The 72,089-nt window shown below is 40.3% G+C and overlaps 3 protein-coding genes across 5 annotated transcripts in view; all 3 read left to right on the top strand.

The window, feature by feature from the left end:
- The window catches only part of slc9a1.S (solute carrier family 9 member 1 S homeolog), a gene marked incomplete at its 3' end in the record, with an annotated part of 25,468 nt that extends 17,328 nt beyond the window's left edge, over positions 1–8,140 (top strand). Inside the window, 8 exon segments of the mRNA NM_001088084.1 lie at positions 3,530–3,619; positions 4,482–4,552; positions 5,307–5,480; positions 6,142–6,256; positions 6,996–7,097; positions 7,326–7,398; positions 7,703–7,968; positions 7,971–8,140. Of these exon segments, the coding sequence (NP_001081553.1) occupies positions 3,530–3,619; positions 4,482–4,552; positions 5,307–5,480; positions 6,142–6,256; positions 6,996–7,097; positions 7,326–7,398; positions 7,703–7,968; positions 7,971–7,997 (918 nt within the window).
- Positions 8,141–32,954: 24,814 nt separating this feature from the next.
- On the top strand, positions 32,955–45,190 carry LOC108709111 (protein kinase C delta type). 3 transcript variants are annotated; one of them, XM_041583920.1, is made up of 11 exons: positions 32,955–33,561; positions 35,058–35,176; positions 37,079–37,246; positions 37,427–37,518; positions 39,758–39,820; positions 40,794–40,932; positions 41,079–41,270; positions 41,747–41,875; positions 42,513–42,836; positions 43,067–43,814; positions 44,032–45,190. In XM_041583920.1, the coding sequence occupies exons 1-9, from the start codon at positions 33,153–33,155 to the stop codon at positions 42,624–42,626; spliced, it is 1,425 nt and encodes a 474-aa protein (XP_041439854.1). In that variant the 5' UTR covers positions 32,955–33,152; the 3' UTR covers positions 42,627–42,836; positions 43,067–43,814; positions 44,032–45,190. The 3 variants fall into 3 exon arrangements, with proteins under 3 accessions (XP_041439854.1, XP_041439855.1, XP_041439853.1); XM_041583921.1 differs by having other exon boundaries at positions 35,064–35,176; positions 43,067–45,190; XM_041583919.1 differs by having other exon boundaries at positions 43,067–45,190.
- A 15,026-nt stretch (positions 45,191–60,216) lies between these two features.
- Positions 60,217–68,179, top strand: tent5b.S (terminal nucleotidyltransferase 5B S homeolog). Its single transcript, NM_001094156.1, is given in 2 exon segments — positions 60,217–60,841; positions 66,835–68,179. Coding segments are annotated over 2 exon segments (1,188 nt in total). The 5' UTR covers positions 60,217–60,679; the 3' UTR covers positions 67,861–68,179.
- Positions 68,180–72,089: the final 3,910 nt, after the last annotated feature.

The following is a 72,089-nucleotide window of genomic DNA, read 5'->3' as shown; positions in this document are numbered from 1 at the left end:
ATATCATTATGGAGACCCTTATGGGGAGTCACCTATGGATTAGCACCCTGTAATTCGATGTAAAAGGGTGTGCGCCTTCTCCTTCTATTTTTGTCACTGATGTGATGACAGAGAGCTGGCAGCCTGCTTGGTGCGGCTCTCGCTGCTCTCAGCCTTGCACAGTTGCACTGAACTGAAGACTTTCTTTCTATTACTGTAATGTGTGAAGCTTCCTGCTGGCACAGCCAGGTACAGATTTGGGGGCCATATGTTTGCTGTTGCTGCTGGGCGCTGGCACAGGTACATAAATACTTGGGGGCAATATGATGTGATCAGATTTATTTTTGGCTGCTGCTGACACAGGTAAAGATTGGGGGCAATATGATGGCTGCAGGAGGGCTGTATGATGGATGGCTGCTGAGCTTGCTGGTACAGGTACAGGGAGCAGTAATATAAATGAAACAATATTGTACACTTTCTTGCTCTCTTTATTTAGAAACCATCATGGTAAGGAGGGAAATGGTAATGCAGGACAGGGGGGCGCTGATTAAAGCTCTTGCCTAGGGTGCCAAACTACCTTGTGCCTGCCCTGGCAGGGATGCCACTCGTATGTGAAAAAAGCTAAGTCATATAAGACATACCCATAAACCCATATGCCTCCTCCTCCCCTGTGTCTAAAACAGTACCCCAGCATATGAACACCTTAGGGGCCACTAACAATAATTTTCAAATGCTAAACCCCCAGAACAAATACCAAAGTATGACACACACAGGGAGCATAGGGAAGGCAGAACAGAGCAGGAGACAGGTAAGGACCAGTCTAATATGTACTACATACAGTGACACAGTGCTGGTGCCCCATTGGCATTTTGAATAAAGTGTGAACAGGTGAACAATGTGGGCAGTTTCAGTCTGGGTCTCAGGTGTGAACAGTACAGGGGTGTGAACAATAGAGGTGTCACAAGTGTGAACAATGCAGGGGATCACAGGTGTGAACAATGCAGGGGATTAGTTTGAATTTGAGGTTTAGACAATGCAGGGGCCAGTTAAAGGAATAGTTCAGTGTGAAAATAAAAACTGGGTAAATAGATAGGCTGTGCAAAATAAAAAATGTTTCTAATATAGTTAGTTAGCCAAATATGTAATATATAAAGGCTGGAGTGAACAGATCTCTAATAAAACAGCCAGAATCCAACTTCCTGCTTTTCAGCTCTATAACTCTGAGTAAGTCAGCGACTTGAAGGGGGGCCACATGGTACATTTCTGTTCAGTGAGTTTGTAATTGACCCTCAGCATTCAGCTCAGATTCAAAAGCAACAGATATGACCCATGTGGCCCCCCCTCAAGTCTCTTATTGGTTACTGCCTGGTAGCCAGGGTAACCAGTCAGTGTAAACCAAGAGAGCTGAAAAGCAGGAAGTAGAGTCCTTACTGACATGTTATACATCAAATCACTCCAGCCTTTATACATTACATTTTTGGCTAACTAACTATATTAGAAACATGTTTTATTTTGCACAGCCTATCTATTTACCCAGTTTTTATTTTTACACTGAACAATTCCTTTAATGTCTGTAGTGATACCTTTTAAAGTTTACATATGGTAAACAGACCCAGCAGGTAGACTTTGATGTGGAGGGCCACATGAGGGGGGGTGCGGGCCACGGGCCGCCAGTTGGACAGCCCTGATGTAGGGGATCAGGCCTTGCTCGCAGTTTGTGTTCCAATTCATTCTTAAAGGAGAAGGATAGCTACGGAGGCATTTTATTGCCAATAGATTAGCTGCAATAGTGCAAGCTAGAATGCTATATTTATTCTGTAGAATGCTTTACCATACCTGAGTAAAAAGCTCTAGAAACTCTGTTTGTTTAGAATAGGAGCTGCAGTATTAATGTGGTGTGACATCACTTCCTGCCTGAGTCTCTCCCTGCTCTGGGCTCAGATTACAGTAGAGAAGGGAGGGGGTGGGGGAAGAGAAGCAAACTGAGCATGCTTTTGCCCAGGGCAATGAGGTTTAAGATGAAGGCAGGAAGTCTGATACAGAAGCCCATGTGTACACAATAGAAGGAAAGAAATGCAGTGTTTCTTTTGACAGGGGACTCAGAGCAACATTACTTTGGGGGTTTACTGGTATATTTAGATGGACCTTTCTGATAAGGCTTACTTAGTTTTAACCTTTCCTTCTCCTTTAAAGGTGTTAAGTATATGGACCAGTCGGCTTCATTCACTATCATCTCTGCAAGACCATTTATTGACTTTGCTTTGTGTTTTGTGCACCAAAACTGTTGCCACAAAGCCAAACTTGTCAAGAATGTCATTGTACTCTCTGGGGAACATAAGATCCTACACACAAGCATAAAATAACATCAGAACATTATTCTTCCTCCTCCAAACTTTACAGTTGCCATTATACACATTCAGAGAAGTAGTGGTCTGCTGATATTTGCCAAACCCAGATTGCTCTTTCAAACCGCCAGACAGAGATTCATCACTCCAGAGAACACCATTCCACTGCAACAGCAGCAACCTACAGCTGCTCATCCATAAAACCCCATGCTCCTGACAAATAGTCTTGTTTTGACACTGCTTCCAAAAACAAAACGGAATTGGCTGTGAGTTTGTCCAGATAAGGGGTCATTTTAGATTAAAACCGCCACATACTTTTGGCCAAAAATTTATAGCTTTGGTATATAGGTAGCCATTGTGAGGAGATTTGCAAAGGTATCACAGGTTCACAAACCAACACAGCACCCAAATGGTTGTAAGCATGTGTTTTTGTGGATTGCAAGGTTTTCATAGTTAAATATATTATATACATGACAAAAGGTGATCCCACACCTTTACATTTTTTAATACTAAAGGGGTTTGCTTTTACTAGGAGCAGAAGTATAACCGCATATGAATCAGCATGATTAACTAAGTAAAGCTGGCAGGGACAGCTAATACTGTTTTAAATAGCAAAATACTTTTGATCACCCTTGTAATTATAGCAAGATAATGGTTTAAGCATTTGAATGGGTTTATTGAAAATACTCTAATAAAAAAATGTATTTCTTAATCTCTGTGCTTCGTTTTACCTTGGTCTTTTAAATGTTACAGATTTTTTGCATAAAAATAATAATTTTGCATGTGAATGCTAAATTAATGATATACCGTCTAGCTGGAATAGTCAGTTTTTGGGCAATCTTGCACTTTAATGTTCATACACATTCAAGGTGGCAGAAATGTAATTTCTGAATACCATGCTCAACACATCCAGACAGACCAAACAGTGTGACATTTTTAATGGGGATTACCTAGTAACTTTTTACATCCTTAAATTATAAAGTTTAAATGGAACTCTAGATAGAGATCCTTACATTCTAACATCCCAGTGGTTTTGAACTTTTTTGCTTTAAGGGTTCCCCTTGGCTCATAACAAGGTTACAGATACAGAAACATTGCTGTATTGGCCATTCAGTTACAATTCCAGCAATATATTGAACAGAAAAAAAGCTCTTACCCACATAATCCAACTCTCTATGACACCCACCTGTCCTTAACTCATGTAGGGCATGACTATTCGACCATTGGTAGAGCTGCTGGCTGTGAAGAAGAAGCAAGAATCAAAGCGATCAATAAATGAAGAGATACACACGCAGGTAAACAATCCCATCACTTCTTTTTCTGTTTGTCAGGTTCAGTTATAGCATTGACTAGTAAATCAGAGAAAGATAGTGATAGAAGAAGCGGGTACTGATAACAGTGCCTCTTTTTCAAAGATTTCCTTTTCCTAAGGAAATGCAATATTGGCTTCAGTGAAAGGCATAACTTTATTCTCGTTTCCTGTGCTAATCATTTTCATTACTATCCAGCCTTTTATTTTTTAAAAGCATCAGTTCTGAAAAAACAAAGTAAAGGGAAAAGTCCTATCATGCAGCTCTCAGTTTGCACGTAAAGTACATTCATGAATACACTGTGTAGTGTGAGCAGGTGCACTCGCATACATTGACCTCGTTATGCCACCCTTTAACAGTGCTAACCAATAGCAAGCCATTTTTCGAGGTTGCTACGATTACATGCAACAGAAAGCAGGAACGTAATACACCCAATCACAGGCTCTTACTATCTATTTCTGCTGTGGGTTGTTTGGTGTTCATGTTACTTTTATTTCTGCCACCTTTCCTGACTTGCCTGCAGACTCTTAGCACATTCCAGGCAATGCGCATAACATTGATGGTTGTGATACTGATGACATTGACTAAATATGGCATGCGCAACTTATCTAAAAGAGAAGAAACTCATTGGAACAAACTGCTCTAAACATAGTGGGTATTTTTTGGGGGGGAAAAACCTTAGGGGTCTACTTGAACAAGGACTAATGAAATACTAACTCTTTTAATTGAAGCCTTTCCTTGTCCTTTAATGTTTCACTTGCATTCACATATACTGCATGTCTCATATAAGTATGCTACTAATATGTTTTTATTTTTGTCTTAAGTTTTCCATTTTTCTTCCCTCCAGTTTTTAGATCACCTTCTGACTGGTATAGAAGATATCTGTGGTCATTATGGTCACCACCATTGGAAAGACAAGTAGGTTGCAAAACTCTTTCATCTGATGTAAATGTGTGTGTATCTGATGTAATTGTGTGAAAATCGACCAGAACAATTTCTCATTTAAAGGTTAAGTGTTAAACAGTGGCGGAACTACCGGGGGAGCAGGGGGTGCGAGTGGGCCAGGGCCCGCACCCCCTCAGGGCCCCCCGGCAGCTTGCGCGCCACTGTAATCCGGCCTGAAAATCATGAACGGAAGGGGAAGCGGGGGGCCGGCTGCGCGTTACGCGCCAGGGCCCGCCCCCCTCTAGTTACGTTAACGGTGTTAAACCCCCTCTCTGACAGCCCACATAACATACTTAGATGGGCAGCATGATTCCTATGGGAAAAAAAATTGCTGCTCCATAGGTGTTGCTCAGTAATGTAATACATTTCACTACAAGTAAGAGTCTAATATAGACTAAATGTTTCTAATTCATATGGTTAGGATACCGCTGTCATGGGGGGGGGTGCTCTTGATTGTTGCAGCTTTTACTATGAGGGCTGTGACGATCATAACTGCCCATGTGCCATGATGTATTTTTTTTCTTCCATGAAAAACCAAACTTCCCAGGATAGTGTGTAGCTTAAATGTGTAGAGAAATAAAGGAAATAATTTGGGAAGAAATACCTACAAAATGTTTTTTGCTGAATTACACTGGAAAGCTGGGAGTTTGTAGCCAAGCAAAAGTTCAAGAGGAACAGGCACATTTTTCCTCACCAAACTTTTATCTTTTTTTTCTCTTCTGCCAAGATTGAACCGCTTTAATAAGACTTATGTGAAAAAGTGCCTTATTGCTGGAGAAAGATCTACAGAACCACAGCTTATTGCCTTCTACCACAAGATGGAGATGAAGCAGGCGATTGAGCTGGTGGAAAGTGGTGGCATCGGAAAGATCCCCTCCACAGTATCTACCGTGTCAATGCAGTAAGTCCACAGGCTAGGTTAATTTGCAAAATGTTAAAGGGATTTTTTTGTGTCACATATTGGGAAAAAATAATGGTGAAGTTTGCCGAGTTTCATTTGTGTCAAATATTGGAATAAGGGAAGTGGATTAGATTTTCCAGATATTGGAGTTACATTTCATTTGTAACACACATAATATACATTATATTGAGTGCTGCTGAATATATCCCTTTTCACGGCAGCTAAATCTGATAGAACAGTTTATTTCATCTGTTAATGTTGAATGTGTTACCCATTCGCCTTTCATCTTATTTGCTCAAGTGTACATTCTAATATCTTCCTTTCCTTGTGTGAATCTTTTTCCAACAAGATAAACAGATGGTTTTGTTTTTTTGTTGAGGTCGGATGTAAACACATGAACAAACTATACCACCTGACTTATCTGATCCAACTTTCATTCTACATACATTTTAGCCGGGGGATCAGATTTCATAGCATCCTACAAAATCTTGTGTTGTTGCATGGCATGATCAGATAAAATTTCACTGATCAAAAGCACTTGTGGAATTTAGCCCTTAGGAAGTGATAAGACGGCAAGACTTCCACACCGCTACCTCCCTACAGCCAGTCAATTGCTTATGTTTTATTTTGTTTTTAATTTGAAGTTCTTAATCTTTCATAGGAATATTCAGCCTAAACCCAAACTGGCTGAGAGATTCATCCCAACTCTGTCTAAGGGAAAAGAGGAGGAAATTCGCAAAATCCTACGAACTAATCTTCAGAAGACAAGACAGCGGGTACCGTTTTTACTTATTATATAAAAGTTGACGTAACTAATATTACAAAGGCTGACACATTTTCTTGCATGTCTCCACCCATAATGCCTTATGGAAGCGTTAAACTCTAATTTTTGTATATGGCATGAGGCAAGTAAATACATTCTGTTTTCAGAAGGCCTTATGCTGCACGTGAAGGGCTTTTTGGCTCCTTTTAGTCCGTCTCACCCTAACCAGTCAAAGTTCTTTGCTTTACTACTCCACAAGTCCTACCCACTCAGAAACCATGTTCCAATATCTTGCACTAAAGAGATCTAACAAGATGGAAACGGGCTGTCTGCATTCTTGGATATTTGGCTCTGCACTATTAGGCTGTATCTGTGCTATAAAACTAGCAGTTCTGAATGCATAGTTGGCCAAAGGGACATAAAGGAGTGATTTGCATGTCTATGCCTTTATGTGAGAGTTTCATTTTTGGTATTTAGGCAGTGCTATGTATATGGCATGAGGCAAGTAATTAGCTTCTGTTTTCAGCATGCCTTCTGCTGAAAGCTTTATACAGAAAATATTTTTCCTTTACTCAGTTATGTAAAATTATATAAATGCAGTTATGTAGAGAAAAGGGATGATCTGAGCTCTGAGCCTATAATCATCTGCATCCTCATAAAATAAATTACTACATTAATAATAATAGAACAGAACCTAGTATTTTATATTTCACTCTTCACTGCCTCTTTACCTATGCCTTTTTCCATTACAGCTTCGGTCATATAACCGTCACACTTTGGTGGCTGACCCATATGAAGATGCCTGGAACCAGATGTTACTGCGAAGACAAAAAGTTCATCAAATGGAGCAGAGGGTAAGACCAATACAACAGACTTATGGTTCTGTAGAGATCACACAATGGTAGATATAGTTGGCTTCTGTGCTGAACAAATGCAGCTTTTGACACAAGTGTATATACAGATTTTGAGATGGTGAGAAACTGAAAGAAATTAAGGCATTTGCCTAGAAAAAAAACTGTGTATGTTGAAAATACATTGGAGAGGTTTAATGCTGGGGCAATGTTTTTTTTTCATTCTAACAGGTGACCAATTACTTGACTGTTCCTGCACACAAGCTGGATTCCCCTACCATGTCAAGAGCCAGAGTTGGCTCAGGCAAGTACCTGGTGGCTTACTGGTTGTTAAGAAATACAATTAACCCATAACAAATCATCAGTAATGAGCTTTGACAGGCTAATGCAAGTAGAATGATGAAAGTTAATCTCTGGCTTCTATGGATTAATATGCTGGTGTATATTTTCCATTTGTTTGTGAATGATCCTTATGTGTGAAGAAAGTGAGCTTGTAGTGTGTTCCCAATGTAATATGTTGTAATTGTTTCACACTGTTGTCATTTGTTTCTCCTTTCTTTCTTCTCTGCTTATCGTTTCTTTTTTACTTTCCCAAATCTCTTCTCCAGATCCTCTTGCCTATGAACCCAAGCCAGATTCTGAGAATATTCCAACAATCACTATTGATCCAGCATCGCCAGAATCCGTGGATACAGTAAATGAAACACAGGAAGAGGAAGAAGGGATCACTATGACAGTACGTGAGCCCCCTTCACCTGGTGCTGATGATGTATTCATTCCCCAAGAAAGTCCCAACTCACAGCGTCTTCAACGATGCCTGAGTGACCCCGGACCTCACCCAGAGGAGATTCAGCCTTTTATCCCCCAAAAAAAAAACTTATAGACTTTGTAAAAGGTTTATGAAAGGGAGCATTCAATTTACATCTACAAGTTGCCGTCTTTTTGCACTGCTGGAAAAGCAAAGGGTTTTATATCATCTCTTCTTTTACTTTCCTGACTCCACCCTGCTTTCTTGTTCCTATTCATTCCTTTTACATGTCCCCATCTATTTCTTTCCCATTCCGTTCATTTACTTTTAAGTTTTATTTTTTTACATTTATAACCAAAGAATATATTATAAATATTATTGGGTTTTGTTTTAAAGCTGTTTACACCTGGTGGTGGGTTAGTCCCCTACAGTGATATACTTACAGACTTTAAGGCATGAATTGTATACTTTTGGCAATATACATCCCGTTGTATGTGGAGAATTAAAACTGGCAGCAATAACTAATAATCCTATAACACTTTAGGACACTGGCACATGGGTGATATTTTAATGAATTTGTTAGTAGCAAAAATTCTTAGGGCAACAATGCTAGAAACCACATTTCATTGCCCTTTATGAAAATTACCTGCAAGCTCGTGTTTTTAGACTAGTGAACAAATTTGTGATTTATCTAAAGGGCATTTGGAGATGGTTTCGATATTAAAATTGCAACAGGTAAAAATGCCTCAAATCCACTGGTGCCTTTGCCCTTAAAGGGGAACTATGGCGAAAATGAAAATTTAATATAAGCTTTCTCATACTGAAGTAAGAAACTCTCTAAATACAATCAATTAAAAAAATCTGCATTGTTTCTCAAATAATTAAGTTTATATTAAATATTCCTCTCTCCGTATCGGTTTCTCTTCATTCTGTCTTCATGCAGCAGTTGGGTGTCAGATGAATGATCCAATGTATCTTATAGGGAGGGCTCCATTTCCTAGCAGATGTATTAGAGCTCACTCAAATAACTGATTCCAGTACCCACAAAACCTACAAAATAACTGCATTTTGCACGGATTCTACATGTAGAGAGACATGATGTATGGTGATTTTAATAGAGTGAGCTCTAATACATCTTCTAGGCAAAAGGAGCCCCTTATAAGATATATTGGATCAATTATCTGGCACCGAACTCCTGAATGAAGACAGAATGAGGATTAACAGATGCTGAGAGAGGAATAGTGAAGATAAACTTGATTATTTCAGAAATGGTACAGAATATTTAATTGATTGAATTTAGAAAGTTTCTTGTTTCCATATAATGAAGCTTATATTACATTTTCATTTTCGCGATAGTTCCCCTTTAAGGGAATTGTTACGAAACACTTGCATAGCTCTGAAGCTCATACTGCAAGATGCACTTATTATAATTAAAACAGTTTTGTGCCACACAGAATAACAATAAGAGCAGCAACCAGTAAATAACCCACTAAAAATAGATGCCTCATGATAATCATATAATGGCATCTAGGCTGTTGCTTAAAGAATGACTTTTATAAGGATAAGAATAATTAAAGTGATAGATACAGACAGACATTCATCTACTTTGTATCATCATGCAGACAAAGACCAAGTGGTGCTGTAGTCCTCTTATCAGTAGGCAATCCCTGCACAGTATTCTTGCACCGTCCCTAGAGATGGAGCAAGCCCTGTATTGGGATAAAATAACCAGTCCTGTCTTAAGATGTAGTTTCTCCAAGCTTGCCTCTTGAGCCCCTAATAGCTGTAGGACCCTACCATAGATCCAGAACTATATTAAAGGAGATGTTCACTGAAAAGTACATCAAATATTCAGAAAATAGGTGTTTCCTAGGTAACTGTGCAAATGCTCCTTTATTTCAAATGGTTGTGTGGATTTTTTTTAATATTGACAAACAAAGACCTATAGTAAAATTTTCATGCAATATACTAAGGTATTTTTTTTGGCATGAGAGCTTTTCCTTTAATAGTTTAGGGCAGGCATAGGCAACATTGCTACAGCTACCAGCATCTGTCTATCGGCTGAACTGGCAGGGAGGATGCTGGGACTTAAGCTCACAAGCAGCTGGAGTGACGACCGTACCTTATTCCTGGGTTCTCCAGTGTCGGCATTAGTTAGCAAATTATTCTATATTAACATGGGTACAAGTATATTTATGTGAATGTATGGTGTATAAATATATAGACCAGTGTGTATGTGTATACACACTTGGTTTATGTATACCTGTATATATTTATAAATAGCACCAGCACAAAAGTATATATATTATTAGTCTGACTTCCTAGTTGGCAAAAGGATATAATCAGATAAAGTGTCTTTGATCATGTTAATACCCCTTGCTGGTGATGTGCTCTCCTGTAGATACACTTTAGCCATGTACCTCACCAGCAGGAAATACACCCATTTCCTTCCCATTTGTGGTTATTCACTTTCATATTTACTCTTATTCATTTGCTATGCATTCCTCTCCTCCTGGGGTTCTGTTGCACATTAGCAGCCCACTATATGGAGTGACAAAATGTATCTGAGCAGTCTGTAGGCACAGGCAGCCTTGATTGGGCTAACATATAATAAACATCTAATATTTCAACTTGCCTTTACTCTGTTTGGGGTGAAATGGGTCGTTAAAACTAGTATCTTCTGAACATTGAGCGTTCCAGGGAGGGGTTAATCGTGCATGTGCTGCCACTTCTGGGGAACAAATGCTTCTTAAATAGCATAGCTATTACACATGAAAATAATACAGTCGTGCAATAATTGTGCCAGAGTCTATGCACTCCTTGCAGACATGCGTAGGGAGTTGTGCGCATGCATCATGTGCCTTTGCTCTACACGTAAACGAATGTGTGTTGTGCAGCCAATAGAGAGGAGGTGCTTCGATAAATGCGTGTAGAGATGCCTTTGCCTGCGCAGTTCTCTTACACATGTTTGCTCGCTGTAGCCCAACATGTAGGACTGAAAAGTGGATTCTGATATCTCTGTGAATACCATAGATTTTTTTTTTTTTATTTGTGGACTTAGAAAATAAATGTACATTTTTAAAGCTGTTTGAGCCTCTTTATTTAATCATTCACATTGACTTCTGGTATTTTCATAATGGTAATTGTGTATCTTTTTGACCAATATGATTCCCTTCCATCCCACTGTTGTGGCAAGATGGTATGCATTATATTGGTTATATAAACAAAGTCAAGAACAAAGCTTTACCGTGATGGTACAGTTAAAGGATCTGGAAACCCAATATCCAGAAAGCTCCGTGGGATTTGAGGGCCATATCCTATAGACTTCATTATAATCATATAATTGTAATGTTTAAAATGTATTTCCTTCTTCTCTGTTATAATTAAACCGTTCCTAACTGATCCCAACTAAGATATAACTAATCTATAGTAGTCAAAAAAATACTATTGGGTTTATTTACTGTTTAAATGATCAGAATCAGACTTTTTTTTGAGCTACAAATCTGCCCTGCGCTCCTATAACACCAGCCTCTTCCAAGCCAAACACATACTTTACTTCACTCATTAACTCCCTTTCTAAAAAACCAGCACAACTTTTCTCCACCTGTAACACTCTCCTTTCCCCTTCTCCACCCCCTCCATGCACATCTGTCTCTGCTCAAGATATTGCTGAGCACTTCAAAAACAAAATTGACAGATTGATCAGAAGGGACATTACACTACTCAACCCCCCTAGACTTCCATCACCCTCCTTCCACACTCCCCAGTCTTTCCTGTGCTCCTTCACCCCTGTAACTGATGAGAAAGTCTCAAAGCTTTTGGCCTCTTCTCACCTTACCACCTGCCTGCTTGATCCAATTCCCTCAAAACTTCTCCCTTGGCCTTTGTGACACAGCCCTGTCCTGGTTCTCTTCTTACATCACCAATTGTTCCTTCAGTGTCTCCTACAACGGAGTAGCATCTTCTCCCCTACCTCTTTCTGCTGGGGTTCCTCAAGGCTCTGTCCTGGGACCCTTACTATTCTCCCTCTATACTTCCTCCCTCGGCAAATTAATCAACTCATATGGTTTCCACTACCATCTCTATGCTGATGATACTCAGATCTATCTCTTATCTCCTGATCTCAACCCAGAACTCCTAACTAGCGTCTCCTCCTGCCTGTCCTCCTGCGCTATCTTTACCTGGATGTCGCAACACTACCTTAAATTAAACCTCTCTCAAACTTAAATGGTTCTCTTTCCTCCAACTAACACCAGTAACATCCCGGAAGTATCCGTCATAGCTAAACAATTCCACTATCACCCCCTCTCCCCAGGCCCGGTGCCTTGGGGTTATCCTAGATTCTGCCCTGTCATTCACTCCTCATATCCAGTCACTTATTAAATCATGTCACGTCCACCTAAAGAACATATCCAAAATAAGATCCTTTATCACCCAAGATGCTGCCAAAATTCTTATTCACTCTCTTGTCATATCAAGTCTAGACTACTGTAACCGCTCCTCCTCTGTCAAGTCATTCTGTCAATCCCTGCACTGATTTCCGCTACCTTTCAGAATCAAAATTCAAATTAATGACCCTGACATTCAAATAACTTCATAACTCTGCCCCACCCTACATCTCTGAACTCCTCTCTATATACTCACCCAACAGCTAACTACGCTCCTCTACTGACCTGCTACTCGACTCTTCTCTCATTACCTCCTCACATGCTCGCATTCAAGACTTTGCAAGGGCTGTACCCCTCCTCTGGAACTCTCTCCCACAGTCTGTCCGACCTTCTCCCAACCTTTCTGCTTTCAAGAATTCTCTGAAAACGCACTTCTTTCGAGAAGCCTACCCTCACTCTGCTTAACTACCAAACACAACACCACATACAGTACCACATTTCTCACCCACTTAATTCGATCTTGCCCACTCCCACACCTTGTGTATTACTCCCTTCCCTTTAGAGTGTAAGCTCTTTCTGAAATCTCACCTTTTAAACCGGTATTGATTTTTTTTCTTTAACTTTTTATTTATTTCTTCCACAATCCAGTCAGAGTTTCACAGTTCAGAGAATATCTCGGGGATTCCTGGCAAGTAGAGGTAGTTGGATTGTGAAAGTACCATATAACAAAAGGTAAATACAATAGGAAAAAGGAAATAAAATAAAAAAGAAAAGAGAGTGATAGAGGAAAGCGGGGGGGGGGGGGAAAGGGTGTAGGACTCTCGCCAATTGACACCATACAGCATTCAGATACTGTATATGAAAAACACATCACTTCAAGTTGTACCGGGAACCTTACAATTATTAGTGAACATCATGAAAGACATTATCAGAGGACAGTCGCACCACATTTGCTGGCAAGTTTGATGGAACGTGTAAGTCCGTCTCAGTCCAGAGCATCCACGGACTCCAAATAGTAGCATAATTGTCCATGTTATGTTGGATCATTGCAGTAAGCTTTTCCATAGAGGACACCCACCATATTTTGCGTTTAATTTCCATGATCTTCATACCTTCTTTCCATTTTCGGGGCAATAGCACATCTGGTAGCCAAGCATATATGTGAGCAGAGCTTAAATTCTGTCTTAGAAAGAGACGTGGATGGAAAGGTAAGAAGGGCAAGCCAAGGATCCGGCGTGATCTGTTTGTTGAAGATATCACTCAAGAGAGCAAATATGTCTTTCCAAAGATCAGAAACTAGTGGGCATTCCCACTACATGTGTAATTCATCGCCTAGTGCTTCACAGCCTCTAAAGCAAGTAGGGTCAGAGTGGTATATTCGGTTTAGCTTTACTGGGGTAAGGTACCAATCATATAGTAGCTTATAGGCATTTTCCTTGATAATGGTGTTAATGGATGCTTTCCTAATATTGTCAAAGGCCCGTTCCCATTGCGCCTTCTCCTGTACCTTATTAAGTCTCGTTTCCCATCGTTCCATATATTTGTTTTTATCTGGAGTGGCAGAGGAGCGGACGTGAGCATAAATCAAGGAAATTTGTCCCTTAGTGTGAGGGTGGGCGCAGAGAAATTCAAAAAACGTTTTCGGGTTCGAAGTTTTACCTCTGTGTGTTTGGAGAAAGTGGCTGAGTTGCAGATAGCGATAATGTTCACGCAAAGGAATAGAGTGTTTGGATCTCAAGTCCTCCCAAGTAATAATTTTGCCAAATGGAGTAAGGCTATTGATATCAAGAAAGCCATTGTCTATCCACCACCTGAAAGAAAGCAAATCCTGCCCTGGAGGAAAAACTGGGTTATAGAATAGTGGAGTGAATGGAGACGGATTTGAGCAAAGCCCTACATTATATTTATGCTTCAATCTATCCCACAACATGAAGGTATGTTTCAAGATAGGGTTAGTAGACACAATCGGAGGTCTAACCTCTCGTGGGTACCACAGGAAACCCCTAGGGGACAAAGGTGACAATAACTGTGCCTCCAAGGATACCCATCTAACTGTATTCGTGGGCAGGTGAAGTTTGGTCATTTGAGCCATCTGAGCCGCACACCAATAACGATAGAGGTTAGGAAAATTTAAGCCACCTTGATGCAGAGATTGCATAAGAATCTGTTGAGACACCCTAGGGCATTTGTCATTCCAGAAAAAAGTTAACCGGTATTGATTTTGATGTATGTAACTCCATATGTTCTATGTATAGAATTCATCTGATTTAGTTGTATAATCACATTTACTTTACAGTGCTACGCAATATGTTAGTGCTATATAAATACATGTTAATAATAATAATAATAATATGTCGAATTTTGTTTTTCCATTTTTCAAGGATCACCACTTTAGATTTTCAAGAGAAACCTGCATACAATAAGCTAAAACAATTTGTTGTGCCCTATAAGTAGTTGTAGTGTAAAATGTTTCCTCTAGATGGCTCTCGAGTTCCATAACAAAAACGCTAGAAAATGTTGTGGTGCTGTGCTTTGTGGAGGTCTGATTGCTTACAAAACATAAATACAAAAACAAATATCGGAGACTTACTATTGCACCACATTTTCTGCATTTTTCATTGCATCAGACCACTTCCTCAGAAACAAATGTGCAATGGCGTGATGCCACAGAACATGTAAAGCATATGGTGTGATAGTAAGTTTGATATTTGATTCTGTCAATGCTTTTAATAAAAAGAATAAAAGTAATATTTGAAACTAACAAGCGGCATTTCCAGTGCTCCATGAATGAAATGGTTTTTATTATCTGCTTGGCCTGCAGTATAAAACATGCCTAAACAGCCATTGTCTCACTGTCAGATTGGCCACCTCCCACAGGTCTCCTATGATTTTTAGATAGGAAAAAATGAATTTTTCCCTGGCCACTCCATATTGGCATTAAAACTGGGGCCCTGCCCCCTTCTCCTGCCCAGATAGTGCCTCCCCAAAAGGCTTAACGGTACCCCAGGAGCTCACTTTCCCTGTCTTTATTTCTTTCTGTTCCTTGTTCTGACCAGTGGAGGTTCTTATCCTGGGAAAGTTTAGATCAGGGCTGTCCAACTGGCGGCCCATGACTACCCCTTATGTAGCCCCCAACATGAAAGTCTGCCTGCTGTGATTTCTTACCTTGTGTAAAGCTGGCCATAGATGTTGAGATTTTTAAAAGATCAGATCCTGATCGTGAGACCACGATCTTCTCAGAACGATCGTATGATCCTACGAATTTACCATCAACTAAAAAGACCAATTTGCCAGGAAAACAAAGGGGAGCTGCCTGCTTGGCCCTGCAAACATAGATAGATTGCACTGGGACCGACAAAGATTTTTTGACATGGCCGATCAATTTCCCGACAGTTGTCGGCCGAAAAATCGTAAGATGTAAGATCGTTCGAATACCACTAAACCACTAATTTCGAAGGATTGGTCGGGCTTCACTAAAATCGGTCGTTCGGCAAGAAGAATCGTCGCGTCTATGGGGAGTTTAAGATTTAAAAGGCATCTGTACTGAGATTTACTGGCCCCTGCATTGTTTTCGCCTCAAATTCAAACATTAAGCCACTACATCGTTCACACCTGTAATCCCCCCAGCATTGTTCACACCCAGACTGAAAGTATCCACATTGTTCACATGTTAATACCTGGAGGTTGCTCATGGACCTAGGGATCCAGGCAGTCATTTGGTATTTCAGAGGGGCCCAAACCTTTTGCCTGGTGCAGGGGAAAATACACATTTGCTAAAGGAGAGAAATTTAAGCCAATTCAAACCCCCAAGAAATCTTCTTGACTATCGTCCATATAAGCAGGAAAAGTTGGGGCCAGTTTACAAAACTTTGCTCACATTTAGGAGTCCACTGTGTCCAACCTTTGGGTAAAAGATGTATTAAAAAGAGGGCTATTGCCTAGAATTTATGGCTCTTCCTACAGAAGATTCTTTCATTGCTTCTTCCTATACCAGGGCAGGAGAAAACTATGTATGTTCAGTGGCTTCTGGATGAAGAGGCGGTTGTTCCGGTTCCAGCAGGCGAAGAAAGAGCTGGCATTTACTCTATCCTGTTTATGGTAAGGAAGTCCTCAGGGGATGGAGATCTGTTTTTGACTTCAAGAATGTCAACAAACACCTAAGGCATCAAAAGTTCAAGATGGAATCCATTTTCTCCATCATCCAGCCATTCTACAGGAGATTGGCTTCTCTATGTAGACCTCAGGGAAGCATATCTTCATATCTCAATACATTAGGCTCACCAGAGCTTCATCCGGTTTACCTTGGCAGGGAGGCACTTCAAGTTTCAATGTCTTCTGTTTGGTCTCACACTGACACCAAGGATTTTCTCCAAAGTCCTTGTGAACCTGGTGGCCATTCTCAGACTGGAGGGTATTGCCATTTGCCATTATTCCTTGTGCCTGCAAGGGAGGAAGCCTCAGAGTGATTGAGTTCCTGCAGTCTCATGGCTGGCTCTTAATCAGGAAAAGGACAACTCCTGCCATCCCAGTCCCTCATTTATTTGGGAGCCTGGTTCAATATGGCTGTGGGGACAGTCTCTCTTCCTCCACAAAAGGCTCAACCATTGAGCATTGTAAAGTGGGTGCCTTTGCAGGAATTTGTTGCTCATAGGCATGATAGCCTCAAAAATTCCAGTTAACAGACGGGCAAGATGGCACATGAGGCCTGCCCAGTGTTTCTTCCTGGATCATTGTTATCAGGGGAAAAGAGATTGGCACCAGCCTATTCATCTTTCAAACTCCTTCAAGGCCTTACTTCAGTGGTGGCTTTCCAAAACCAATCTGGAGAGAGGTTTCAGAGAATTGTGGTTACAGCTGCCTCCAAAACAGGCTGGGGGCTCATCTGGAATCAGAATGGGTACAGGGAAAATGCCGAACTCATTAGAAGGGGGTTCTGTCTAATGTGTTGTAGTTGAGGGCAGACAAGTGCCTTCAGGACTCCTCAATGAAGATAGACATCACTGAGTTCAGATGTGTTTGAACTGATAGTGGAGAGGTGGGGATTGCCAGCGGTTGACCTTATGGTGACTCCCCCCAATGCTGAGTTTCCAGTATTTTTTTGCAGGAGATTCAGCCAAGGCAGCAGATGCTTTGGTCCAGATGAGGATGGTCAATATAATGGTTATCAGGCCTGTCCAGTTCTTTCTCCCTAAGGTGGTGTCCAGCTTCTTCAAGAAGTCTGATAATTTGTTAGTCATCCCTGGAAAAAAGAGGAATGGTCAGTCCGCATGTAAAGTAGATGGATTAATTTGTGCATCTCCAAAACATACCAAGCACAAGACTCTGGAAGCCATGGAAAAGAAGAATTGTTTTCATATTTACCGTAATTCTCTTTTCCTGGCAACTCTTCATATTAGCATGTCCCCTCCCTGCCCGTTGGAACTTAGTACAAGACGGGGAAGGTGGGCTCCTGGGGTACCTTTAAGGCTTTTGGGGAGGGACTATCTGGGCGGGGCAGGGGGACAGGGGCCAAGTGTAATACTGATATAAGGAGTGACTAGGAAAAGAGAATTATGTTAAGTATGTAAACAATTCTCCCTTATTTCTTATATAAGGATATTAGAAGTCGCCACAGTGTTGTTCTGGGTCCACCATGGCTGCCACCCCAGGGGCCCCCTACCTCAGTCGCCAAACTCTTCCCCCCCTCTTCTCAAACCTTCTGCCAGCTTACAACCTGCACCTCCTGTGTGAGCATCCTACCTTTTACCTCTTCCTTACAGCCACAATTGGGGATGAGGAGCCCGAAGAGCAGGGAGCAGGGCCCACTGGGTTTTTTTCTGGTGTCCTATAAGCCTTGTCTGATACTAACTAGCCATATAGCTGGGTCAACAGCTTGGTTTTTCCCATAGCAGATACAGAAAGCTATCATAATTCTAGACAAGCCTAGGTACTCATCATTACTAAAGGCAAGTCTCTTGGAAAATAGGGTATAACGGGCCATTATAAAATGCTGTCATGCCTTTTTCTACCCTCAATGGAATTGGAAAACCATCTAAATCAAGTGACACTGCAGCATTTTAACAACAGTTTTTGTGTTCTGTGGGGAGCTGCTGGGGACTATTGCTTTTTAATTGCATTTTTATTTTAATAAGGGTTACCCTTTATTTACCATAGACAAAAAATATATAATACATACAAAACACTCATTAAAGGAGAACTAAGCCCTAAAAAAATAATATGGCTAAAAATGGCATATTTTATATACTGAACTTATTCCACCAGCCTAAAGTTTCAGCATCTCAATAGCTGCAGTGATCCAGGACTTAAAACTTATCACAGGGGGGTCACCATCTTGGAAAGTGTCTACGACACTCACATGCTCAGTGGGCTCTGAGCAGCTGTTGAGAAGCTAAGCTTAGGGGTTGCAAATTTACAAGCAGAAAATTATAGTTTTGCCTGTAATATAAGCTTATGCTACAAGGCTGATGATTACATTCTGCTACTGAGGCATATTTTGAGGCAAAGATCTTCCCTGCTAAAGGGCTGTGGTTGCCTTGGACTGGTACAAAAGCCCAAAACATAATGTACAACTTTTCTAGCCTACTTCTTTAGTTAAGCTTTAGTTCTTTAGCTAATGTCTCTAGAAGTTTAGATCTAGGGTTGCCACCTTTATGTCTGGCTGAGACTGGGCGGGGGGGGCGGACCCGTGACATCAGTGGGTGGGGCTATGGTGTTAGTGGGTGGACCTGTTACATCAGTGTTTGTGGCTATGACACAGCGATCAGCGATTGGCCGATCGCCGTGTAAATCAAGGGAATCCTGCCCGGTTTTCCTTATTTGGAAAACCAGGCAGGCAGCCCCTTAAATATAATATATAGGGATGCACAGAATCCACTTTTTTGTGAAAGATTTGGCCAAATACCGAACCGAATCCGAACCCTAATTTGCATATGCAAATCAGCGAGGGGTAGGGAAAAAATAGTGCCGCTCTGAAAATTGCCGAATACCGAACCGAATCCTGGATTAGGTGCATCCGTAATAATATAATACATGTGTAGGGATGTGAAAATTTAGACACCTTTACCCTTTATTGACAGGCACATCCTTAGTGATATGGACGCCTAAGTGGGTCCTTATGGGGGCTTTGTGCTTATGTATTCCCTGCAGTTCTCACAGTGGATGCTAGATGGCACTGTGGCATAGTATGAAAGGCTTGCAACCCATGAGGTCAGTGTCCATTGCTGCTGAACCTTTCCTCTGTTATGCAGCAGAGGTTAAGGGTGGTGGAACTCAGTCTGAGTCTAGTGAAGTGATAGTTATACCCTTTAATAGATAGATAGGGTATGTAGTTGAGCAGCTCAAAGCTCCGACGAGGATATTAGAGGGATTAAGACTCAGGAGAGTACGTAGTCTTCTGAGTTCTTCAGGTAATCCTGAAGATTGGGAAAATACCTTCTCACAAGCTGCCTAACTCTCTACCGCGTACTCTCTACTTTGCAGAGAGTCATTCTATGTTTGGTGCAGTGATTATATCATGTTATATTGGTTGATCTATGTGTTATTCTATGTTCCATAGTCCATTGTGAACTCTGTTTATGGTTTAAGCAAAATAAAACTACTGGCGCCCAATCTCTTGTGCATTGCACACTATTACAGTTGCACTACACCCTGCCTCCACCCCGCTGCGAGGGCTTACCCCTGAGAAAAGAGTCTTATGGGTGGTATTAACCCACACGGAAAGTAGCTAAAACAGACTTCTATAAAGTCAGTTATTATAGCGCTACACTTGGATAACTTTAAATTGTAAAAACAAATATCATGGGGTGGGGGGGGGAGATACTATCCATTAAAAAAAGCAAACACTGGTTTTTGCTTCCATTGTGCCTATCAAAAAAAGACTGGGGACTATTGGCATGCTGTTGTGTATATGTAATTTGTGCATAAGGCAAGGATATTTTTTTAACGTGATTATATTGGGTTTCATGTAATTGGCTTCTGGTGGCAGAATATGTGCACAGACCAGTTTTTAAAAAGTCATGCTTCTGGGAGGGTGTGACTGCCTGATAACGCAGAAGAGTCCACAGTGTAATAATCTGTGCTGATTAAAATTATATGTGGGTAAGAACACATAAGCACTGCGTATCTTGACAGCGCTATATAAATAAATGATGATGATGATATAATGCCTGCCTAGCTTTATGTATGCTGAATAACTCAAATGAGATTGTAAAGAATGTGTGCAGCTATCTATGACTTTGAATTATTCCCTGCTGCTTTCAACAATCCTTTATCATTATTAACATTGCTACAAATAAATTCTAGTGCTCTTTCTTGCTATGGAGACTTTCATATTGTATTCTGATCCCTCGGCCACCTTTAGCCCCAGCATTCATTGTAAGGAATGGTCAATTTGTTTTTGTACTGGACAGAAACTCATCCTATGTTAAAACTGCCATTGAAGGCTTCTGTATGGTTTAAATCAATACCATTATTGGTTTATTGGCAGTTGTTTTCTGTTTTAATCAAATCATTTACATTTTTAAAATTGCTTTCTTTTTTTCCCTCTGTAATAATAAAACAGTACCGTAGCTTGTTCATGATCTCACCTAAAATATAATTAACCCGTAGTGGAGGCAAAACAATACTATGGGTTATTTAATGTTTAAATGATTGACCTTCTATCTGGAAAACTCCAGGTTTCTAAAGAGCGAGTTCAAGGAAAATAATACATTTTGCTTTTGTTTGAATCAGGGTAAGAAATATCCACATTAAATGCTGTGGATTTGCTCTTCATTCACAACTGGGTTAAGAAAAGTTTTAATTCATAGTTCCAAGAAGATTTATCTAGGACAGCAATTAAGTGTTCACCCAAAAATGTATGTGACCTTCATACTGGGCTTCCTGGTTTATCTAAGAGAGCAAAGGGTATTCTCCCCAAATCTTACCCTAAGTACTCTCCAGGCTCATTCCATGTTAGGAGGGCTGCCCCACATTTTGGGAACCAGAATGTGTTGATTTAAAGGAAATTGAATGGTAGTAGTTTTATGCCCTTGGACTTGGAGAGTCTTCCTCATAGTAAACCATCATGATAATTTCCATAAAAAAGTAAAAATTATGGTGTACAGGTATGGGACCTGTTATCAAGAATGCCTGGGGTTTTCCGATAAGGAATCTTCATAACAAATCTTCTACAAAACCATGTAAACATTTAATAAACCCAATAGGCTGGTTTTGCTTCCAATAAGGATTAATTATAACTTAGTTTGGATCAAGTACAAGGTACTGGTTTATTATTACAGATAAAGGGGAAATTATTTTTCAAAATTTGGATACATTTTTAAATGGGAGATGCCTTTACGTAACTTGGATCTTTCTGGATAAAGGGTTTCCAGATATTGGATCCCATACCTATGCATATACGTTATGAGGTTTCCTCCATGTTCGTGACCTCTAGCTTGCCAATCTTTGTTATCACTTTTTTTGGCCTTCATCTCAGTTTGTGCATGTGCATTGTTATCCTCTCTTGTATTTTGGGCCCAGTACTTCCCTAGGCAATGTGCACTGAGGTCCAGTTCCTAGGGTGGCATCATTCCTGATGATAAAACAGTTGGAGGAAGACAGTGGAGGAGCACTGTATGCTAGTCATCACTGAAGCAAAAGACATTTGGAGGGAGAGGGCGCTGTTGTCCAAAAAAAATTTCCCTGGGATGAAGCTGGTGCCAAAGGCAGGTGTGTTGAGGACAATATGAAAAGGGATGGTTTACCTTTAAGTTAACTTTTAGTAGGTTATATAATGGCAGATTCTAAGCAACTTTTTAATTGGTCTTAATTATTTCTTTTTTATTTCTTTTCATCATTTTTTTATTATTTGCCTTCTTTCAGCTTTCAAATGGGGTTCGCTGACCCCATCTAAAAAAAACAAATGCTACTTTGTATCTTTCGCTTTAGGACACCTCCATGGTTGCTAAGGTAATGTGGACCCTAGAAACAAGATTGCTAAAATTACTCACCGAAAAGATGCTGAATACAAAAGTTAAATAACTCAAAAACTACAAATAGTTAAAAAAATTAAAATGAGTTGCAAATTGTTTCAGAATATCACGCTCTACGTCATACTAAAAGTCAATTTGAAAGTGAACAACTGCGACTTATGTTTGTCTTAACCAGTGGCGGAACTCTTCAGAGGGGCCCAACACACTCCGATCCCCATCCTCCAGCCCACTTCCCGCCTCCACCTGCCCACTCCCCAACCCGACCCCACAAATTCCTGCCCGACTTGTGTCCCCCTTCCTCGCTGTAGGTAAGAGAGCGGCTGGGGAGGAGGGTTTTTTTTAAGTAGCTGTAGAGGAAGCATACCCCCTTTTTCCCGGGCCCCCTGTGACTGCAGGGTCTGCTTCTTCTATAGTTATGCCACTGGTCTTAACATAGGATTTATTTCTACGGTTCTGAGCATATGTATTTTTACCTTTTAGGGGCGGCATGCATTCTAATCTACATTAGGAACTTCGAGTTAACCCCCATGCCTTTTTCTATTTCTTATTGCTATTTATTTATTTATCTTCTATTTTTATATATACTTGTTTTTTTGTTTATGAAATTGTGTTTATAGAATCATATTGATTTTTTTGATATCCTATTTAGTTTGTTGTATAATGATATGAAATAAAATTAAAAGAAAAAAAATTCAGGGAAGACAGGAATACATTTCAAGGAGCCCTGCTGCAAGTGCCACCCAACTATAATAATAGGCTGATTCACAGAGATGTTTTATGCATGAGTCTTCAGTAAGTGGTGACATTTCTTCGGTGTCCTAAATGTAAATTAAATTAATGACTGTTTAGACATACTGTCATCATTTATCATGACAATATATTACACAGTGCTTCACAGAGATGGCATATGATTAATATCCATCCTTGATGTAGCGGAGCTTACAGTCTAGCAGATACCGGAAGAACATTCAAATTTAGTTACCCTGCTGACTTCCGTGCCATCATGCAAAGAATATTAAAATAAGGTACAGACAGCTGAGTAGGTCTGTAGCAATGCAGTTAACAGATTTGTAACTAGACATCATGGTTACAGTAGAAGGTGATTTTTTTGTTTTTTACCCAAATCCCTTCCTTTTTGGATTATTAAAACCCAGCACAGCTCAGGATATCTTCAAAATGTCAACGGGACATCTGCCATTGAGAGCTACATGAACTCGGCAGGTCTGAGTTGGAATACTTGTATTCTAACCTTTAGCACCATTTTAATAAATCTCTAAAAATTTTAGGGTTTTTTTTCTATGAAAAAAAATGTGTTTTTTCTTCTTCTATTCGGTAATCTTCAGAATGAGACCTGAGAAGCAGCGCATGCACAATTGGAGCAAATTTCTGCCTTGCGACAACTGTGCATGCGCTGAAACTTACGAAAATTCCCAAAGTGCCGGTCTCATTCCGAAGACTACAGAATCGACTAAAGGTGGCACCCGTGAACTCTGCTGGACATAATCTGCATGGAGGGGTAAGTGAAGGGTTAAGGGCATTTGTCCGGGTAGGCAGCTAGGCTGGGGGGGAGGGGGGTCTATGTAGGGTAGGGTTTTTTTTTATTAAGGGTTTGTTTCTCCTTTAACTCAAGGGATGAAAACATTATTTTGAACCGTATAAGTCGCTGGCAAGGCATCACCTGGAGTATGCAGTGCAGTTTTGGACCCCAGTCCTTAAGGGTAGGACTACATAGACGATTTCTGCGCGATCAGAATCTGCTTTTCAAGCAACTGTAGGCAACAATTAACTAGGGAAAGAGAAATTGCATGGGGAAAAAACAAATGGGGGAAATTAAGAGGGTTAATTTTTTTTCAGATGTAGAAGCCAAGGTACACTTTTAGTTCCCACCTACATCTCATGCAAAAGTTGAACTTAAGTCCAATTTATATAATTATTGAGGCCTGTTATCATCAGTTCATTGCAAGTTGGAGTGATATCACCCCCCTCACTGCTCTCAGCAGACGATCAACAGAACAATGGGAAGGTAATGGGAAGGTAACCAGATAACAGCTCCAACACACAAGATAACAGTTCCCTGCTAAATGTGAGAATAGCACTAAGGCAGTGATCCCCAACCAGTAGCTCATGAGCATCATGTTGCTCTCCAACCCCTTGGATGTTGCTCCCAATGGCCTCAAAGCAGGTGCTTATTTTTAAATTCCATGCTTGGAGGCAAGTTTTGGTTGTATAAAAACCAGATGTACTGCCAAACAGAGCCTCAATGTAGGCTGACAATCCACAAAGGGGCTACCAAATGGCCAATCACAGCACTTATTTGGCACCCCAGGAACATTTTTCATGCTTGTGTTGCTCCCCAATTCCTTTTAATTCTGAATGTTGCTCACCGGTTTAAAAGGTTGGGGATCCCTGCACTAAGGAGTAAAATTCCAAGTCCCACGGTGACTCCTCAAGTTACATTGAACATTAAAAACAATAGCTTATCTGAAGGCAGTTCTGTTGTGAAGCGCTGACTCTTTCTAAAAGCAAAGGATCAGGCAAAATGACCTGAGAAGGCTGCCTACACAAGAGTTAATATTGTATAGTGGTGATGCCACTAGATAATCTCTGGTAATGAGTATGGCCATTGTGGGAAATAAGTAAAACTTTATGCTCTTTAATTTAATTAGTTTGAGAGGTTTCACTTATTAGTAAAACTACTGGACTTGAATATTCCAACCAGGTTTTTTTGTGTCTCCGTGTGTGTTTATTTGTAGGGTTCTTTTTTAAAGGGGTGCTCAACTTTTACATTTTCTCCCAATTTTCAAAAGAATTGGACTTTAAATTCTAAGAAGATTCTATGATAAAGTTTCATGTTGTACTTTGCTGCCATTACTTGCCAATTTCCTTGCTGGATTATGAGACTTAACATGATCTTGAACAAAATAGCTGATGGAAAGAAAAGTTAGGAGACATTGGAGCGCTATAATGTTCACACCTAAATATTTAATAGAATCATCTGAGAGTAGTGTTTCCATTTCTTCTTTGCCTGCATTGAGAGAAAATTCATCAATATGCAGATGATTACACCCAACACATCAGCTGTAAAAAAAAAAGCTGTATGTATTGGTTGAATATATAAAAGCTTAATATACTGTAAACTTACCAGGACAGTTTCTCCTTTGTCTTTGATCCTCAGCATGCAAATATTTGGGTTGCTGTAGATCAGGATTTTCCAGACTGTTAATTTGGCTAATGGGTGCTTGAATTAATTATGTCAGAAGGGGACACTCCTCCAATTTACATGTCAGACATTGAAACATTTATGTACCTTTTTTCAGGAAAGAGTCTGCTTCTGGTTTTTGACGCACGACTGCATTCAAACTTCTAGACAGTGATTCTTAGGGGGAGATTCACTTAAGGACGAAGTGGCTAACGCTAGTGACAATTCGCCAGTGTTGCCATCCGCAGGGACATTGACAATTCACTAACAGGTGCAGTTGCCAATTCGCTAGCGAAAGAGAATGTCGTTAGTGTTCGTTTGCACTCTATTGCCAGGTGACTTTTCAGTCATTACCCCGCAAGTTAAGTAAAGTGCGGATTTTACTAAACGTTACCTCTTTCGCCAGACTTGACTTCACCACCTCAGACTAGACGAAGTGCTAAAAAGAAGCTAGATCTTCCTCAATCTTCTGTCACTTACATCATATCCTGTGTGCCGAAAATGCATTAAAGTTAGAAAAACGCTTGCAACTTTTCCTTTTTTGAAGCAGGATTGCCTACAAAAGTCCTAACAAATTTTTTTTGGGGAACCGGTTTTCTCCAGACATTTCCTAACATATCGAACATTCATTTTACAGTGGGCTCATGTGTAGGGCATTATATAAATTCTCTTGTCTGTATTAAGGTTCCCAGGACATTTGTAATCAAAAGTGGTAACTTCAAGCATTTGCACCATTATACCATTTATAATAAAGACCTCCATACAACTTTAAATTACCCGCCGTATGCAAATTGACCTAAGCCTAAGATCACTAGCGAATTTTCGCTAGGCACAAATGAACGCTAGCACGTCTTCGGTATGAAATGCTCGCACTGCCGAAGTAACGCTAGTGAATAGTCGCCAGCAGGGCGCAACTTCGCATATAAGTGAATTAGCATAGTGGTAGTGAATTTGCACCTGGTGAAGTGGTGCGGTGTGTGCGAAGCAGTCGCTGGCGGCAATACGCCCTTTAGTGCCCCTTAGAGCCTTAACTGGAATATCATTGATATATTACCTTTATACCTGAGTGTTATTATATAGCTCTGTACAGGTGTATCTGAACAGCTAAAGATATTAATTTTTTTATGCAACCATAAGAGAATATGAAATCCAAAGCATTTGATGCAAAATTGTGTATTTTAAAGGAGAATGGAGCATATTTTCAAGTCATGTGACTTGTGCTCTGATAAACTTCAATCACTCTTTACTGCAAGTTGGAGTGATATCACCCCCCTCCCTTTCCCCCTCAGCAGCCAAACAAAAGAACAATGGGAAGGTAACCAGATAACAGCTCCCTAACACAAGATAACAGCTCCCTGGTAGATCTAAGAACAACACTCAATAGTAAAAACCCATGTCTCACTGAGAAGGAAAAACAGCAGCCTGCCAGAAAGCATTTCTCTCCTAAAGTGCAGGCACAAGTCACATGACATGGGGCAGCTGGGAAATTGACAAAATGTCTAGCCCCATGTCAGATTTCAAAATTGAATAGAAAAAAATCTGTTTGCTCTTTTGAGAAATGGATTTCAGTGCAGAATTCTGCTGGAGTAGAACTATTAACTGATGCTTTTTGAAAAAAACATGTTTTCCGATGACAGGATGCCTTTAATGTATATGTTCTGTTATTGTACAATGCCATGGAATATGTTGGATTTTTTTATAAATACATGTTAATAATAATGCCTAAAACATATCTTCAGCAGTAGCTGAGAAACATTATAATATTCCATCCTGCAATCCTTCCACGTAGCAATTAAACACCCAATTGTTTTGCTGGAGGGTGTGAGCCTGTCATTAAAATGCAAAAGGACCAGATTTAAATAACCTATTAGAAAAGGTGCAGGACCCAAAAGTGGCTGGGTATGAGGGAAAGAAAGCATGGCAATTATAATCCATTGCCTACCATCTCTTTATTTTACTTTTGTATTTGTCTAATAGCAAATTGAAGACATGAATTTATAATTGTTTGCCTTTTGCCTCTGTATATGAATTGAATAGTTAAAATTTAGGGAGGCTTAAAGGGCATGTAATGGCAAAAAAATAAAATCCCATTTTTACTTTCTTTAATGAAAAAGAAACCTATCTCCAATATACTTTAATTAAAAAATGTGTACCATTCTTATAAGAAACCTGACTGTATGCAGTGAAATTCTAACTTCATTTACTGCTGTGGATAGGAATTGTCAGATGGTCCCTAACTGCTGAGCAGGGAAACAATCATACTTATGAACAGCAGGGGGAGCCCCCGCCTTACTTCCCAGCCATGCAGAACTCAAGCAGCTTTGTTTATGACGATCCCTTAGCAGCCCAGACCACACTGAGCATGTGCACAGTCTTGCAAGGATGTTTAACAAATTTACAAAATGGTGACCCCCTGTAGCCAACTTTGAAAGCAAAAATTATTTGTTTTATTAGGCTTGTGGTGCAGTAAGTTCATGTTTATATTAAGTATACAAAATACAGCATTTCTAGCCTTATTCTATTTTAGACTTTACATGCCCTTTAACCTCCCCAAAAATAGATCAACTGCTATATATCTATATCTATATACTGTAAGTTTCCCAAGAGAAAGCATTCAGTTGTTAGCACCTCCCTAGTGCCTCCCATCACTAGATACTACAAAAGTGGTAGTGGCTAATTTTGTTGTTATAGCCTTGTCTAAGCTGCAGCTGTCTCAGCCGAGTTTCCTTATAATATCCCATAGCCCTCCTTCTGTGTTATATTTATCCTGCAGTGATGTGGTCTTGTGAAAAATAGGAGAAATTTGATATAACAGTGTAATTAACTAGAGGTGACAGCAAAACTGCCTGTACCCCACTATGGTCTTCCAAGTACATTGCATTTGGAGTTATGACTGCCACTACCATTAGAGGGAAAACAGTGAAGGTCTGCCTATCACCATGTGATTCATGTCCCATTAGCCTGTTATGTAAAGTCAGACATGTTTTTTATAGTAAAATATTTTACATGGACTTGCAAGAAGAGCAGAGAGGCTGGTTTGAGGGTAGCCATTGGTTTCTCAATGGTTTTCATAATAGTGTGCATTCAAAGGAACTCTAGCATTTGAAGGCTGTGTGTTAATCAAATGTCCATAATCACCCCTGCCACCTCCTTTTGTGTTCAGTGGGAATAATATGAACGTGCCAGCACTTGAACTTTTCAGTTGATTCTGATCTGAAAATGCTCTTTGTTCAATCATATGAAAGGACCACTGTTTTTCAGGAGATTCTCCAACTGCTCCACAAACAGCACACTTGTGTAAATTATTTTAGCTCATTGTTGGATAAGAAAGAAACACAGCATATACAGTTTTAAAAAAAAGACTTTATCAGAGATTTTACAGCTCCCCATAAACTTGCTCTGTCCCGCCAGGACCAGGGTACAGGGTGTACCATAGTCAGGGAACCTATGACAGAGGGGGTCCCAGAATGGAAAAACATGATCTAGAGAGTGGACTTGGTTTGGGAGGATGATGGGCAGCATTTGCCATAATTAGGGGTGGCCTGGTCAGGAAGTGATGATGCCCTCAAGTGAGATTTTTTTACTTGTTAGCAGTGCTTGTAATGTATACAAAGAATTGTATAGCGAAAAAATACTTTAATAGAACAGATAGGGGTCAATACAGTAATAAATCAAAGTGAATACAAAATATAGTTACATTACATGATTAAGTGCTTAATGTTAAAGAGACAAGAGGAAAGGAGATCCTTGCAGTGGCATAAATAAGGCCCCCTCAGGACTTACTCAGTCTGACAATAAGAAAGAAAAAAGTTTGACATCTATGTTTGCACCCAGATTCCCACCATTTGAAACGGTATTAAAACATAACTTTTAATAATAAAGAATAATAAAATGATCTGTCCAGAAGTAACCAAGGTAAGCTGAATCGACTCAGAGGTCACCAGCTTATTGATGGATTCTAGAGGAATAAACTTCTTAATAGGTGACTGATCACAGTCAGTAACTTCCTATACCTCTATTGTGGGTTGTAGGGTTATAAGTGCAGTATTGAAGATTAGCAGATGTCGTAGGAATACAATCCTATTGCCAGGTCGCTAATGCTAGGGAGCTGGCGTGAGACTGGAGCAGAAACAGTGCTATTCCTACGGAATGCATTTTAGGACATCCTGCAATGAAATACATCTCCTTCATGCGATGTCCTTCGGAATGGCGCATCGGTTGCTTTTACCGTCAGTCATCGTTCAAATCTGCAATCACACCTCCGTCCTTTACCCTCCCTTCTCAGCCGTCAGTCATACGAACTCTGCCCTCAGCCTTCCGCCCTTAGCCCTCCATCCTCCGCCCTCAGTCCTCTGCCTTCCGCCCTCAATCCTCTTCCTTTTACTCCTCTTCCTTCCACCCTCTTCCCTCCACCCTTGCTGCTCAGCATTCCCCCCTCAGATCTCTTTTCAGCCAACAGTCTTATCCATAACTTTCTAAAGTGGTGAGCGAGGGCCAGGGCCGGACTGGGAGTAAAAATCAGCCCTGTCAAAAAAATCAAAGCAGCCCACACATAAATGCGTGCTGGTCTTTTACTTATACACATGCATATTTTATATATATATATATATATATATATATATCTATCATCTCTCTCTCTCTATATATATATATAGTATGCAGGAAATTGTGGCAAAAAGCAAAAGAGTCTTTATTCAGCTCAACATTTCGAGCCCGCACAGGGCTCTTCATCAAGAGTATATAACAAAATATTATGTACTCCTGATGAAGAGCGCTGTGCTAAACAAATCCTATGCTGTAATTTCCTGCATATCTTATACCATTTTCTTACGAGCACCTGGGTATCCAGTATATCTATCTAGCTATCTAAATATATATATATATATATAACCTGAATCAGACGCTTGCACTCTAAACCAGTCTTCCATGAACGTGGGTGCTGGGTCAAAGTATTTATGTAGAGTTCAAGAGGACCCGCACACCTTGGTTAGTGAACCAAAAATTTCTTTATTTTTCAAACTTGTGCATCCAACGTTTCGACCCACATTAGGGCCTTTATCAAGGACCTATGTCGCTCGAAATCGCCTAGCGAGGCAATTTCGAGCGACAGTAGAGAAAAGATCGCCGCGTGTGTTTTTACGCTGGCGATTTGTCGCGATTCCCCATAGACGCCAGCGCAAAAGTTTCCCCAGCGATTGCGGCTTAAAAGTCGCGTGGCGCTATCGCCTAGTGTGGCCTTAGCCTAATGGTGAGCAATCTGCCAGCCCTGTGCTCCCCCCCACACCCTCCCTCAGTCTGAGCAGCAGCCAGCAGGGCAGTCCTACACCTTACAAAACAGGCGCAATGTTTAATAAGTGCTGCGTGTGAGTGTCCATACAGTTAGTGAGCAGCTGATGCCCAAGAGACAGGCTACTGGTATTGTTCCTGGAAGAGTCACCCACAAAGCTACACTGCCAACTATATCACTTGTATTGCCTCTGTCAGTATTGTGCCTCAGTCTAAGGGAAGGGGGAGCCTCTGGGCTCTGAATCCACGGGAAGGAGCCTCTCACCATGCAGCCCCTCTAATACCAGTTTCCTGTGCTCTCTGGTGTCACCCTCTGGTGTCAGTGGGGTGGGAAGGAAACTCTGTGTTTGTCTGAGGATGCATTTTGTAATCAATCTTAAGCAACTTATTTGTGTAGAATTAAAGGAAGATTAGTTCAGTGGAAATGCTGCCTTGGTTTATTGGGGTCTGAGTATTACGCACCCACAATTGAAAAAATGTGGCAGTAGCCCTGGGGTAAAATGTAGGGTTTGGTGCAATTATTATTGTTATGGCACAGTGGTTAAGTTGGGTTGCTCATTATACTAGCATTCTATATAAATGGTGTTTCAGCAGACACCAAGAAGTGATTTGTGGGTTGGATGGGGTTTGGACATAATTAGAGGCCACAGCAAATCACTCATTTCCATTCCACTTGCTGGCAGGGCCACCAATCAGGTGACTGGTGGGCTAATAATCACATTCCTTCTAACTTGGTAGAAGGGGCCCCTGATTATTGATGGCAACACTGAGTTACTGGGCTCACATGCTCAGTGTTAGTCCCCAGTTCTGTGTTACTCACGCAACATTTTGGGGCAAATTTATCAAGGGTCAAATTGAATATTTGAAATTCGAATTGTCTACTTTTTTTATGGTCAAAACTGTCAAATTCAACTAGGGATTTATTCAAATTCGATTTGAGTTTTTCAAAACATTCAAATTTGATTTTCAGGATTTATCATAAACTGGCCTTATAAGAACTCAAATTCGACTATTCGCCTACTAAAACCTGCTGAATTCCTGTTTAAGTCCATGGGGGACGTCCAGGAATCAATTTGAAGTTTTTTGCAACTCGAATCGAGTTTTTAAAATTCAAATAAAATTTGATTCTAATTCGATTCAAGTTTTCGGGTCGATCCTATTCACCCCAGTTTAAAAAATGTGATTTTTATAATACATTTTTATTGGTCGAATTTTGAGTTCATGGGGAAGCGATTTTCAGCAGACTTGCTTCCCGTTGGTTGTGTAGATTTTCAGCAGGCGGCAAATGTCCACCTTCCGTTGCCCTTATTAGGACTGGTTATTTTTTGGCCAAGGGATTAAACTAAATGGCTCTTATTTGTTAGGTTAGAGTTAGAGTAGGTTTGTAGGTTAGAGTAGGTACCTGCTTAAAGAGTCTACCTTGACGTGGTGGCAGGCTTAATAATCCTTTGGCCAAAAGTGTTTCATTTATTTTTATAGCTCCCATGTCTGTGTGGCCTTACTGTGTGGTGGGGAGGGAATGGGGGCCACATAATTATATTATATGGGGTCCTATGATTTCTAATGGTGGCCCTGGGTGCAGAAACCAAATTGAGTGGTGAACTTTGACCCTTTGAATTTAGTTTAAGGCCTCCATTAAGCAGAACAATAAAGAGCAGCCTTGGAGGAAATGAACCGATGAGGAGAATTATTCATTAAATATACACTATATAGTTTTGTATTGAAGTGATCACTACTGATAAAAATTAGACCTGGGATCCACTGCCAGATTAATACAAATAGACCCTCATTTTTTGATTTTGGGTGATTTTACATGCTGTGTTGTTTTTTAATAGCCTAAACACACAACACCAAAACACCCAACTTTGCCCTGTTTCCTGGGCTACTACAATATGCTATGGACAAGCCCCAAATCCCTCATGCCATTGCCCTTAGACAAAGATTTCTATATCCACATTACAGAATGGACACTTGCCCACACTCTCATCACATTTTTAAAGGTCAAACTTACCTTACAATTTATTACACATATTTAGAAAGCACAAACATATTCCTCAATGCTGTACAATCAATGGGTTTATACATTAACTTTACAAGAATACAAAAAAACCCAATCAAAAAAAAATGTAAAGAGGACCCTGCCCAAAAGGAAACCTCAGTATGTTGTAGATGGACATAATAAAAGCAATTTAGAAGTTATTTGCATCAATCTGTAATGATTGTAAGACTAGATTTTTGCTAATAGCACATGCACTGCTATTGGTTGTATGTCTCACTGCTGCTAGTCACATGATTCCCCTGAGTAAACTGTTGGTTGTCAACTGCCACTGCCCAACTGTCTTTTGGACGGTGGAGAGAGAGGGAGCGAGCGAGAGAGATTGCCACATCGGATGCTATAAAAGAAGACAAATTTTGGATAAAACGACATAGAATTACAATAAAAGGAGAAGGAGAAGGAAGGCGAAGATGAAGAAGAGGAAAAAGAGGAGTTTGACTCCAGAAGAGAGAGAACTTCCACAGGATGAAAGTTTGAAGAAGAAAGAGAAGAAAGCCAAGAAGCAGGATGCAGAAGAGAAGACCAACTACAGTCGAAATAGGAAGAAAAGACACACTGAGAGTAAAAAAACAATCCGTATAGGGGAGAAGCCCCCTGAAGATGGAAGGAATAAAAGAAAAGCTAAGAAGAGAAAAGAAAGTCTCTCAGATGCGACCAGTAAACCTGAGAGCAAGAAGAGAAGACAAGAAGAGAAAGAAGAAACAACTAAAAGTAAAAAGAAAACCGGCTTAGAAGAGATGAAAATTCCTCAGAGCAGCAGAAGAAGGAAGGAGCAGGACAAGAGGAAAAGACCAAGGAGCCCAGAAGATCCATTGGAAGGTAAGGGACATATGCAAGAAACGTATTTCATTTTTATTTTCTGTTACATCTACTTCTAATTCTTTTTAATATGGAGTCATGATAGTTATTTAACTGCCCACATTGGTGGGTCCTGTTGGGCAGGCCCGGACTGGCAATCTGTGGGTTCTGGCAAATGCCAGAGGGGCTGCTATAAGGTCCCATAGAAAGTCAGTATTTAGTGGGCTGATGGGGGCTGTTTGGGCTTTTATGTGGGCTGATTCGGCCTCTGTGTATCTGAAATGCCAGGGCCTATTTTAATTCTCAGTCCGGACCTGCTGTTGGGGGTAGGGGTTTCCACAAATCCATCCCTCTGCTTTAATTCAAATTTATGTATTTTTTAGAAAACATATATTGACAGGTAGGTGGAACAGTTAGGACAGTTAGGGAAAACTGAAAACCCCAAAGACTTAAATAAAATCTCTCTTACACTAAATGCTAGGAATACTCACAAATAATAAAGATAAAGAGTTTTTCTCTAAATGTGGGTGCTGCCTTAGCTACCATTAATTGTTATGGAGATACTTATAGGTAGATAGATATATTTAGGAAAATATACAATTGTAACCCTTTCGACACCCTGTTGTCTGTGTTACATTCCACGTGTGGCGCTTACCTGATGACACGGGACAAACCTGAGCCACTCCGCAGTGGTATTGGGAGAGACTGGGTACCTGGTACTTACTAGCGCAGTGCCTCCACCTAGTGGGATCCGGGAATGACCTACGGTTGGCCCCACTAGGAATACAGTAATAACACACACACACTATTGGTTAAACTACATAACAGTTTATATAAAATAAATGGGCACCTAATACATGCAGCACTCCTAACCGGTGGCAATAGGGCCTCACTAACTAACTCGCTAGCGCAATCTGTCTAGCTAACTAAGAAAAATGGTAAAGTCCTTTAATGTCCTTTATTACACAGCCTGTTTATCTTCAGCGCTCTTTAGGGTACTGTCCCTTTAAACAGGATACTCACAAATCCTCTTTGGATACTTCAGAGCTCTCTTTAGGTGAATCCAGCACAGTCAGTCATACAGTGCGATTACCAGCCCCTTTGGATGCTCAGATAGGAATCTCCTGCTGGTTGTTCCTCCAGTCTGTATTCCTCTCACACTCTCTGTCTCTCCAGGCACAGTATGTGGCTTCCCTGTGCCAGCCTGATCCAAATGAATGCCTTTGGTGCAGCCTCTCAGCTCTCTTGCTTCCTTCTCTGTCCACCATGCGGCTCTCTATGCCAGGCTTTCTTCTTTGCCAGTCTCTGTGACTTCCTTTTCCTGCCTGCCACTCATTAGCTGCTGTGCCACTTCCTACTGCACTCAATAGCTGGTTGCTAGGTAACAGCTTACAGCACACAGACACAGGCTCTCTGCCCTTACAGGGATAAGTGCAATGATTTTGCGCGGATTCCCTACACAATGCATAATATATTTTGAAATGGGCTTTTGACTGAATTTGTTTTGTTCCCAAAAGGTGGAAGTGGAAGTGGAAGTGCACCGAAGAAATCCCATGTGGATGAGAAAAGAGCAGCCCCCCTGGACATACAGAGGTACAAATTCCACCAAGAGCTAGGAGAAGGCACGTTTGGACAGGTGAGTGCGGGGCCTCCCAATATAGAAATCTGTTTTGTTATCTGATATAAATCTGTACAGAAAACATGGAAGTACAATCAAGCACTTGGCAATGTCTTTAAAGGGGTTGTTCACCTTTGAGTTAAAGGGGTGGTTCACCTGAAGTAACTTTTAGCATGTTATAGAACAGCCAATTCTAAGCAACTTTTCAATTGGTTTTCATTATTTATGTTTTATAGTTATTTGTCGTTATATTCTGATTTGCAGCTTTCAAATGGGCATCATTGTCCCCTTCTAAAAAAACAAATGCTCTGTAAGGCTACAAATGTATTGTTATTGCTACTTTTTATTGCTGATCCGTCTATTCAGATGCTCTCCTATTCATATTCCAGTCTCTTATTCAAATCAATGCATGGTTGCTAGGGTAATTTGGGCCCTAGTTACCAAATTGCTTAAAATGCAAATTGAAGAAATGCTGAATAGAAAGCTAAATAACTAAAAAAAAACTTAAATAATAAAAACAATTAAATAAATTGCAAATTATCTCAGAATATTACTGTCTACATCATACAAAAAGTTATCTCAAAGTTGAACAACCCCTTTAACTTGAAGTATGATGTAGAGAGTGATATTCTTAAACAACTTGCAATTGGTTTTAATTTTTTAATATTTGTGGTTTTTGAGTTATTTAGCTTTTTATTCAGCAGCTCTCCAGTTTGCCGTTTCAGCAATCCGGTTGCTAGGGTCCAAATTACCCTAACAACCATGCATTGATTTGAATAAGTGACTGGAATATGAATAGGCGAGGCCTGAATAGAAAGATAAAAAGTAGCAATAACAATACATTTGTAGCCTTACAGAGCATTTGTTTTTTAGATGGGGTCAGTGACCCCCATTTAAAAACGGTAAAAAGTTAGAAGATGTTAAAAACTATAGAAAATAAATAATGATGACTAATTGTAAAGTTGCTTAGAATTGACCATTCTACAGCATATTAAAAGTTAAATTAAATGGGAGGAAGACCTAGGAATCATCACTGATAAACAGTGGGTGTCCCTCCTCAAATCAGAGTGTCTGTCAATCCCAAACACAAAATTCAACAGTTATATCTGACACACAGAGCATACTATACCCCGCCCGCCTGCATAGAATTAATCCTAATCTCCCCCCTAATTGCTTTAGATGCAAGAAGTCAGAGGGTACTCTAGTACATACACTATGCGCCTGTCAGGATATTCAAAACTATTGGACAGCAATTGTGGATATGTTATCGGAAGTGTTAGGCCTAAGGTCCCTGATCCACTAGTCTGTATATTGGGTCTGTTTACAGGAATTCAAATGCCCTCAACCACATATATGTTTCTGAACAAAGCTTTGTTTCAAGCCAGGAGGTTGATATGCCTTAATTGGAGGTCGGACAGGCCACCCGCCCCTGACTTATGGGTTAGCACAATGTCCAACATTGGGACGCTAGACTTCCTAACTCTAAGAAAAAGGGGGCAAATGGCAAAATTCCATCAGATCTGGTCCCCTTGGTTGATGAAATTTCCCATTCTCAACATACTGGAACTGGAAAACCTCCCTTAAACCTCACAGTAAAGTAATGCAAACGCATATTTGGTTATATACAATATGTTTTATTAAATTCCGTTATTGCATAAGGTGTTTATTGTTACATTATTGTGCCTAATTGTGCTGTACAATGTCAAGAGAAACTATGTCCTGCAATGCAAGAATACAATTCTGTAATGTTTATCTCTCTTCATGACTGTCAATAAACTTACCTGAACAAACAAAAAAAAGTTAAATTAAAGGTGAACCACCACTTTAACATTCTGATTGACTCTGATATTATCAGTCATTCATGTTGTAAGCAACATTCAAGACACTCTATAATTTTTAATCTCTTTGTTCTGCTGTTAGGTGATGTTGGCTTCATATACACCAAAGAAACAACTTGTGGCAATGAAGACGGTGCCCAAACAACCCAGCAAGGGCAACTATACCTGCATCATGAAGGAGGCCCGACTCTTGAAGATCGCCAGAGGATGTCCCTTTCTGTGCCATTCTCATGCCACGTTCCAGTCTGAGGTACAGAACACTGTTTATATTGATACATAATCTGTTTCATTAATGGTTTGACTTTCTAAGGCCAACTTAATGCCCATAACAAGGGAAAACACCCTTTGATAACTAACCAATTCACCTTGCTTGCTGAACAGTTCTGTGCCATGTATTCCTCACTAATTCTTCGTTTGTCTCTCTAACCAGCTGCATGCCTTCTTCGTGCTCGAGTATGCCGGCGGGGGAACACTGCACAAAGTTATGGCAGACCAAGGGAATCTGTCAATGAAGAACATCCAGTAAGTGATAAGATTCTTACTATAGAGCAGTGCTGTCTAACTGATTCCCCCTTGTGTGACCCCCCCACATGAAAGTCTGCCTGCTGTGACTGCTTACCTTGTGTAGGTATCACTACAGATATTAACTGGCCCCTGCATTGTTTAAACCTCAAATTCAGACAGTAATCCCCCCTGAATTGTCCACACTTGTAACACCTCTATATTTCATACCCCTAAAGCCCTGTACTGTTCACACCTCAGACCCAGACTGAAAGTGCTCATATTGTTCACTTGTTCACACTCAGACAAAGAGGCACCAGCATTTATGTCACTGTATGTAACACAGTATGAACTGTTCATCTTAGTGGTCCTGATAAGTTTCCCTGTCTCCTGCTGTGTTTTGCCTTCCCTACTCCCTGTATGCACCATATTCTGCCTGTCCTACACTACCTGTGAGACATGGGCCAGGTAGGGTTTGTTCTGGGGGTTTGTTAGCATTTGAAAATTAATGTTAGGGGCACCTCCAAGTGATTGTATCGATTTACCGGAAACCCCGGGCCGGTGCTCCTACCAGCAGAAAACTGTACCGGCCCGGGGTTATACCAGTGAGCACCACGGAGCAAACTTCTTCCATCTTCCTCCTTCTTCGCGCGGCTGCGTATGCGCAGTAAAACTAAAAGCCGAACTTTAACGAAAAAGTAGCCTATTTCGTTAAACTGCGCATGCGTCTGCCCCAGGAAATTCGAAGAAAGACGAAAATGGAAGTAAATTGCTCCGTGGTGCTCACTGGTATAACCCCCGGATTTCCGGCAAGGCCGCATAGGCCCGGGCCTAGGGCGGCAAAAAAATAGGGGCGGCATGCCGCCCAGCCGCATTATGGGGACGTGTGCATCCCCATTCAATTACAGCAGCTGCGCCGGCGTTTTTTCGCCGGCGCGCTGGGAAGGGGAGGTGAGGTGGGTGCTAGGACCGTGCGGCCGCCTGGTTGGACCGCGCGGCCTAGGGGCGCCCCTCATTGAAATCCGGCGCTGCGGGCCGGTGCCGTTTTCTGTTGATAGGAGCACCGACCCGGGGGTTTCAGGTAAGTAGATGCAAATACTTGGGGGTGCCTAACATTTGGCACCCCCAAGTGTACAATGCCTTTCCGTCTCCTTTAAAACATACCCATAAATCCATATGCCTCCTCCTTCCCTGTGGCTAACACACCACCCCCCAGTACACAGCACCGGCCTAGGGATTCAGGTAAGTAAGTACAATAAATTGAGGGTGCCTAACATTTGGCACCCCCAAGTTTATGATTCCTTTCCTTCTCCTTTAACATGACTTAATTTTTCTAGGGATGCACCGAATCCAGGATTCAGTTCAGGATTCAGCCAGAATTCGGCCGAATCCTTCTGCCCGGCCAAACCGATTACGAATCCTAATTTGCGTATGCAAATTAGGGGCAGGGAGGGAAATCGCGTGACTTTTTGTCACAAAACAAGGAAGTAAAACATTTTCCCCCATCCCACATATGCAAATTAAGATTCCGATTCGGTTCAGTATTCGTGAAGGATTCAGGGGTTCGGCCGAATCCAAAATAGTGGATTCGGTGCATGCCTAAATTTCACATATGAGTGATATCCCTGCAGTGAGCACCAACCATTTTGTTTTTTGGTGTTCTACCACCATTAATGTGAATATGGTATTAAAAGTTCTTGTGGTAGCATGGGTGTGGTTTAAAACAGGGAGTGGTCAACGCTGGCTTCCATTCTAGGCCCTACACCACGTAGGCCAGAAAAATTCCAGCCCTCTGTAACACGGAAGTTGGGCAGCACTGCTATAGAGGAATATAGAGTAAGAGAGACATGTATGATACAGACAGAGACGTAACAGTCCAGGTTATGCCAATGCTCCCACAGGGCTGAGCAATTCACAGAGGAGCTTGGGAGTAGGAGAGCAGACTTTTTATGCAAGACTGCCAAACTAATGTTTCAGGCAGCACAAAATTACATCTGTAGAAAGTAAAATAGCAATTTATAAATTAATTGAATTAATACATTACAATGTCCTTCATGTAAATTGACACACTGCTGTGTATTGGTTCTTGGGCCTTTGCCTGAATAAGAAAGGTGTGTGCACAGTAGCAGAACCAGGGCACCACTAAATTGTATGAAAGGACAAGAAAAGTCAAATTTAACAGGTGATGGGTAACTAACCCCCATGATATTTGATAAGTATCCCCCATGAAATTAAGCTGGTTGCCTTTTTTTTTTTACAGATTCTACACTGCAGAGATGGTGATAGCCCTACAGTTCCTTCACTCCAATGGCATCATTCACCGGTGAGTACAATCTCAGTTCTCTTCTCTATTCTATTCACTGGTAGCATGATACAGTTCACATCTTGATATCTCTTGATACTTAACTCTGCTAACTCACAGTAATGTTTGCACCCCTTATATCTGGTGCAGTCAGTTAGGGACAGTTCCTTTTAGTGAATCACACTCTGTCCAAACTCACAACAAATTGTGATTTAAAGGGGAAGGAAACCTAGTTGGCGCAAAAACCCTCCCCCCTCCCGTGTGTTGCCCACCCTCCCTCCTCCCCCCTGGCCTACCTGTCCCGCTGGGCAAATGCCCCTAACTTGTTACTTACCCTTCTGGGCAGGTCCAGTCCAGGGAGTTCACAGACGACATCTTCTTCCACGCGATCTTCTTCCTGCTTTGACCGGCGCATGCGCAGTAGGAGCATGTCGCCGGTACGATCTACTGCGCATGCGGCAAAAGTACATCGTGACTTTTGGCGCATGCGCAGTAGATCCGTACTGGCGAAATGCTCCTACTGCGCATGTGCCAAAATGCCGTTCAAAGCAGGCAGAAGATCACGTGGAAGAAGATTTAGTCTGTGAACTCCCTGGACTGGACCTGCGCAGAAGGGTAAGTAACAAGTTAGGGGCATTTGCCCAGCGGGACGGGTAGGCCAGGGGGAGGAGTGAGGGTGGGCAACACACGGGAGGGGGGGAGGGTTTTTGCGCCAACTAGGTTTCCTTCCCCTTTAAGCCTTTCATTTTAACCAAGCAATGCATCTTTTTTTCTGTATAATCTGCCTTTACTGTACCACTTCTTTTTTTAAATATCCTTTATCTGTTGCTATTTTCTTATTACTTAACTTTATTGCTTCCAGATGGGCCTATTCCAAAAATATCTATTATATTTTACCTTTTAATGTGCATGTACTTACTTACCCTTGACTATCACTCTCACACGTTTCTCTTTCTAATATTTCCTGAGTTAATTTCCTGTGCCTATGTTGCAGTGATCTGAAGCCTGAAAACATCTTGGTGGATAACAACGGGCACATCAAGATCTGTGACTTCGGCCTTGCTGTTGAAGGAATGTTCGGCGGAAAGAAGATCAGCGGATTGACAGGAACACCTGGATACCGTGCGCCGGAGGTCAGAAATCTTTATTTTTATGTAATTTATACACAGATGAATTCAAATCTATTTGTCTTTTTCTATTTTGGACACCTTTGCTGTGTCTAGTTTATATAACTGTGTTTCTGTTACCCAAGAAGATAATTAGTTATTTTTTTCTGAAGGTTTTGTCATTGGAGAAGTACGATGCTGCAGTGGACTGGTGGTCATTCGGGGTCATCATGTACGAAATGGCCACCGGCAGACAGCCATTTGCCCCATCACTGGTTTCTGCACAGGAGTTGTTTGAGATTAAGGAGAGGAAGCTTGAATACCCGCGTCACATGAGCCAGGAAATGCTGGACCTTCTGCCAAAGGTCAGTAGAAACAGAGGTCAGGTACATGGGGGCACAGGGTACAGGGGTCAGGTACATGGGGGTACAGGGGTCAGGTACATGGGGCATAGGGGTCAGGTACATTGGGGGCACAGGGTACAGGGGTTAGGTACATGGGGTTACAGGGTTCAGGTACATGGTTGCACAGGGGTCAGAGGTCAGGTACATGGGGACGCAGGGGTCAGGTACATGGGGGTACAGGGGTCAGGTACATGGGGGTACAGGGGTCAGGTACATGGGGCAGTACTTTCAAATAGAGTGACGGGATTCCATGACCTTCTTTCTCTGTTACATGCAGATTCATTTCCACCAATGTAAGCAGTGCTCTAATTTCAACTCAGAGGGTTAAATATAGATACATTTGGTGGATACTAATAAGCTGGACACCCCTCCTATTGTTGGATGGTGCCTGACTTTACATCTATTATATTCAGAAAAATGTTTGTTTTCATTTTTAGCTACTGGAGATGAAAAAGAGCAAACGCTTAGGAGTAAATGGCAACATCAGGAAGCACTCATTCTATGCCAGAATCAACTGGAGTGAGCTGGAAAACAGAAAAATAAAGGCACCTTTCCAGCCCAAAATTGTAAGTTGATAACTGAACCAAGCAATGGGAGTCGGGAAGGCCAAGTTTTTTTATTGGGGAGACTAATAGGCTGTTTACTTTATTGGAGCTTTTCATAGGCAGTTGGTTGGTCTTTGCAGAAACTGAGCTTATATATACCTTGTCATATCATATTTTTCTATTAAGCCTATTAAAGGGGATAATATGTCAACCCTCTTAACATTTTCAGGCTTATAGCCTGGAGAAACTAAACTGCTTATAAATATATTTCAAAGACCTGCAATTGCCTTTGTACAGTCCCAGATTTAATACTCATTTAGTGCTCTGCAGCAGCTTCACAGTCCTTGACCCAGTTGAATTCAACCCGGATTGTTTTGCTTCCAAGAAGGATTCAATATATTTTAGATAGAAAAAAATACAAGGTACTGTTTTAATATTACAGAAAAACATTTAACTATTTCTGGATAATAGGTTTCTGGATTATGGGTCTTAAACCTATGTAGTAAAATTCTTAATCATGGAGTGCAGAATTTTTAAATAAATACCCGTTTTTAGCTACGCGTCATTCATATATATGTGACCATACTGTATCATATATTATATGTTCATGCTTAAAATTATATATAATACAGCAAAGTGTATTGCTTTCTTTTGATAGCCACCAGCAGATAAGTTACCAGTCATACATCCAGGATTCTGCGCTGAGACATCTAAGAGAGCTAATGTGGAAGGCTTCTCCGATGTGGATTCCAACTGGAAATGGCAGGAGTAAAGTGTTTTCTGTGCTCATGTGGACTAATCTCAAACTGCCTGTACAGCAAGTGATGACGGCAACGTACCATCCATGGCCAATTCCATCAATGAACATCAGATCTGCCGTCTACTGTCTACTGCAAGTGTACAAGTGTCTGTCTGTACAGCCAACTTCACCAACACCACATGGGATCCTTGACAGAAAGTAGAAAGAACTTGAGGCATAGTGGTAAGTGAAATAAATCTATTAGAATGGAAAAGATGAGATAGGATTACTTAAAGAAGGAGTATTAAATGATAGTAAAGGTATTAATGGGACTTTCATAACATTGAGGCAACTTGCTAGTGTGCTTGTGCTCTTAGACCCCTAGAAATGTGTATTTTACATGGGAGGGGACATCTTTTTATAACGTAATATACAGAGTTATGCTATGAACAATGCACTCTTTTCTTCTTTAGCACACAATACATCACAGGAGGCCCCACCAGAAGAAAGGAATAGCTGCAATCCGGACTTTCTAAATGGACTTTCTCACAGACCCTTGGATAAGGGTAAAAATGTATACTGAACATATAGTGCACTTATGGTAATCCAGTGCACTGTTAATTAACAACGTTCAGTATACTTCAGTTTCTTTATATAAGGTAAGGTTTAGGGGTAAGTATAGCATTAAGTAAGTTTACTTCCTTTTCTAACTTCCATCCCATTGTTTTACTGTTTACTTATAGATAGGATGTTATATAGAAATAGAAATGTTAGGATTCCTTCTCATCTTTACTCCTGTCCCATTCTTTTCTTTTACCATTTTCATTTCTCATTTTCCTCTTTTCCTCTTTTTCAACTTTAATATACTGTAAGTTAAGGTAAAAAAAGGGTGGGTGGGTGGTATGTTATATTGGAATAGGAATGTTACAATTGTTTCTTTCTCTTCTTTTATGCTCTCCTGTCTTTTCCCTGTAGTTTGTAGCACATACTGTAAATTAAATGTAAAGTTTATGGGTAAAAGTATACAGGATATGGCAGTGGTTATGTGGGATAAGGGATATATGTATATAAATATGGGTACTATAAGGGTTATAGTAAAGGGATATGGAAATAGTGATGTTGAATAAGGTATATATGTATATAATTATGGAATATAATAATGGGATATGGGTACTAAAAGGGTTGTAGTAAAGGGATATGGGAATAGTGATGTTGAATAAGGTATATATGTATATAATTATGGGATATAATTATGGGATATGGGTACTAAAAGGGTTATAGTAAAGGGATATGGGTACTAAAAGGGTTATAGTAAAGGGATATGGGAATAGTGATGTTGAATAAGGTATATATGTATATAATTATGGAATATAATAATGGGATATGGGTACTAAAAGGGTTGTAGTAAAGGGATATGGGAATAGTGATGTTGAATAAGGGATATATGTATATAATTATGGGATATTGGTACTATAAGGGTTATAGTAAAGGGAATGGGATTAGCTAAATGGGATAAGGAATATGCCATATCCTGATAGAAATTTGCAGCAAATCATAACAGTAAATTAACTGCTGAAGAAACACCACTTTCAGCCTGTTTACACTGTGATTTGCTGCAATAAGTATGAAAGGTATGAAGTGGTGTGTGAATGTAATTAGGGATCCCCATTGCACCAATGTAGAAGATGAACAGAGCGCACCTTCTGATTGGCTGCAAGTTTAATTTAGTTCACCATAAAAATGTAGAAAAATCTGATGAGGCCGTCCGTATGCTTGTGCCTCTTTGACCCAATAGGAGGGAGTAATATTGCAGCAGATAGAGCTGCAGCTTGTAGGCCCCTTTTAAAAAGAAAAATAAGCCCATTAGAGTTGTGAATGTGAAAGTGTAAAGTTTTAGGATCAAAGGAATAAGAATAGACTAGGCAGAGCTGTAGGTCCCTAAATGCTGCCTAGCCACAACTCCCTCCTTCCCCTCCCCACCATGAATCATATATAAGTCAAGATAAATAGGCCCATAATAATCCTCATCCCCCATAACCAGGCCTTTTAGATAATAAAGGCTGCTGGTATTAATAGTCAGTAGAAAGTTGATCCAGGGACTGGTCCGATTGCCGTTTTGGAGTCAGGAAGGAATTTTCCCCCCATCTGAAGCAAATTAGAGATGGCTGAAGATGGGGTTTTTTGCCTTCCTCTGGATCATCTATAATAAACCTGACGGACACGCTCACCCTCAATTACTGAGTAACGGTGTCCTTAATTCATTGATAGGGTCCATCAAATTCTTACTGAATAGGGAAGTACTAGGGGAATTATATTGTTAGCAAAGCAGTGGGGAGTGGAATTCCAGTCTCACTGACCATGGGATTTGCCACAGGGACAGAGAAAATAGTGAGTGAATGAGTGAGAGCATGTGGGTGTGCGGAAGTGTGTGTTGTTGTAGATTATTCATTGTGGAACTTTTGTTCCTTGCATCTCCCAGTCTGATCTGAGGAGGAGGGGTCCCATGACGGCTTATATCAGCCGGTATCTGGCCAGATAGGGAACTATTGCAGCAAGTCATCGGGTGAGCCATTTGCTGCAATAGGTGTGTGAATGGACAGTAACGTGGTTGAAGCCTTGACGTGGCGTTACTGCTCACATGTATATCATGTGCCAATTCAACTGACTGCCAGAGTGTCATTATAGTAGCAGTTGTAATAGAAAGAGAAATGTATTTAAACTATAACGGCTGGAGTGAATAGGTGTCTAACGTAAGAGCCAGAACACAACTTCTTCCATTGTATCTCACTACCCTGAGATACAAGGGCTTCTAAGAAGGCTGTGGTATGGATGTGGGGCTCAAATGGGGCTTTCTTTTATACCTTCAAATACACCACTATTCTGTCACATTTGTATTTGCTGGTGTCCAGGACAGAGTCATACTCAGATCAGCCGGCAGGTATGCTCCTAAAATTAACTGGTTCAATCAGATGCCTTTTTAAGGGCACTCTTTGGCCACTATTGGTGCTGATGGTATAGTGAGTCTATAATTCTGTGCTCAGCCATCTATGAGGGAGGGTTCAAGAAGCTGTGGCAACACAACTGAGAGCACATGAGAAGGTGAGCATTAAGGTTCACTCACATGGAAGTAAATATGATGACAATTCTATACAGTAACCAATAAATAACACTCTTTTACTATCACATAATGACTCTTGAGAAGAACCAAAGAGGGCTTTTCTGACATTCGTATCTCTTATTTTCATAGTTATAAAGCAGATGTCAAACTCTGTCCCTCTAAGGTAGAGGGATGTGCTGGGGGGTAGTGAAGATCACATCTCTTTTCTGTTTTCTTAGATTTATATTAGCTATTTTTATACTGAAAATACTTGAAGTCAAATGTACCCCCCCCCCCCAAAAAAAAACAATGGCACAGAACAATGTAAAAGTTTGAGTGGTACATTTCATTGAGAACATGAACTGGGTAATAGGACAGTGGTTTAGTGGCCACATTGGGCCACTAAACCACAGTTTGTTTTGCATGCTATAAGTATGAAACCACAATAAGTGGTACAAGTGGTATCAAGGTTCATAAAACACATAGGGGAAAATACCTGCTACCCCATGATAAATGGCCATTCAGCCAAAAAACCCATTTGACATACACTCATCCTCGACAATATGAGGTTATATTGATGTCCTGAAACACTCTAACCTGTCCCAATTGGTGGGATACACCTATAGATGCCCAAGATATATGTCACTAACAGAGTGCAGCCTTTTCAGAACCCCCTCAGCTATAAACACACAAAATATTGCCATTTTCTGAGCAGCAATTTGCTCTAAAACTTCAAAATAATTATGTTTTAAAGAGATGGGCTCTAGAGATTTTGGTTGTTAGGAGACATTTTTGATGGTAGTTTAAAATGACCACTACAGTTTACCAATCATAGAGAAAGTATCCTAGAAGAAAAAAAGGCCCAAGGTCTAATTGTGTCCACAAATCCCAGGCGGCTCCTACTTGTATCCCTTCAAGTCTGCAAAAAAATCACTAAAAATGAAAAGCCAACGCCAAAGGCACATGGTACAGACAAAACAGAATATAGGGTAATATTGTTTTCAATGTTACCACCTCTTGTGTAAAAAACAAACAATTAACTCCACCTTATAAGTGTTACCCTCATTCGGTATTAACCATCACCAAAGGGTTAAAAAACTTTCCTTAGAGACTTGTTTAGGTGGGTACTCACAAACATAAGATATCGACTTGCATGTAAGGGATCGTGAAGCACTTCTCCTGGTATAAGCTGTAAATTGACATGCAGCAGCAAATAGTGTAAAAATACCTCTTTATTTTTTAAAATCAAAGATTAAAATGCACTCACATGGCAATGGTTATTTAAAAAGCATATCTATGCATCGTCCTCCTGGAAGCTCCCCCTGTGTAAAACGTCCGCACAAAAAGGTCCCAAAAGAGTTACTTGGGAAGGTGTAAAGACTGCTTATAGCGTCCTTTCCTCGTGTGCGATGCTGGGCGCCTCAGGCGCCAGACAATAGGACTGGTCCAATTGCCATCTTGGAGTCAGGAAGGATTTTTTTCCTTCTGAGGCAAATTAGAGAGACTTCAGTTGGGTTTTTTTTACCTTCAACTAGCAGTTTGGCAGGTTACATGTAGAGACTATAGACTATATTGAACTTTATGGACGTTCGTGTTTTTTCAACCTAACTTACTATGTTACCTTAATATCCAGATTTAAAAACATGCATTAACTTTGTCTAGGTAATTAGATCAGTAGCAAACAAACCCTTTATCCTTTTGCCATTAGGCTCTTGCAGTGCTATTGATTATTAACAGCCAATTCACCATGTGTTCCAATAAATAACTAGCAAATAAAACCCTCAAGTAAACTTGCATTCACATTTGACCAAATTTATAGAAACTATAAATGAGAATATTATGTGTATTCATTCATTACTTAATAATACCTGTACTAGATAAAATAACTATAAACATAGTGAATGTAATGGAATCAGCCCCGTCAAGGCAGAGCTCTTAAGTAAGTGTCAATCCCGAGGGCGGAAGGCAGAGGAATGAGGGCGGAAGGTAGATGACTGAAGGAGGAGGATGGATGGCTGAGGGAAGAAGGCTGAGGACAGAAGGCTGAGGGAGGAGTTCGTATGACTGATGGACGGAGGTGTGATTGCAGATTTGGACGATGACTGACGGTAAAAGCAACCAATGCGCCATTCCGAAGGCATAGGACATCGCATGAAGGAGATGTATTTCGCTGCAGGATGTCCTAAAATGCGTTCCTCTCTGTATTATTTGAATACATCTTGTGTTTGGGTGGAATTTTAAATGTTATTTCTAAGCAATGATTAGTATTCTGCTATCACAAGAAAGAAATTAGGTTGGCAGGATTTTGGGATTTGAATTTTTGTCATAACTAATGTAACCCAGAGCTTCCCAGGGGCAATGTGCTATATGCCAGAGAAGAAAAAGAGAAAATAGGAGAACCCCCAACATGGATCATAACATTTCATCCATTGCACTGGCTTCCCCAGGGGCACTGCAAGTGAAAATAGGCACAATTTGTACTATGCGGTGGAAGCTAAGGAAGCTTGTGCAATGGGTGATATGCAAATTGGGCTAGCCATTTGTTTTGGGACTGATTGACTCTAACGATTCATTTATCTCTAATGTCAGTGAGATTTCATTAAGGTGTTTATGTTCACTCTGATTAATATGCAATTACTGCACTGGTTCAATTTTTTCAGAGGTTCAATTTTTTCAGAATAAGGGTAAGGGCACACCTGGCAATTCGGGGATATTTAGTTGCCTGGCGACTAATCGCCTCTTCTTTGGGGCAACCATTCTCCCTAAATGCATTCCCTCTCTCTTGAGCCGGCTATAATGAAAATTCGCCTGCGGCATGGCACACGCAGCGCTTCGTATTCCAAAGTCACCCGAAGTTTCCTCATGAGGCAAGTTCGGGCAAATTCTGAATACGAAGCGATGCGCGTGCCATGCCGCAGGCGATTAGTCGCCAGGCAACTAAATCTCCCCAAATCGCCAGGTGTGCCCTTACCCTAAGGTTTCCCTGGTGTTTGTTTAGACTTATGTTGATAGAATTTGATATTCCTGTTAAATGAGTATGCATCTCATGATCGGGACATTCCCTTGGCACTACATATACAATTTTTACCAACATGCATGTATTGTTCTTTGTATTTTAGAGTTATGGGGGGACTGTAGTTAGGATATAAAACCACGTTTGATGCCTTACTTAAAATAAAGTTCATGACTATCCCTGTGTGCTTTATTTTAGTAGTGTGTGTGTATTTATCATAAGTTTAATTATCCATTTTTCTATGCATAAAGGTTTGTGCATATTTCTAAACCATGGTTTGGTGTAGCTCCATGTTGAGGGTTTTCCTATGTTTAAAGTAAGACCTAAGCACCAGCTTGTGATGCCCAGACATGACTCACCCTAATCCAGACTGATGTTTTTTTGTTTTTTTTTCAGGGCACTAGTACTTTAGTGGATTCTACTAGCATAATCTTATTATTACCAGGTCTCGCCTGCACTGACTGAAGCTGAGCTGGTGCCTTCTGTCCTCTAATATCTGATTATTGTCAAACTTTTTAAACTTTTCAGTGCTGTCTTTTAGCACTAATTAGTCAGATAATTGGAGTTAACACCTTTTTATGTCATAGTGATGCCACTCAGGAGACTAACTTTTACAACCCATTGCTAAATGTCTCCCACTGACTCACTGTGTCTATTAAAGGCAGGTAGCATGAGTAATTTGTTTGAACTGAGGCAAAACACTTAAGAAATTGAGTAGTAAAAACTCTTACACAGAGAGACCATTTCTAAAACCAGTTATTAAACATTAACTATAACTTGGTTACAGCAGTTTGTACAATTTGCCCTTGTGTGATACATCTAATAAAATTGATTGGATGAGGGCTAGGGTTGCCACCTTTTCTGTAAAATATACTAGTTTTCCTATATATTTATCTTAATTCCTGTTAATAACATTGGAATCAAGCATAGTCTGAAAAGCTACATGAATGTACTAATAATATTCTACTCCCACCTCGGACAGGGCATGCTGACTATAGGGAAAAATTATGGGTGTGTGGAAAATGACTGTACCTCCCTTGTAAAACCAACATGTACAAGACATGTACAAGATAATTTACATTCATATCTATATATGAATAATTAACTTGAATATCTATTAAACAGAAGGTCTTATAGAGTCTCACTCTAATGTTTGCTAGTTCTGGTACTTGAAAACTGCAAAGCGGACTTATAAATGAACCATAGTCAAGGAACTATTGGTTTAATATAAGTTTCCAGCTTTGGGATATTTCTGACTGATCTGTAATTCAAACTTTAAACAGGATCAAATAACTCGTAAAAAGAAAAAAAAAAAAACACACTTTTTTCCTGATTACCACTAGGTGTCCCTGTTCTCAATGTATGTTATACATAATTGCTTTTAACCTCTCATAATACAAAAAGATTAAAGAGAATGAATTATATTAGTGTGGACATGAAAGAAAAGTTAGATTAGAGGGAATGTGCTCAGTTAAATGCTTAGTAAGGTAACTTTCTTGTGAATACCAACAACATTTATTTATGGTGTTTTTATGTTTTCCCTGTTCTTGTGTGGGTTCTCCCAGTTTATCCTTTTCCCTCCCTCCCTCCTGCAATTTGAAATTGACCATAGAGTGTTTGTGTGTATCCGCTTAAAAAAGGAACTAAACTGTTCTGAAAGCTTGCTATGATTATATTAGTTAGCCAATAAAAGTATCACCTTTATACCACTTTTGTTATTTTTTTTATTTCAAAAGGGTTGCCCTGTAACATTTTTACTGGCTAACACGGTACAGCAACTTTACCTGTGTATTTAATACACACCTTGCTGGGGCAACAACGCTCCAAGTATATGCAAAGTGATAATTGTGAGGGGTCAAAGTGAGTGTATGGTGGGAGGATGTTGCCCCTCCCACCACTGTTGCGCCCTAGGCACATGACTGTTCTGCCTACCCATAGTTCACCATTTACTGATGAATATCTCTGCATGTATCGGACGATATGAATGGGTGACTGTCACTACAATTTGTCAGACATAACTTTTGTATGATTGCTGCACGGCCAGAACATTGTCTGATTTGTTCTTTTACTACTTGATTTGTTGCAGTTCGGAAGATTGCAACGTACGATCATTTGACAGATGTGAGGCTAATAGCTTTAGATTCTTTAATTAGTCACATATTAGAATATCAATTATCTGTTTGTTATTTATTTGTTCAGAACGTATATTTCTAAAATTGCATGGAAAAGTGTATAGAAATTTGGGCATTGGCTAGTACCCAATCTGTGTTCCCTATAGAGGTATTCAGGAATAGAATTCCAGAGGTAAGGAGCCGCAATGTAAAAAGGTTTTAGATGAGAGATTGCAATAGGTGTGGATGTTGTGGAAAAAAAGATGTGATGCATTGTAAGGGATAGGTTAGCTGGGATCATAACTGCAGCACTTGTTTTTTTTTCAGGCATGAAATTAGAATTACAGGGTTTTTTTTGTTTTACAGTTGGTTAACCTCTGTACATAGTTGCCGCAGCACACTTTTTGAAGCACAAAAACACATTTGTCACATTTAATAGTTGTTATGCAGCTTGGCTGGCTTTTATTGTAAACAATATAAACTGCTTCAGCACACTTGCTTCAACATAGGGTTAGCAGTCCTGCTGCAACATATTAATTGGTGTATGGAGAAACAAAAGATGTCCAGCACTTACAGCATTAGAAGCATAAAGTCCCAGAAGCCTGTGTAAGACTTCCAGCACACAGTCTTTTGGGAGGGTTTTTTCTTTTACTCTCTCCAGTCACTTAGTGCTATATCAAAATTTCCAGCTCAAAATAGAAACCACAGTGTCTTTCAGTTCACACACTGGGAAAAGCTGTTTAATTAGTCCATCTGAGTACAAGAAAGCCTGGCCTACACGGCCCAGAAACGTTCTGACTGAAACCTGGGACAGATTTAAAATGCGTCCAGGACTTCCCCAGGTCTTCTGTCATTCATCCTCTGACAACATATAAGGATATTTCTACAAGCACATATTTAAAGGAGAGCTAAACTCTGAAAAGCAATATGGCTAGAAATGCTGTATTTTATAACTAAATTTATTAAATTTACTAAACTTACTGCACCAGCTTAGCCCTTTCACTGACAGCAGATTTGCCCAATTTGGTACTTTTATTGCCAGACCGTTTATGAACATTTTGAGTTCTTTCACTTTAATGGCCTTTCCGGGGGGGGGGGCTTTTTGTTTAGCCAGGAACAACCTAAACTTTCAGAATTTGCTAGCTATTGTTGTGTAATTCCACTTCTTGTCTAAAAAAAAATGCTGTTTCCCATAATATAAACACATATATCAGAAATATTATTTTATACAGCATACACTGCTTTGCAAAAGTATTCATTTATTGGCTTGGCTTTGCTTTTTACCTATTTGTTAAATTCCAACCTGTAATTTAGGTGTTTCTTAATCTTATTTTATGTGATGGATCTGCACAAAATAGTCTATGTTGGACTTTTCAGCCACCAAGGAAAATGCTATGTCTGGCACAAACCCAACATATCCCATCACCCTAAGAACACCATTGCCACAGTGAAACATGGTGGTGGCAGCATCATGCTGTGGAGATGTTTTTCAGCAGCAGGGACTGGGAAACTGGTCCGAGTCGGGGGAAAGATGGATGGTGCTAAATTCAGGGATATTCTTGAGCAAAACCTGTGTCAGAATGTCTGTGATTTGAGACTGGGGCAGAGGTTTACCTTCCAGCAGGACAATGACCCCAAGCATACTGCTAAAGCAACACTTGAATGGTTTAAGGGGAATGTATTGGAATGGCCTAGTCAAAATCCAGACCTTAATCCAATTGAGAATCTGTGGTCAGACTTGAAGATTGAAATTCACAAGCGAAAACCATCCAACTAGGGTTGCCTCCTGGTCATAACCCTGGTATTCACCTGGCACTGTATTTGGAAAGTTCCATGTTTCCTGAATGTGCCAATGCCAATTGTATATAGTTTTATGCAGATAGCTCACTTGTATTGGTCAAAAACACCAAGCAGCACACTACCAAATTTCCAAAGAACCACACCACAAAACTGCATACTTCTGATTTCAAGGCCAAACATTCCATTAACAGTAGGTTTCCCTAGAAAACTACACATTTTTGAATATTACAACAACCCACAAAGCCTGGTGCCAAGGGCTCAAAGATCTTAAAAAAAATCCATTCGCCTCACTCCCTCCCTGTCGCTGTGGGGAAATTCTAACCTCCCGCACTTTCAAAACCTAGAAGACTTCCTCTATTAGCCACAAATGGGAATTAAACACCTGGGGGACCTGCTAACAACACTTTCATCTCATACCCGGAGCTCAAAGCCAGATCTGCTCCAGATAGTCTACCCTTGTTCAGGTACTTTCAAATCCGGCATGTATCCTGAGCCCAATTTAGCACTCTCTCCCAACCTTGACCACCTTGGCACTGGAAGAGTCCTTATTGGTAGAAATCCCTACTAAGCTTGTGTCCAGACTATACCACAACCTATTAGCTATTATCTCCCCCCCCCTCCATTCCATATAGCTCAAAATAAATGGCAGTTCAGATACCAGAGCTCACGCAGCACGACTGGGATGAAGCCACAGAGACAATGTACTAGTATAATACCAGTCAGAGATAGACTGATTCAGTTTAAAGTCTTCCATCAACTTTTTACAACCCCGCTAAAACTTAAGGCTATGGGCGAGAGAGATAATGATATTTGCCCCAGATGTGGAACCCCAGCGGCCAATTTCATACACATCATTCGGACATGCCAAATAATAAACACCTATTGGTCTCAGGTAATAGCCGCCCTAGGTAACACCCTTGACTTTCCACAGGTGCTTTCTCCATTGGTGTGTCTATTGGGGGTAGTGAACCAACTAGTGCCTACTGCCCATGCAAGAATGAGATTTAAAGCATTACTGTATTATGCCAAGAAATGCATAATTATGCATTGGATGGGAGCTACCCCTCCCACAAGGGACTCCTGGATACAGCTTTTCAACAATGTTATACCCTAAGCTAGAGGCACAGCCCGTACTCCATACTACCAAGTTGCATGCCTTTGCCTATCTTTTTTATAAAAATGTGTTAAATGTTTCAAAAATGACCTCAACAATTGCAGTCTACAGCATCATATCTCTTACATATTATTAAGTAACCAGATAAATATGAATGTCTGTGGTCAGCTGAACAGTTTGATGCCCAATGTGCATATGTGTACCTAACTATGTGGCATTTATGTGCCCCAAAATGAAGACACTCCATACGAGCTATCATTTCTGTAGTTCCAGCTACTGCAAAAAAAAAAATAGCATTTTATGAGGGGTAAGGCTACAAAAAGTAGCCCGGAAAGCCAAATATTTTGGCAATATTTGAGAAAATCACCTCAGAACGTACACTTTGTAGCATCTTATATCGCTTATATCATTAGGTATCCAGATAAAACACCCCAAATATGAAAGCCTGGGGTCTGCTAAACAGACAATGTACAAAGGTTTATCAAAGTGCATGTAATGTAAAGACCCCAAAATCTACCTTGTGTATACTTATTTGATGGCTTAGATTTACCCTAATTTATAAACACATTGCCAGTTTTATGTGGTAAAAGCTACAAACAATTATAGTGACCCCTGAATACCATATACTACACATTCTGTCAAATCAAAATGGGTATCTCTGTCTTTCTACTCCAAACTACTGCAAACTGCAAAGCTAGGCTAAAGGCAGCAATTTTTTTTGTTATATTTCTGAAAATTGCCTAAAAATATTGCAATTTGACCCATTTATCTCACGTAATTATTTACATACTATGGTAAACCACTCTAAATATAAACGCCAAGGGTCTACTGAACAGTTTGATGTCCAATATCCATAAATATACTAAAGGACCAAAAATGCAAATAGTCAATATGAATTTTCTTGGCTGTCAATCTGCCTTCTGTGAACAAAGGCTCCTGACTGGCTATTATGTGCCACAAGACCCCTGAAGTACACGTTCTGACGAATACATTCCTAAAAATGTATTTCTACTCCAAACTATGTGCAAAGTGATGCCTCCAAAGCAATGCTAAAATAAACATAATGAACAACAATGCAAGCATAAAACTGCAATAAAATCACAAAAATCAAATACAATTAGGCAAATTAATGAAATAACAAAATACTTGCGCAGCTGCACATAGAATTAGTCCTGAATGTGTCTTTTTGGAATCAGACACTTTAGTTGCTGTTTTCTAAGCTATATTTATCAAAAACTTTCCGCCTTCACGCACAACACCCCGCGTTAGCATGCCCAAGCATGCGCTGGCGCACTGAGAAGTTGCAAGTCCCCAGTGCTTTTTTAGATTGCAACTGGGCAGCATGCCACCCCTAAAATCTTGCTGCCCTATGCCTGGCCCTGAAAAAAGTGCAAAATTATAGCTTACCACAGAAGAATTTTTTAGACATGTGCTTATCAATGGGTGAAAGAGTTCAACATTTGATGTGAACTAAGTTGTTTGTTTTTTTAAATTAATTTACGTTGTTATTGGCTTTAACAATCTTATAATAGCAGCATACAAGTAAAAATAAAGAGAACCTATTAGTGACCTTGAGAGAGTAATAGGATCTGTATCACTTAAGGTATGATCAGCAGGTATTTAGTTATAATCTTAATACTGATCCAGGCTTTTAAGTGGGGAGGGAAGAAAGGTTTGAGAAAGTGCAAAACAGAAATCATTAGTGCATGTTAGAGAATTGGGGGTGTAATTTAGGTTAAAGGTAATAAAAGAATGGAGTGGTAATTAGGTTTTGATAAAACAAAATGAAAGAATGTATACCATGTCTGTTATGGTATGTTATAGGGTTATTCTACATATAAACTACTAACAATATCCATCTAAATATACAAGATTAAAAGTGTAATCAGTGGTTTGGTATTTACATTATCAGTATGGGTGGAGTTCTTGGGTCACTGACTAAGTTGCCCTAAATTTTCAGGAGGTGGCTCATAAATTGAAGCCAATCTCACATGTCCCAGGTACTGACTGCAAGCTAATTTTGTACTTTTAGCACCAGAGGGTAACTTTAGAGGAGGGTAACGGTAGAGGGTCTAGTGGGGTCAAGTGAGGTCAACATGCTAATGTTTTGGGAGCTATTAAAGGGGTCCGTCACCCAAAAAAATTATTTATAATCCTATTTTGTCACATTAGTCAAGCAAAATGAACTTTAAGTACACTATATAAATGATTTGAATCTTGTTTCCTCCGGTCTGGGAATTCAAAATCATAACAAGCAGGCAGGAGCCATTTTGTGGACACTATTATTAAAGGAAAACTATACCCCCGAACAATGTAGGTCTCTATAAAAAAGATATTGCATAAAACAGCTCATATGTAAAACTCTGCTTCATGTAAATAAACCATTTTCATAATAATATACTTTTCTAGTAGTATGTGCCATTGGGTAATCATAAATAGAAAATTGCCATTTTAAAAAATAAGGGCCGCCCCCTGGGATCGTAGGATTCACTGTACTCACAAACAAACCAAACAAACCATACATGTTAGGTCACATGAGCCAATTAACAGACAGAGTTGTGTCTTTTGCTTCCACACTTCTTCCTGTTACAGTTAGAGTTTAAGTATTTCTGGTCAGGTGATCTCTGAGACAGCACAGAGACCATCACGAAATGGTGGCTCAAGGCAAGAGATGTAAAAGGGCAATATTTACTTAAATATATATTCCAGTTTGGTGAGATTCTTTAATATGCCACTTAATATGATATGAACTATCTGTTGCTTAAGTGATCATTTTGGGGGTATAGTTTTCCTTTAAGACAGAATCAGCTCAGAATCTTGTTTGTGCACCAGAATGGGGAAGATGTCCATCCCCATGCCCTGGCCACACAATTAAACGGTGATGAGAATGGGGTAATGTGTGGAGAGCAGAGACATCTAGGAAGTGCTGAATGGAAAGTGAAAGTAATTGTCTGCCCCCCCCCCTCTATGCCCAGGGTATAGAGGAGGGGCAGACAATATTTGATTGACAGCTGAGATGTTTAAATGAGCTTACAACAGCTATGAATGTTTTAATAAAAAATAGAAATTGGATATCATGTTTAATTTGAAAAGTACTTTTATTATACAGCTTTTTGTGTCTGGGTAACAGGTGCACTTTAGATTAATTGGCTGGAAACCTGTAGACTTCAGAAGTTGCATGCTATCTTAGCCTGGGTGCAAGATTCATAAAATGAAATCACCTGACCCTTCCTATCCAATATAGTAACTAAGATCAGCATAGGACACGCTGAGTGCCGACATCTTTTCTTGCATATCAGAATGTGTCTCAGGTATGCTGGATCGTTGTTTAATTACAATATTCATCACGCAATGTGCTTTTTTCATTGTTTATTTTTTCTTGTTAACAAAAGAATTTTCAGCAGTTTAGCATCCTTATTGGACTTGGATTTCACATTATAATGGTATAGATTCATCACTTTATGTATGTGTATATTTATCTGTGAGGCTTGAACCTACACCTCCTCCAGTCACTATAAAAGGTGCTTGGGATGTGGTAACATTAGGCTTGATAAAGGGCCCAATACTTTTGTATGTTTTTGAGCTAAATAAATCAATTTCTGCCCAATTGAAACTTATTCAGTGAGCTGCTGGAAATTTGTTTTGTTCTTATTCCAATCAATGCATGGTTGCTAGGGTAATTTGGAAATTACAACCAATCGCAAATTGTCTCAGAATATCACTCTCTGCATCATACTAAAAGTTAGTTACTTAAGTTACTAAAAGTTAAAGTAAATAGGTATCTCCTAGGGCTGCAGTTACTGGTAACCTTAAGAGCCAAATTTCAGCTTTATAACACAGAAATACGGCTCTGCTAGTGCAGTGAGGGCAATATCGCTCACTGCACTAACGATGCGCCCCCCCGACCCGCTTAAACGCTAAAGTTGAAAGTATGGCGCTGGAGGGGGGCAGCGGCAGCCCCTGAAATGCCACTGGCATCTCCCCCACACCACACTTATAACCCCTTGTATAACATACAAGACCATGATGGGGAAGTGAACAGGAAGAATAAGTTCCAGATGTCCCATAGTTGTCCCTCTAAGACTCTAAGCAGGACTAGAAGAACTGCTATGAGGAAAAAATGTTGCAAAAAGTACCAAACTGTAACACTTGTTAGGCGGCATGGATCGGCCAGTTACTGGTAACTTTAAGAGCCGAAATTCTGCTTTTTATCACGGAAATGCGCCCTGCTAGTGCAGTGAGAGCAATAGTGCTCACTGCACTAGCGATGCGCCCCCCCCTCCTTGACCCGCCCCGACGCTAAAGTTGAAAGCGCAGAGCTGGCGGGGGGCAGCAGCAGCCCGTGAAGCGCCACTGGTACCTCCCCCATAACTCACTTATAACCCTTCGTATAACATAAAAGACATGATTGGGAAGTGAAAAAGAAGAATAAGTTCCAGATGTCCCATAGTTGTCCCTCTAAGACTCAAAGCAGGACAAGGAAAACTGCTATGACAGTGGCGGAACCACCGGGGGAGCAGGGGGTGCGTGCAGGCCAGGGCGCGCACCCCCTCAGGGCCCCCCCCCCCGGCAGCCCGTGCGCCACTGAAAATTCAGCTGTATGGGGGGCGGGGCCTGGCTGCGCGTCACGCACCAGGGCCCACCCCCTCTAGTGACTCTACTGTATCAGGATAAATAGCACCTCCTAGGAGGTAAGCATTTCACGCTGGGTTCTCTGAGTCTTAGGGCTCTTACAGACGAGCGGTTTTACCTGCGCTCCCCTGCGTTCCGTTTTTCTGCGTTCAGCCGCAGGGGAGTGCAGGAATAGACGCATTACATTTTTTCCAATGGGGCTGTACTCACACAGGCGCGTGTAGGCGCCGAACGCAGGAAAAATGCAGCATGTTGCGTCTCAACCTGCGTTGAGCAGGGCTGTAAGAGCCCTTAGAGTAGAGTTCATATTTCTCAAACTGAATACAAATCTATTTTGTTTACCTGTGGCTGGATGGTGGTGTAGTACAACAACACCTAAAGGGCAACAGGTTGGACATCCTTGCCATATAAACCGTCTGTTACCAGGCCCAGACTGGCAATCTGTGGGTTCTGGCAAATGCCAGAGGGGCTGCTATAAATTGCCATAGAAGGTCAGTATTTAGTGGGCTGGTGGGGGCTGTTTGTGCCTCTGTGTACCTGAAATGCCAGGGCCTATTTTAATTCTCAGTCCGGACCTGCCTGTTACTCAGTATAAGCCTGGCACTTCTTGCAGCATGTTCAGTGTCGGACTGGGATGCCAGGGGCCCACCAGAAAACCTTAGGTTGAGGGCCCACTTTCAAAACTACTATACCTCCTCTCCTCATTTAAACTCTTTATTCTCCTAGTCTCTTTTCTCTCTATACTATCCTCTATTCTTCCATTATTAAGCCTCTTTGTTCTCATAAAGAAATAGGGAATGACCATGAAATAGGCCGGCCATGGTTAAAAGCAAGAGGCCCACTGACCCCTGGGCCCACCAGGAGTTTTCCTGGTATCCTAGTGGGCCAGTCCGACACTGAGCATGTTCATTCTCATCTTCTGTTCCTGGGGACCCAGGGCAAATCCCCTGACCCAGCCTGAACATACATGACTCAAGGAGGCAACTAAAGGGGCAACTGGCTCTATGCCATAAGCAATAAATCTGCATCTTTATACTACCGACAAGAATTTCACACACCCAGAGAAGCAGTCCATGTTTAATTGCAAGTGTACTGGTTCCAACCATGTATTTTGTATATTGGTGTTATTATATAAAGCAGGAATCTTATGTAACACCGTTTCTATCCCGGGAACTCCTACCGACTCTGCTCTCTCGGCTCACAAGGCGCTTCCCATTAGCTGGAGGAACTTGCTGTCATGTACTGAAGAAGAATGAGGCTATTATGCTAATTTACACCAGAATCATTTGACTGCCGGAGGGGGGAAGCTAACTCTGATCGCTCTTTCGCACAGTCCTGCATGTGGCTCATTAACACACAACTGACAAATATATACAAGCTGAGCATATATAATCAGTACTCGGCATTCTCATGCGGTTTTCTGCACCCCACGCTCACTCAAGTCGCAGACATGTAATATAGGCCGCATGCTGAACCAAGGCCAAGACCAACGCTTGTAGGGGGTTATCCCAACAAGGCGTGCAGCTCTTACTATGACAGTTCGTACCTTTAAATAAATTGGCATTCTCATCGACCAATCAATGCCGGGATTCCTCTTACGTAGGGATGAGTTTAATTTCAACCAATTGAGTTGATCCCTCACTGGCAGCTGCCCAATAATAGCGCGTTACTATCCAGTGTGACACACATTGCAGTGGGAGGACGGTATGCGGAAAGACGCTGGTAAAACCAATTGAGTTCTAGAGTTAGGAGGCGTAGGATGATGGATATGCTGATCAACCAATCAGCATGGGTTTGGAAGTAGTATATAAGAGGAGAGGCTTAAGGCGGTGTCGCTCAGTGTGTGCGTTGTTGCTGTCAGAAACGGAATTCGGTTGCGTGATTGCCATCCGCCGGGACACGCCCCACACACATTTAGTCTTAGCTCTGACAGCTGCTGAAGGGCACCAGGCGTTTTACGATTTATTCATTTATTTTTTTTAACCCTCGGAAACTACTTCTTTTATATTTTAACAAATCCTGGGTTGGCAAGCATTTTATTTTTTTTAAAAAAAATTTGCTTGCTTATTTGTCACTTGAGAATTCAGAAGAACTGTATCTTCTTGCCAAAAGTAATTGTTCTTTCCTTCGGAACCTGTTGCAGTGAAACGCATTGCCTTATTGCTGAGCCGCAGACTCCGGCGAAAAGAAAAAGCGAGACTGGTTGCTAAGAGACTCCGTCAGTGCACGAGAGGCTGCAGTGACTTTCAGGGAGTAAGAGATCCTCGTGGGCGTGGTCACATTGAGCTCGGTTGCCTTCGCTGTTTAAGGGGGTCCGTCATGTCCTCGGCCCTTTCGCAAGCGACTCCTGCTGCTCCGCGTTTCAGCGTCCTTTCGTGGCCGCAGGTGCGCCGCTTGGATGCTATACTGGATGAGAGTGTACCAATCCACGGCAGGGGCAATTTTCCCACCCTGTCCTGTCGCCCCCGGGAACTAGTGCAGGTGAGTGTTTATGACTGGGACTGTTCTAAAGGCTAATAATGTGTTAGACTAATCCTGTTAGGAATTTTACTTATTTAACAGTAGGAGGTCTGTGTATTGCGTAACTTTACTTGCAGCTTCCTGGGGGGTCCTGGCTAGGGGATTGAGATTTCATCAGAATTCACTACTGTGCCGTGGAATTGAGGCGTCTTTCCCTTGCTGTGCTGCCCACACTTCCACCCCCACACACGTGTGTAATGGAAGCGTCTGGCAGTCAGGAATGCGGTTAGTGCCGGCATGAGGGGAAGCGGCTGGACTGAAGGTGAATGAGGGAGGGATCAGTGCAACCTCTGTGTGAGCCATACGGCCGGCACGTGGTTTAAAGGTCGTTTCTTTTCCTGGTTTCTGCACGTGCCGCCTTCTCTAGCACAGAGTTGCTATAGGTAGAGGCTAATTTGGCTCCTATGAATTCTGACTTTAATCACCAACCATGAAAGTGCAAACCTTCTGCCTAACAGGAAAGCCAGCAGCCATATGTCTGTGTATATACTTTTCAATTCAGATCCATTTTCAGAATAGCAAAAAGGCAGCAGAATTTCCCAACCACCATTTACTTATTTTTTTTAAATCACAATACACTTGCCTGAAAGTCAGCTGCCATTTTATCTCCATTAGTTATACAGGATCCTTGTATATATCCTTGAATTCTTAAAGACAGAAAAGTATTTACGTTTGAAAGGAGGAGAAACTGAGGGTTATTGTGACCATTTTATTCTCTTTAGACCCCCAACCCACCATTAGTGTGCACAGCTATTGCTTTCATATTTGCGTAAGAGCTAGAGAAGGCAAAAAAAAATGTGCTGAGTGGGATATTTTCCCTGGCTATGTGCCAATAGTTCTCTGTTTCTAGGGAGCCTAGCAGTGTCTGACTGGGATGCCAGGGGCCTACCAGAAAACCATGGGCAGTGGCTTAACTACCGAGGGAGCCACTGACTCTGGCAGAGATCCGGGCATACGGAGGGGGGGCGGGGACCCTGGCTGCAAGTCCCCCTCCAGTTACGTTACTGACCGTGGGCCCATTTTCCAAACTTTTTCCTCCTCTCCTCACTAAACCTCTTCTCCTAGTCTTTTATATTTACTTACTATATTCTTCCATTTTTAAGCATTTTCCCATAACTAAATAGGGAATGACCATGAAATAAGCTAAATGGTTAGAAGCAAGAGGGCCCACCTTCAGTTTTCCTGGTATCCCGGTGGGCCAGTCCAACACTGGAGCCCAGCATTAGGCCTGTCTTGTAATTTAGTCCAGAAAGTTTGCTGTCTCTCTAGCTTCCAACAATAGTTGAAAGTTACATAGTCAAGAATCAAATTCCTAAAGTTTGCCTGTAAGTCTTGTCTAAGCAAGCAGAGCACGTAAGTTATGAAGCTGGCTTTCAGTGCATTTGCCCTTTATGAAGCCTTTTAATATTTTAAGAAAGATGACCCACCCCATTTCTATGTAGGTAGCTTTATTATAACTGTTGTAAGCATATATATTTTTGTATTTTCCTTTTAAGACTGTTATAATAAAATGTTAGGTCTACTGTAGTGTTGAGGCCTGCAGCTTTTTGTATGTGGGCACAGACAAACGATTGCTCACATAGAAATTGTGGTTCAAATGATTGCATTGTCAGTACTAGATTTGCATTTTGGAAATATTGGGTTCCAGAAATATGTCCGTTAACAGACCAAAATGTTATTTGTTGTACTGTTATATACTCTATTCATACTCCTATATAGGCTTGGGGCAAATTTGACTCGTTTCGCCAAAAATTAGCCTCAGCCAAAATGTCACTGATGGCCATTAAAGTATATGGGCGTCAACATTTTTTTTGATGAGAGCCATTTTTTAAAATTTTTTTTTTTTGACGCCCAATGCCATGCAAGTATATGGACATCATTTCGAAACAAGGCAAAAAAAATTAGCCCATCCCTAATCATATTCTAACCAATGCAGTTTTGGAAATTGACTTTTTGTCTGTATGACCAGTCCCCTTTAAAATCATAGATGACTGTGTATCTGGCATACTAATCCTTGCAGTGTAGTTTTTATCCCCTGCCTGACCCACTTTTGACTTAGTTTATGGTCTCAGCAGGCAGATAAAATAAATATATTGTTTAACATTTTGTATGACTGTTATTTATGTTACATTTTTAATTTTAAAAAGGATTTACATTTTTTATATGTAACTGCATTTAATATATGTATTTGTTAACTCTCTGTTATACTTGGTAAAAACTGAAGCAGATATCTGCAGTGCATACCATATTAGAGGCCCTGAATTGTATGCAGGAAGTCCCTACCTGGGATGGTCTGCTACTGGGGTAGCAGGAATTTAGTCGGGTGTTCACAAGCTGCACTGGACAGTGTCTGCTTCAATTAGAATTGCCCTTAGTTTTACATCTTTATCCCTTCAAGGTTTAAGTGTTTTACACATTTGACATACAGCACATTGCTTATAAACAGTGACACCACTGCAAAAAAACCCCCCACACATTTTGAATGTTTTTGGGTATGGACAGGTAGATTAAACCTGTCAAACCTAAATATCTGACACAAAAAAATCCATGTATAGGGCTGGTGGCATGTGGGTTGTTGCTCCTATTACTGCTTCTTTAAATGCTCTATTAAATACACAAGACACACTTTGGCCCAATGGTCCTGTCACTGCACCATGTGCATCAGATGGGCAGCTTTGCATTCATTCGTATTGGGAGCAGTGAGGGGCATTTGCAATCAAGTGAAACACCTTGTGCTCTTAATATAGAACCTTCATGGGGACAAACCATCCCTCTGCCAGTTCTTTGAATAGAAACGGCACAACATGAGTATTTGGATTGGATTTCGGTCATTCATTTAGACATGTCACGGTCATTTAAACCCAGAGTATTTCGTGCTTCTGCATGTAAGGGTTGACCTATGTATGATATAATGTCTTCCCATAAACAGATCATATATATCAAGTCAGATGTAACTGTACATGTTTAAAACTTCATTGATGTACATGAAAACTTTCATATGGGCACCTGAAAACAATCTGAACATCGGATATTGTTGCATGAGATTTTGTAGGACTGCGCAATCTGAACAGTCTCCTGTAGTTAAGGCTGTGGTGATTCAGCATGCTAGTATGACAGGAATGTTCTTGCGTAATGTGTTCAACAGAAGAATTTCCTAAAATTGGTTGCTAGTTAAGTGCTCTATTTTAGTATGCATTCAATTACATAGTCGTAGTTGCTTTACTTCTGCTCCGGTTTACTTGTTAAACACCCTTCTTAAGTAGCAATCTGATAATTACGTTGGAGTATACAAATATCACTGATTAAAAATACAATGGATATCTTAACATCAATGTTAAAGGATGAGGGTGGGGAAGTACTTGTGTAGTGCTTGGTTCAGATTAGAGACTGATAAATTAATAAATGAAAGGTGATTATATAAAGTGGGAATAAATAGGTACCCATTATAAACTGATTTAATCTAATGCATTGTGATTATATATTTAAACTTTGAATAAAGGGCTGTAATTACAGGGACGGTCATCCAGGAGCTTAGGATCCAGGGTTTTTTGTAATTTGGATCTGCATACCTGCTAAAAATTAAACACCTGTTTTGACCCCCACAAGGATTCATTGTATCTTCAGCTCAAATATAAAGTACTGTTACAGAAAAAGCTATTCATTTTAATAAACTACATTTTAAAAATTCGATGGGCTTCCTGATAACTGATCCCCATGTGTAGTAACATAAATATGTATAAAAACAAAATAGTTGTGTAAAAGTACACCCCATATAAGGGCTTTTCCACATGGGTGTTTGTGTTTAATGCACATTAAACCACAGGTCTGAGCAGAAAAAAATGAATTCGCTAATTGATTGTTATATTCTGCTTGGCTGTACTCATGAGCATTCTGCGTTACGGTTTACTCAATTTGTGTGTTTGTTTAGATGCAGCATGCTGCATTTTCTTTGACTTTTGTTCAGCTATCGATACAATAGAGGATTGCACTTGGAATGGGGGAAAAAAGTATTAAATGCAATAAATGCATTTTATTTTTATTTTTTTTGCACTCTGCATGCATTTGAAAAATGCAAAAATAAATGCCCATATGTAGAGCCCTAAAGCCCTTTTCCTTTTAACATGTGGCTATATAAATATATGATCATTATTCAAGCAGTGTATAAAGAATGTTATTTTAATTGAAAAGGAAAAAATTAAAATTTTATTTGGGGGGTCAAATGGCTGCAGGTATGTCATTAAATCAGAGGAAAATGTGTGTAAACTTGTAGGTTTATCAATAATTAACTAAAATTAGAATAGGTGCAAATTATTAGAATGTCGGGAATTGGGTAGGGAAACCAATCTTATTTAAAGCTCTGAGATTCTCTCACAAACCATATTGTAAAATACCTTATGAATAATGTACACAAGTTAACCACATTGGCCTGCAAGGTATTTACAGTCCTTTTAATAAATGCCAATGCGATGTAATGCTCAGTGTGTCACCTTACAAACCATCTCCCCCACTTTATCTGCTCAGGTAGCTCTAAGCATTTGACCTGAATTCATTAATTCCTTATACAAGAGCCCTGTCCTAATTGCATTAATGCTTTGTCGGCTGGAGAAAATATGTGCTTGAAGTCTTAACCCCTGTGTCATTTTGTCTAGCTGCTGCTAAGAGTATGGGGAGATGTTTGTCACTTCACAGGCCTTGTTGGGGTAATACAGTAAGGCTACCTGGGAATGTTATTAATAGACAGAAAATCTTGTTAGTCTGCTTGACTGACGCATGCCTTTGGATTATACTTCCAAATCCTGTATATTTGTGGGTTGTCGGTAAAGATTGTTTTGTTTTGTTTTTTTCTTCCCATAAACTTTACTTGTATCTCCTCAATAAGTTTATTTGGGATGCAAAGGAAGAGTACATCCAAAATTAAAGGTTGCAACTCTAAATACCCCTTATCAAGTGCTCCTGCAGGCTACACGAGACTTAAAAAATGTATAACCCTCTTACCCCGCCTCCCCCTGCCTGTCAAAAGCTCAGACTTTTGTATTGCAGGTATGGGACCTGTTATCCAGAATGGTCGGGACGTGAGGTTTTCAGGATAACACATCTTTACATAATTTGGATCTTCATACCATAAGTCTACAAGAAAATCATGTAAAAATTAAATAAACCCAATTTTGCTTCCAATAAGGATTAATTATATATTGGTTGGGATCAAGTACAAGGTACTGTTTAATTATTAAAGAGAAAAAGGAAATAATTTTTAAAAATTGATTTTGCTAAAATGGGCTCTATGTGATATGGCTATTCCTTAATTCAGAGCTCTCTTGATAATGGGTTTCTGGATAACTGATTCCATACCTGTAATACTTGGATTGACCCAAAACTATTATAGTCCAAAATGGGCCCCTCGACATTTGTGCAGCATTTTGGTAATCCATATAGCAAACTCATTTATATTTATCAGTTCACTTACTCTGTTTATTTGAAATATTTCTCCTTCTGGTAGTTATATTTTCATTGCCTGCTTCTTAGCATATGTATTTGTGAAATGCCCTAAACATGACTAGGTTTCAGGCAATGAATAAAATTAAACTGACACTTTACTCCACTGTCCTTGCTGTATCATGCTGGCATAGACCAATGGTTTTATTTTTAAGGTAAGCTGGCAGGCTGTTGGAATGTGGTACTTGCTCGGTACAGATATCCGTCTGTTAAATGCTGCTCTCACTTATTGGAATTTAATACTAGTAAATGATGGATTGCAATCTTTTGTGGTATCTGTGCTTGCAGACAAGCTAGGCATATACTATATACTTTGGCATTGTAAGTTGGCAGATGTGATTCTAATTGTCAGAGCACAGTATTCCACACTGCAAAATATGTTGACACCCTAAAAATACATAAGTGTTTAAGGCAGCTTCTGTATAATATAAACTTTTTTTTTTTTGTTCTACCATTTTTAGGTGGTCCTGTCTTGTCTGGAGCAGAAGGGGATTCTTGTACATAATGTGAGACTAAATGGTTCAGCTGCTAGCTATGTGCTGCATCATGACAGTGGCCTGGGATATAAAGATTTGGATCTGATATTCATGGTGGATTTGAAAGGGCCAGACACCTTTCAAGTAGTAAAACACGCGGTGCTGAATAGCCTCTTGGACTTCCTGCCATCAGGTGTCAATAAGGAAAAAATAACACCTATGACTTTAAAAGAGGCCTACGTTCAGAAGCTGGTTAAAGTCTGCACAGAAAGTGATCGCTGGAGTCTTATTTCCTTATCAAACAACAATGGTAAAAATATGGAACTGAAGTTTGTTGATTCTCTGCGACGTCAGTTTGAATTTAGTGTGGACTCCTTTCAGATCATCTTAGATTCTATGCTGATGTTTAACGAGTGCTCCGAAAACCCAATGTCCCAAAGCTTCCACCCCACAGTAACCAGTGAGAGCATGTATGGAGACTTTGAGGAAGCTATGGACCACCTGCGCAACAGAATTATTGCCACACGCAATCCAGAAGAAATCAGGGGGGGCGGTCTTCTCAAATACTGCAATTTGTTAGTGAGAAGTTTCCGGCCCAAATCCGAAGTGGACATGAAAACAATGCAGCGGTATATGTGCTCTCGTTATTTCATTGACTTTCCAGACATAAGGGAACAGCAGAGAAAACTAAAGTGTTACTTGCAGGATCACTTTGTAGGAATGGAGGACAAGCGATATGAATATCTGATGACCCTTCATCAAGTAGTAAATGAGAGCACTGTGTGCCTGATGGGACACGAACGTAGGCAGACACTTGCACTTATTGCTTCATTGGCAGCACATGTGTTATCTGAGCAGAATCAGCCCCAAGCTGTGCCCACCTTCACTTGCTACTACCAGCCAGCCCCCTACCTAGGTGAAGTCAACTACAATAGCTATTACTTTACTCCTGTCCAGCCACTTGTGTCCTGCAGTCACTCATACCAGACATGGCTTCCCTGTTGCAACTGAGTAACTGACTGCATGCTTCAGTGAGCACTTCCATGGCAGACCCCATCCCCTTTTAACAGACTAAACTAAACGAGCAAAGATCAATTTTTGTTGTGTGGTTTTTTTCCCCTAAACCTCCATTTTTACATTTTATAATCTGTATGGGTACCAGCACGTTGGAGATCTTACATGATACTTATGCAATGGATTTTTTTTATTTTTAGCCTTGTAGGGTGCATTTGAAAAACAGGCTTCTCTGTCTTCCATATAAGACTGTAGAGAACTGGATTGCAGGAAGATTTCGCCTTTCGAAACTCCATAATCTGCTGTAAAATGCATTGGTGGTTTTTTTTATGTTTTTTTTTTCTCCTTTGGACCAAAAGTGTATAAAGTGCCTGTATTATCAAAACAGAGAAGCCTTAAAGGAATAGTTCACCTTAAAGTTATGTAAGATGTAGATTGCCATATTCTACTGCAATTTATAGTTATTCAGTTTTTTGTGGTTTTTGACTTCCTTGGCAATCAGATTGAATTCCGGGACAGTATATAAGTAGGAGAGGGTCTGATAAGCAATATGAACACAAGAAAAACAGTTTGAAAAGGCAGCATTCATAAATCATAAAAAATAAAAGATCAATGACTGCTTAGGATAGGCTCTTCTATTACACAATAAATATTAAAGGTGAACTTCTCCTTTAATTCTTGCTTACTCTGGCTTCAGTATTACATTTTTCTGTTGCTCATATATTAAGATTGGATCCTTTTTTTTGTTTCATCTTGTGCCACAGAACAAATATAACATGCTTCAGTTTGCTGTATACACTGTAGCTGCCCTGGCAAGCTAAGGGGTGCAAATTCTTTTTTCTTTTTGAATCTTTATATGACCCAAAATGCTTTGCATCGCAGGTAGTAGGTAGCATATAATTGTTTATGATCTTATAAAGTGAGATGTTACACATGGTGCTATGGGTCCTCAGGTCGGCGTACCTTTTTAACAGTTCAGTTTCATTGCTAAATATTTTATTGTGTAGTGAATTTACACTTGTAGTAGCCCCTTGCACAAGGTGTCCATATTCCCTCATGAATCTTAAGCAAAAAAGTTCAAAACCGATTACTTAAACCATAGCCACAGAAAACAGATTTTAGAAAATGTAAATTGCTCTGATAAGCTGCTCTACATTTAAAAGTAAGTTTGTTTTGTTTTGTTTTTTTTTTTTTTTTTGTTTTTTTTTGAATTGTGACTAAATACATAGTAGCAAACTCTGGTATGAATGCCTAAATGTCAGTCTTTCCAACCCAGGCAAACTGCTTGTTTCCCATGAAACTGCCAGCTATACAATAAATGTCATGTCGCTGGAACCTGTGCAGTGTAACAGTACAAAACTCCAGGTAACTCTTCCCACAGAGAAAAAGGAAGAAAAACTTAGTCTACTCTGTAGGCTGGTGTGTGTGAATATAAACACATTCCAGTTTAAACATTTATTATGGATAAGCTTGGAGCATGAATCTGGAATTACAGCTGATAAAATGTGGTTTCAGCCCATAGCTTACAATTTTTCCTCCTAAGTTTTTGCAATAGGGCTGGAGAGTTTCTTTGTAATCATTAGATGGTTGATTTTGTCTTGATTATGGATTCAACTTCCACTATACAAAAGTGTTGTAGATATATTATAGCTATGGTTTGCCTCTGGATTAGTGAATATCCCTTATTGTATGCAGAAGGAGGAGCTGCAATATGTGATATATCAAATTATTTTTTAAATAATGCAATGTCTTTAACTCATTGTCAGCAAATCCCTGAAGACCTGTCCAAAAAAGGTTAAAAATAAAATTATGCTGGACTGTGCTGGGTACATAATACCTTGGGTGTGTGTGATGTGATTCGTCGCTGCCCTTATGGTGTAAAGGTGCAGCTAACTGGATGGATCATAACTACATCCTATAAGTCCTGGTAAATTTGTTGGCCACTGCCTAGTGTAGAAAATACTCACTCAGATCTTAGTGAGATCAAACAAAAATCAGAAGAGCACTGTAGAATTGATGCTTCTGTTGCCCTTTAAAAACACTTGATTGAAACAAGCTCCAAGCTTTCCTGACAATACTTTGGGGAGAAAAAAAAATACTGGTGTGGGTAAAGGATATTTTTTTCCAACAGTTTGGTGCACCAACAATTAAATTGCCCCTCCTGACCAAATTAGGCATCTTTCTCTAGGCCTGGGAGTGTCTGACAATTGGTGATTTCATTCTGCAAGCTGCCTGCTCAGCTCATTCTCTGAAGCCTTGCACATACTTAACTGTCTCACTGCCAAAGCAGTCTCTCTTGTGCTCTTATTTCTAACTCTGCTTAGTCCAGTACATGGAAAGCTTTTATTCTTATCATTGGATGTGCCTTCATAGTTACTCATAACAGGCTAGGTGTCCATTTTTATACTTCCCATCCCACATTACTGTGGTATATAGGTGCCAAGCAATGTATAACCTGCATCACTCATCTCATTCATGCAGACTGAAGATGCATTACTTTTTTTTTTTTAATTGCCTTGTTTACAAAGTTGTGCAAGGCAAAGAAGGTTAAGCAATATGAGTGATTATTTAAGCATTTACAATCAGTTGCGTTTTTCTTTATGCAGCATGCACAATTTTCTGTCTTTGGATGCATATTCTAATTAATATTGGAGCTGTGAAACTTGTGAAAGGCAAAAGAAAAAAAAAAATACTTGACAAGCACATTATGGCTTATATATTAGTTCTCTCTTAAAATAGCAAACTTGTATAAATGCTCTGTGTATGCAGCCTTAACCTGTTTAAAGCTGTCATTTTCCAGATTTCCTGTGCTACTGGAACAATATGTAACACTTTCTACTTTGTATTTTCTGAAAGGGAAGAAAAGTGTTTGCTACATGTTGTTTCCCATAAGGTCATTTACGAGAAATACAGCAAAAATAAAATCTATTTTCTCATTCTTGTCTCTTTTGAGCAAATTTATTATTGCAGAATACTCTTACAGACATCAAGCCAGGACTAGTTTCTGGCAGACTGATATGTCAGCAGTTACAGGCAACTTTCTCCCAAGTGTTCACTTGAGGGGATGGGTGGAGTCTGATCTGAAGAAAAATCCATTTAAGGATTGAGCGTGCTTAATACAATTATATTACATTGCAGATGCTTAGTTTATTTACATTGTCCATCTTTTCTATAGAATTGTATTTTTGTCCATAAGGTAATCTAATGAGCTGTCACATGTAGTGTAAAAATTCAAAATAAGCTATACAACAGAAAACTATCCTACGCTTGTTGTAAAACACATTCTTAGATGCTGATAGCTGACAAAAAAAATACCAGGATTTGCCCATTCACACATAGGAGCTGGTTTGGCAGGATAAATCAAAGAACTATTTAAACAAATTAATTTGCCAGGGTTGCTGGTTGATGTTGTATATAAATGTAGAGTAGCCCAAAGGGTTGCAGAAACATATCTCCCTATACTATATAGTGTAATGCAGGGCTGTCCAACTGGTGGCCCGCATGCCCCCCCCCCCCACTTGTGTGGAACTCCACATGAAAGTCTGCTTTAAAAGGTATCACTAGAGAGATTAACTGGCCCTTGTAGTGTTTACCCTCAAATTCAGACATTAAGCCACTGCATTGTTTATAATTGTAATTCCCCTGCATTGTTCACACTCCTAAAACCCTGTACTGTTCATGCCTCAGACCCAGACTGAAAGTGGCCACATTATTCACTTCTCGGGCAAACTGCTGAAAGGACGCCAGCATTGTGCCACAGTATGAACTGTCCATCTTAAGCTCCCTGTGTGTGCGCGCCTTACTCTGCCCTCTCTGTGTGTGCCATACTCTGCCATATGCTCTCTGTGTGTGCTATACTCTGCCTGCCCTGTGCTCCCTGTGTGTGCCTTATTCTTCCTGCTCTGTGCTCCCTGTGTGTGCGCCTTACAAAAGTGTGCCAGACTTTTGTTGAAAAAATTGATTTATTTTCCTCACACATATGGTATACTAGTAAAAGGGTTGGTATTTATTGATATTCAGTTCTTCGGGCTCCATATTTAACACTAATAGTGTTTGTATTTTAAAGTTAGAAACAGACTATAATAAGTGGGATTCCAGCACTTTCGGTTCTTAGTCCAGGCATAGGGTCTCTTGAGTTTGGGGAGCTGTGGTGCCTACAGCGAGCTTTCTGTAATAAAATTATCTAAGAATTATGTATGGAAGATTAAGTTGCAACTTAAAGCATA

The sequence above is a fragment of the Xenopus laevis genome, chromosome 2S (assembly GCF_017654675.1).
Source record: "Xenopus laevis strain J_2021 chromosome 2S, Xenopus_laevis_v10.1, whole genome shotgun sequence".
NCBI lineage: Eukaryota > Metazoa > Chordata > Amphibia > Anura > Pipidae > Xenopus > Xenopus laevis.
Note: the sequence above shows the minus strand (reverse complement) of the source record. Positions and strands in the feature narration are given on the sequence as shown.

Bases quoted from the DNA above. Each gene is read 5' to 3' on its own strand.
- LOC108709111 (XM_041583920.1), top strand. From the start codon at position 33,153: ATGAAGAAGAGGAAAAAGAGGAGTTTGACTCCAGAAGAGAGAGAACTT. The intron at 37,247-37,426 runs GTACAGAACACT...CTCTCTAACCAG, and splicing joins ATGCCACGTTCCAGTCTGAG to CTGCATGCCTTCTTCGTGCT. The intron at 39,821-40,793 runs GTGAGTACAATC...CCTATGTTGCAG, and splicing joins TCCAATGGCATCATTCACCG to TGATCTGAAGCCTGAAAACA.